The 72,089-nt window shown below is 47.7% G+C and overlaps 2 long non-coding RNA genes across 2 annotated transcripts; both read left to right on the plus strand.

Annotated features, from left to right (window-relative positions):
• The first annotated feature begins 7,175 nt into the window (after window positions 1-7,175).
• On the plus strand, window positions 7,176-20,922 carry LOC116968061. Its single transcript, XR_004410401.1, has 4 exons — window positions 7,176-7,260; window positions 9,292-9,297; window positions 17,162-17,167; window positions 20,906-20,922. It is a non-coding gene; the product is annotated as an uncharacterized LOC116968061 (long non-coding RNA).
• Window positions 20,923-24,807: 3,885 nt separating this feature from the next.
• LOC116968025 lies at window positions 24,808-43,522 on the plus strand. The gene is made up of 3 exons (XR_004410380.1): window positions 24,808-24,900; window positions 41,310-41,387; window positions 43,284-43,522. It is a non-coding gene; the product is annotated as an uncharacterized LOC116968025 (long non-coding RNA).
• The last annotated feature ends 28,567 nt before the right edge of the window (window positions 43,523-72,089 follow it).

Genomic DNA, 72,089 nt, shown 5'->3' on the forward strand with positions numbered 1-72,089 from the left:
AAAGGGGGTGGGTTTTTGGCCAGTTTCTCAGGGAGCCAGAGAAAAAACACCACACCGCATTAAGCAAACTTAATTAAAAGAGTCTACATTTTAGGACTATGGGTGATTAGAAATGGGCCATGTGTGTGTGGTTTTCTTTGTCTGATGAGGCTCAGAGAGCCTCAAAGAGAGGAGTTATATAGAATATATATAGAAGAAACACGTTACTTCTTAAATATAACCAATATGCTTAAAACAGTAAAGCTCGCAGATGTCAGCTTTTTTGCGTGCTCAGAAGTCAAGGCCAAAAAACATGTAACTTTGTGAAACTTAGAAATTGAAAATAAAAAACAAGGACAGTACGGTTAAAATTTGTAAAAACATACGCACTAAGCAGCCAAAGATAAGAACTGAAATTACAATAAAATACTGCGTGAAAGGATGGTTCAGTGAGCATTTGGAGAATGGCAAAGCTGTGCTATCTCTGAGTGTTCCAGGCCCAGATTTGTGCAAATTAAAGGCCTCTCGTCTTCTTGAAGAATTCTCCGTGTCTGTGTCATTTATATCTTTAATTTGAGTCATGTAAACCACGACAGTATATGTGGGGGGAGTGTGCCACGTGCCCTAAATCTAAACTCTACAAGATAACGCTACTCTCTCACCTCCTCTCTCCAGTTAATTTCTCTCATCCCTTTCTCCTCTCCTTCCATCTCTCTTTATCTCTCCACTCCTCTTTTCCCACCTCCCTCTCTCCATCTCCCCCTCTCTATCAGTCCTCTCTCCCTCCCTCTTACCCTCTCTCTCTCTCTGACTGTCTGTCTGTCTGTCTTTCTCTCTCTCATTCTGTGCGTGTGTCTCTCTCTGTCTCTCTCTCTCAGAGAATGGGGGAGAGAGAGTGGGGGGGGGAGAGAATCAATTGTCTCAAAGAGGTCGGTCTCTCTCACATTGTGACCTCAGTTGCTCGCTCTCTCTCTCCTCTCTATCTCTCTTCTCTCCTTCTCTTTCTCTCCTCCCTCTCTCTCTCTCCCCCTTCTCTCTCTCTCTCGACTCTCTCTCTCTCTTCTCTTCTCTCTCCTCTTCTCTCTCTCTCATCTCTCTTCTCCTCTCTCTGCTCGTGGCTCTGGATCTCTGCTCTGCTCTGTCTCTGCTCTTCTCTGTCTCGTCTTAGTCTCGTCTCTGTCTCTGTCTCTGTCTCTGTCTCTGTCTCTGTCTCTTTCACTCTCTCTCTCTCTTTCTCTCTGTCTCTGTCTCCCTCTCCATCCCTGTCTCTCTCTCTCTCAGAGAGTGGGAGAGAGAGTGGGGGGGAGAGAACCAAATCTCTCACAGAGGTCGGCCTCTCACATTGTGACCTCAGTTGAACTCTCTCTCTTTCTCTCTTTGCTGTTACACTCTATATCCACTCCCTCTCACTCCCCTCTCTACTGAAAGGACGGAGGAGAGGGGATGAGAGGAGACAATCAGTCTCTCTCTCTCTCTCTCTCTCTCTGTCTGTCTCTCTCTCCCTCTCTTTCTCAACAGACAGAGATGTACTACTGTCCAGTTTCCTTTATCACAGTAACAATTTTTACATCTCTTTCATTCATTTGTTCTGTATCTCTCCACATCACCGTCTATATCTCTCCTTTCCCTTATTCCAATTAGTAGTTCACTTTGACCACTTTGCTTCAGACATCACCATAACCTTGGTCCAACATGGATAGCAGCAGCCTGCCAGTTCCCCAGATGGGGAGGGAGAGAAAGTCTCATTCCCGGCCTAGCTCTAAGGCTTTGAGCCCGTGTCTTTAATTTCTGGCCTGAAAAGTCTGGTTCTTGGCCTAGTTGTTAGGCTTTGAGCCTGTGTCTAGAGTTGTAGGCCTCAAAGCCTCGTTCCCGTCCTAGTTTGTAGGCTTTGAGCCTGCGTCTTGAGTTTCTAGCCTCAGAAACCTGGTGACCTCAGTTGAACTCTCTCTCTCTCTCTCTCTCTCACATACAGTCACTGTCTCTTTCACTCTCCCTCTCTGTATTTCTCTCTGTCTCTCCCCCTCTCTTCCTCTCCCCCCCCGTCTCTCTCTCTCTCCCCCTCTCTCTCTCTCTCTCCCCCTTAAGCCCATCAGTCTATACTAGCCCAGGAGGTGTGTCCCTTCAGCCCATCTTCCTGTACTAGCCCAGGAGATGTGTCCCTTCGGCACTTCATCCTGTACTATCTCAGGAGGTGTGACCCTTGGGCCCATCTTCCTGTACTAGCCCACGAGGTGTGTCCTTTGTCCTTTCGGCCCGTCTTCCTGTACTAGCCCAGGAGGTGTGTCCTTTGTCCTTTCGGCCCATCTGCCTGTATTAATCCAGGAGGTGTGTCCTTCAGCCTGTACTAGCCCAGGAGGTGTGTCCCTTCAGCCCGTCTTCCTGTGCTAGCCCAGGAGGTGTGTCCTTTCAGCCCATCTTCCTGTATTAGCCCAGGAGGTGTGTCCCTTTGGCCCATCTGCCTGTACTAGCCCAGGAGGTGTGTCATGGTACACCTGTCATTGAAAGTAGGCATGCAGGTGCAGCAGGCAGTGAAGAAAGCAAATGGTATGTTAGCATTCATAGCAAAAGGATTTGTGTATAAGAGCAGGATCTTGGTGAGACCACACCTGGAGTATTGTGTACAGTTTTGGTCTCCTAATCTGAGGAAAGACATTCTTGCCATAGAGGGAGAACAGAGAAGGTTCACCAGACTTTCCTGGGATGGCAGGACTTTCATATGAAGAAAGACTGGATAGACTCAGTTTGTACATGCTACAATTTAGAAGACTGAGGGGGGATCTTAAAGAAATTTACAAAATTCTTAAGGGGTTGGACAGGCTAGATGCAGGAAGATTGTTCCCGATGTTGTGGAAGTCCATAACTAGGGATCACAGTTTAAGGATAAGAGGGAAGTATTTTAGGACCGAGATGAGAAAATCATTTTTTACACAGAGAGTGGTGAATCTATGGAATTCTATGGCCACAGAAGGTAGTTGAGGCCAGTTTATTGGCTATATTTAAGAGGGAGTTAGATGTGGCCCTTGTGGCTAAAGGGATCAGGGGGTGTGGAGAGAAGGCAGGGATGGGATACTGAGTTGGATGATCAGCCATGATCATATTGAATATCGGTGCAAGCTCGAAGAGCCGAATGGCCTCCTCCTGCACCTATTTTCTATGTTTCTATGAGAGAGAGAGGAGGGGAGTGGGTGAGTGTGACAGACAGACAGAGGAAAAGATGGAGTACCGGTTCTCCTTGCTGCTGCAGCTGCCGATAAATACGGAGGTTAACGCATGCAGTCTTCAAGGCTACAACTTTGGTCTTAACTAATTGTTTCGTCTTCACATACCTAAAGAAGCTTTTACTCTCCTCCTTTATATTCTTGCCGAGCTTACCTTCGTACCTCATCTTTTCTCCCCGCATTGCAGTTTTAGTTATCTTCTGTTGTTCTTTAAAAGTTTTCCAATCTTCTGGCTTCCCGCTCATCTTTGCGATGTTATACTTCTTCTCTTTTATTTTTATACTGTCCCTAACTACTCTTGTCAGCCACGTTCGCCCCTTACTCACCTTGGAATCTTTCTTCCTCTTTGGAATGAACTGATCCTGCACCTTCTGTATTATTCCCAGAAATACCTGTCATTGTGGTTCCACTGTCATCCCTGCTGGGGTATCTTTCCAGTCAACTTTGGCCAGCTCCTCTGTCATGGCTCCATTGTCCTCTTTGTTCAATTGTAATACTGACACTTCTGATTTTCCCGTCTCCCTCTCAAATTGTAGATTAAAACTTATTATAGTATAGTAACTTATTAAAACTATAATAAGTTTTATCTCCTAATGGCTCCTTTACCTAAAATTTCTTTATCAAATCCAGTTCATTATACAGTGCGAAACAGGCCAGCGCCAACCTGCGATCCCCGCATACTAACACTATCCTACACACACAAGGGGCAATGAACATTTATACCAAGCCAATAGCCTCAAAACCTGTACGTCTTTAGAGTGTGGGAGAAAACCGGAACCTCCCTGAATAAACCCACGCAGGTCACAGAGAGAATGTACAAACTCCACCGTCAGAAACCATTAGAATACCCGAGAATAATTCACATATCACTGTACCTTAATTGGTAAACGTGACAATAAGAGACCTTTGAAACCTTTGAACCACGGGCATGAAAATTCTACATTCTCCCCAAAATACACAAACACCTGGACAGGTGAACAGAACCTGGGGAAATACGTCCAGGAAGGCCCATTGTGTCTGACTGTGATAGATGGTCGGCGTGGACTCGGTGGGCTGAAAGGGCTGTTTCTAATCTGTATCTCGAAACTAAAATGGTGACCACAAACAAACAGACACCCACAACCTCTTGCACACCACCAGCCACCGTGCAAAACATACATTCAGAGGGACAGTAAAGACACAACTTCCACCACATTTGCACCACAGGTCCAACCAGTCCACCACCATCTCTTCACTGCACTTAAACAGAGGATGTCTCAGGAAGGAAGTTGAAATAAATCAAATCAGACAACTTGAAAAGAATATAAAAACGTAACCATCATTAGTAGAAACAAGGAACTGCAGATGCTGGTTTATACCAAGGATACAAAGCGCTGGAGTAACTCAGGTCAGGAAGCATCTCTGGAAAAAAGGATGGGTAACGTTTCAGTCAGGATCATTCTGCAAGCCATCATTAATTGATTGCAAATCAGGATGAAGTAAAGCAGAAAAAAAAAAGCAGATTCAGGAAATCTGGCAAAATCCAATACTGTGAAATAGCTATTTGCCTGAGATGCTATCCACACCATTGCGTTTGGTCCATATCCCTCCAAACTTTTCCCATCCATGTACCTGTCTAACTGTATCTTAAATGTTGGGATAGTCCGTGTCTCAGCTAACCCCTCTGGCAGCTTTTCCCATACACCCACCACCCTTTGTGTGAAAAAGTCACCCTTCAGATTCCTATTAAATCATTTCCCCTTCACCTTAAACCTATGGGGTTAAGGATTAATCATCTTAATCTGGCAAATTTCCAAACAGGTTGTTTAAAGAATTAGTGAACATCATAATCAGTTATTTCCCCATCTTTAGGAAATGGATTTCCACCTTCTCCACCTGTGGCACTCACTGAAACGCCTGTGAATAGATGTGTCTAGTTTCAGTATTTCATTCTTTGCTGGGACAACATGCTGGAGGGACTCTGCTCGACAAACACTGCATCTTATCCGTATCCATCTGTTGCTCCCTCCCTGCCTCTGTCCTGCTTTCTCTGAGATACCTGCTTATGGAGAGCAGTTCTGGTCACCCTGAGTGGAGGGGAAGGGGAGAGTGATGAGGGGGAGAGGAAGAGGCAGTTCTGGTCATCGTTTTGAGGATGGGGGGTGGGGGAGATTGGCGAGGGTGCGTGGGGAGTGTGAGGGTGGGGGTGGTTGGGGGATGTGTGTTGGTGGGGGGGGGTGGGTGGGAGAGTGCAAGGGGGGGGGTGTGGGGGGTACATGTGGGGGGAGTGTGAGGGGGGGGGGGGAAGTGTGCCACTTGCCCTAAATCTAAACGCTACAAGATAACGCTGGTCTCTCACCTCCTCTCTCCAGTTCATTTCTCTCATCCCTTTCTCCTCTCCTTCCCCTCTCTCTTTATCTCTCATCCCTTTCTCCTCTCCTTCCCTTCTCTCTTTATCTCTCCACTCCTCTTTTCCCACTTCCCTCCTCTCTCTCCATCTCCCCCTCTATCAGTCCTCTCTCCCTCCCTCTTACCCTCTCTCTCTCTCTGTCTGTCTGTCTGTCTGTCTGTCTGTCTTTCTATCGCTCATTCTGTGTGTGTGTGTGTGTGTCTCTGTCTCTCTCTCTCTCTCTCTCTCTCTCTCTCTCTCTCTCTCTCTCTCTCTCTCTCTCTCTCTCTCTCTCTCTCTCTCTCTCTCTCAGAGAGTGGGGGGGAGAGAGTGGGGGGGGGAGAGAATCAATTCTCACAGAGGTCAGTCTCTTTCACATTGTGACCTCAGTTGAACTCTCTCTCATACAGCCACTGCCTCTTTCACTTTCTCTCTTTCTCGCTCTGTATTTCTCTCTCTCGCCGCTCCTCTCTCTCTCTGTCTGTCTCCCTCTCTCTCTCTCTCTCCCCCTCTCTCTCTCTGTCTCTCTCTCTCTCTCTCTCTCTTTCTGAGAGTGGGGGAGAGAGAGTGCGGGGGGGAGGAGGGGAGAACCAATTGTCTCACAGTGGTCGGCCTCTCTCACATTGTGACCTCAGTTGAACTCTCTCTCTCCTCGCTCTGTCACACTCTCTCTATCCACTCCCTCTCTCTCCCCTCTCTACTGAAAGGAGGGAGGAGACGTCGGGGAAAGGAGAGGAGAGGCAGGCAGTCAGTCGCTCTGTCTGTGTCTCCGTCTCTCTCTGTCTGTCTCTTTCTCTCTCTCTCTCCAACCCCATCTCTCCCTCTTTCTACCCCCCTCACTCTCTCCCCCTCTTCCCCCCTCTCTCTGCCCCCTCTCCCCTCCATCCCCCTCACCTCTCTCTCCATCTTCATCTCCCCCTCTATCCCTCTCTCTCCCCCTTAATCCCTCTCCCTCCCCCTTAATCCCTCTCCCTATCCCTCTCTCTCCTATCTCTCCCTCCCCCTCTCCCTCCCTCATATCTCTACCTGCCCCCTCTCCCCCCCCCCTCTCTCTCTATCTCTCTCTCCCTCTCAACAGACAGAGATGTACTACTGTCCAGTTTCCTTTATCACAGTAACTATTTTTACATCTCTTTCATTCATTTGTTCTGTATCTCTCCACATCACCGTCTATATCTCTCCTTTCCCTTATTCCTAACCAGGGTCTGGATCGGAAACATCACCCATTCCTTCTCTACAGAGATGCTGCCTGCCTGTCCCATAGAATTACTGCAGCTTTTTGTGTCTTTCTTCGCTTTTAACCAGCATCTGCAGTTCCTTCTTACACAACAATGGGTCGTCTGATTGATAATGTGGAAAAATGTCCAGGATTATCACAAAATGCAGGACAAATCTAATCCGGTTGCTGAACTACCACGTAATCAGCCTCCTCTCAATCACCTGCAAAATGGTCTAATTTGTTCACACCAGTGATTTCAAGTGGCAGTTACTCAACTATTATCTACTCAGTAGCGAGTGAGTGCCCAATTAGTAGTTCACTTTGACCACTTTGCTTCAGACATCACCACAACCTTGGTCCAACATGGATAGCAGCAGCCTGCCAGTCCCTCAGAGGGGGAGGGAGAGAAAGTCTCATTCCCGGCCTAGCTCTAAGGGTTTGAGCCCGTGTCTTTAATTTCTGGCCTGAAAAGTCTGGTTCTCGGCCTAGTTGTTAGGCTTTGAGCCTGCGTCTTGAGTTTCTAGCATCAGAAGCCTGGTTGTTGGCGTAGTTGCTCTCTCTCTTGCGCTCTCTTCCTCTCTCTCCCCCGCCATATATATATACATATATATATTATATTTTCACTTTTTTTTTACAAAATATTCTTTACAAAATTTCACGCACTGCTCTCCATCCAACCTCGCTCGCTGTCTTTTTCCCCCTTTCTCTCTCTCTCTCTCTCACTCACACACACTACACATGACTAGCGATCAATCGAAAAGATTACTCATTCTGTACCTGCATCACACACACTAGTTTCCATCACCATCCATCAGTCGAGTACAAGATTATTTGACTCTTACCTCCGTTTCTCTGTCTCCGTTTCTCCGTGTCTCTCTCTCCAGCCGACAACTGATCGCTTCCTGCTCTCCGCTCACAATGAATCAAACTCACCCTCAAAACGTTAAATACTGCCTTCCCGCTCTTCCCATTGGAGGCAGACAGGCAAGGGAGAGGAGGAGTGTGACAGAGTGGCAGGGAGAGAGAGACAGAGAGAGAGGAGGGGAGTGGGTGAGTGTGACAGACAGAGGAAAGGATGGAGTGCCGGTTCTCGTTGCTGCTGCAGCTGCTCATAAATACGGAGGTTAACGCACGCAGTCTTCAAGGGTCCAACTTTGGTCTTAACCAATTGTTTCCTCTTCACATACCTAAAGAAGCTTTTACTCTCTTCCTTTATATTCTTGGCGAGCTTACCTTCGTACCTCATCTTTTCTCCCCGAATTGCCTTTTTAGTTATCTTCTGTTGCTCTTTAAAAGTTCCCCCAATCCTCTGGCTTCCCACTCATCTTTGCGATGTTATACTCCTTCTCTTTTATTTTTATACTGTCCCTGACTTTCCTTGTCAGCCACGGTCGCCCCTAACTCCTCTTGGAATCTTTCTTCCTCTTTGGAATTAACTGATCCTGCACCTTCTTTATAATTCCCAGAAACACCTGCCATAGTGGTTCCACTGTCATCCCTGCTGGGGTATCTTTCCAGTCAACTTTGGCCAGTTCCTCTGTCATGGCTCCATTGTCCCCTTTGTTCAATTGTAATACTGACACTTCCGATTTTCCCTTCTCCCTCTCAAATTGTAGATTAAAACTTCTTATAGTTACTATCTCCTAATGGCTCCTTTATCTCGAATTTCCTTATCAAATCCAGTTGATTATAGAGCGTGAAACAGGTCAGCGCCAACCTGCGATCCCCACATACTAAAACTATCCTACACACACAAGGGACAATGAACATTTATACCAAGCCAATAGCCTCCAAACCTGTATGTCTTTAGCGTGTGGGAGGAAACCGGAACCTCCCTGAATAAACCCACGCAGGTCACAGAGAGAATGTACAAACTCTACCGTCAGAAACCATTAGAATACCCGAGAATAATTCACATATCACTGTACCTTAATTGGTAAACGTGACAATAAGAGACCTTTGAAACCTTTGAACCACGGGCATGAAAATTCTACATTCTCCCCAAAATACACAAACACCTGGAAATACATCCAGGAAGGCCCATTGTGTGTGACTGTGGTGGTGAATCCTATCGGGAAGCACAATACATCGACTACCTTCTTAATCCACTGGCAAAGCAGCACCACTGCTTCAGACCACGTCACACTCCCTGACTGTGCCACCTGATGTTGTACACTTACATGGACATCGAAGGCCCGTCCACAAACAGAACAGATCGGAATATACAACAGTTAAACATATCTCTGAGTAAAATGCTGACCCTGAAAGACTAGACGAAGCTTTGGTCTAGAAGTGACCTGGGCGATCAATGTCTTTTCATAGAGAACTGGATGACATTTGGGAATGTCACATTCAGAAACAGAGTCACAGGGATTCATTCACATCTTTCACACACATATACCACCAAGGTTAAAACCACCACAAACAAACAAAACATTGACTTTCTGGACTTTCCCTAAACTTGCCCTCTTTCCCTGATGAAGCTGCAGACAAATCAAAACTGGAAGTTTGTTGTTGCCCAGTTGTGGACACCACTGGATTTAATTGGCATTAGAGAATGGTGGGCACAGTGGTGTAGCTGCTCGAGCTGCTGCCCCACAGCGCCAGTGACTCGGTTTAATCCTGACCTCCAATGCTGTGTGTGGAGTTTGCACGTTCTCCCTGTGACCGTGTGAGTTTTTCTCCGGGTGCTCTGGTTTTCTCCCAAAATCCAAACACCTGCAGGTTTGCATGTTAATTGGCCTCTGTAAATTGCCTCTAGTGTGCAGGGAGTGGATGAGACAGTGGGAACTAGTATGAACGGGTGATAGATGGTCGGCGTGGACTCGGTGGGCTGAAAGGGCTGTTTCTAATCTGTATCTCGAAACTAAAATGGTGACCACAAACAAACAGACACCCACAACCTCTTGCACACCACCAGCCACCGTGCAAAACATACATTCAGAGGGACAGTAAAGACACAACTTCCACCACATTTGCACCACAGGTCCAACCTGTCCACCACCATCTCTTCACTGCACTTAAACAGAGGATGTCTCAGGAAGGAAGTTGAAATAAATCAAATCAAACAACTTGAAAAGAATAAAAAAACGTAACCATCATTAGTAGAAACAAGGAACTGCAGATGCTGGTTTATGCCAAAGATACAAAGCACTGGAGTAATTCAGGTCAGGAAGCATCTCTGGAAAAAAGGATGGGTAACGTTTCAGTCAGGATCATTCTGCAAGCCATCATTAATTGATTGCAAATCAGGATGAAGTAAAGCAGAAAAAAAAGCAGATTCAGGAAATCTGGCAAAATCCAATACTGTGAAATAGCTATTTGCCCGAGATGCTATCCACACCATTGCCTTTGGTCCATATCCCTCCAAACATTTCCTATCCATGTACCTGTCTAACTGTATCTTAAATGTTGGGATAGTCCGTGTCTCAGCTAACCCCTCTGGCAGCTTTTCCCATACACCCACCACCCTTTGTGTGAAAAAGTTACCCTTCAGATTCCTATTAAATCATTTCCCCTTCACCTTAAACCTATGGGATTAAGGATTAATCATCTTAATCTGGCAAATTTCCAAACAGGTTGTTTAAAGAATTAGTGAACATCATAATCAGTTATTTCCCCATCTTTAGGAAATGGATTTCCACCTTCTCCACCTGTGGCACTCACTGAAACGCCTGTGAATAGGTGTGTGTCTAGTTCCAGTATTTCATTCTTAGCTGGGACAACATGCTGGAGGAACTCTACTCGACAGACACTGCATCTTATCCGTATCCATCTGTTGCTCCCTCCCTGCCTCTGTCCTGCTTTCTCTGAGCTATCTGCTTATGGAGAGCAGTTCTGGTCACCCTGAGTGGAGGGGAAGGGGAGAGTGATGAGGGGGAGAGGAAGAGGCAGTTCTGGTCATCGTTTTGAGGATGGGGAGAGGGGCAGATTGGCGAGGGTGCGTGGGGCGTGTGAGGGTGGGGCGTGTGTGGGGGGGGGAGAGTGTGTGGGGGGGGGAATGGGAGGGGGGTATATGTGGGGGGAGGTGAGGGGGGGTGTGTGGGGTGGGGGGGAGAGTGTGATGGGGAGAGTGTGATGGGGTGGAGTGGGAGGGGGCGGGGTATATGTGGGGGGTGTGAGAGGGGGGGGGGGGTGGTGGTGGTGGAGTGCCACGTGCCCGAAATCTAATCTCTAGAAGATAACGCTGCTCTCTCACCTCCTCTCTCCAGTTCATTTCTCTCATCCCTTTCTCCTCTCCTTCAATCTCTCTTTATCGCTCCACTCCTCTTTTCCCAATTCCCTCCTCTCTCTCTCCATCTCCCCTTCTCTATCAGTCCTCTCTCCCTCCTACCCCCTCTCTCTCTATCTCTCTCTCTGTGTCTGTCTGTCTTTATCTCATTCTGTTTGTGTGTGTCTCTCTCTCTCTGTCACTCTCTCTCTCAGAGAGTGGGGGAGAGAGAGTGGGGGGGGTGGGGGGGGGAGAGAGTGGGGGGGGAGGGAGAATCAATTGTCTCACAGAGGTCGGTCTCTCTCACATTGTGACCTCAGTTGAACTCTCTCTCTCTCTCTCTCTCTCTCTCATACAGTCACTCTCATACAGTCACTCTCTTTCACTCACTCTCTCTCTCTCGCTCTGTATTTCTCTCTCTCAGTCTCTCCCCCTCTCTCTCTCTCTCTCTATCACAACTCTCTCTCTTTCTTTTTCTCATTCTCTCTCTCTGCTCCTCTCTCTCTCTCTGTCTGTCTCCCTCTCTCTCTCTGTGTCTCTCTCTCCCCCCTTCTCCTTCTCTCCCCCTGTCTCTCTCTCTCCATCCCTGTCTCCATTCCTATAACCATATAACAATTACAGCACGGAAACAGGCCATCTCGGCCCTACAAGTCCGTGCCGAACAATTATTTTCCCTTAGTCCCACCTTCCTGCACTCATACCATAACCCTCCATTCCCTTCTCATCCATATGCCTATCCAATTTATTTTTAAATTATACCATCGAACCTGCCTCCACCACTTCCACTGGAAGCTCATTACACACCGCTACCACTCTCTGAGTAAAGAAGTTCCCCCTCATGTTACCCCTAAACTTCTGTCCCTTAATTCTGAAGTCATGTCCTATTGTTTGAATCTTCCCTATTCTCAAAGGGAAAAGCTTGTCCACATCAACTCTGTCTATCCCTCTCATCATTTTAAAGAACTCTAACAAGTCCCCCCTTAACCTTCTGCGCTCCAGAGAATAAAGACCTAACTTATTCAACCTTTCTCTGTAACTTAGTTGTTGAAACCCAGGCATCATTCTAGTAAATCTCCTCTGTACTCTCTCTATTTTGTTGACATCCTTCCTATAATTGGGCGACCAAAATTGTACACCATACTCCAGATTTGGTCTCACCAATGCCTTGTACAATTTTAACATTACATCCCAGCTTCTATACTCAATGCTCTGATTTATAAAGGCTAGCATACCAAAAGCTTTCTTTACCACCCTATCTATATGAGATTCCACCTTCAAGGAACTATGCACGGTTATTCCCAGATCCCTCTGTTCAACTGTATTCTTCAATTCCCTACCATTTACCATGTACGTCCTATTTTGATTTGTCCTGACAAGGTGTAGCACCTCACATTTATCAGCATTAAACTCCATCTGCCATCTTTCAGCCCATTCTTCCAAATGGCCTAAATCACTCTGTAGACTTTGGAAATCCTCTTCATTATCCACTATCTTGGTATCATCTGCATACTTACTAATCCAATTTACCACCCCTTCATCCAGATCATTGATATACATGACAAACAACAAAGGACCCAACACAGATCCCTGAGGCACCCCACTAGTCACCTGCCTCCAACCCGACAAACAGCCATCCACCGTTACCCTCTGGCGTCTCCCATTCAGCCACTGTTGAATCCATCTTGCTACTCCTGCATGTATACCCAACATTTGAACCTTCTTAACCAACCTTCCATGAGGAACCTTGTCAAAGGCCTTACTAAAGTCCATATAGACAACATCCACTGCTTTACCCTCGTCAATTTCCCTAGCAACCTCTTCAAAAAATTCAAGAAGATTAGTCAAACATGACCTTCCAGGCACAAATCCATGCTGACTGTTCCTAATCAGACCCCGTTTATCCAGATGCTTATATATATTATCTCTAAGTATCTTTTCCATTAATTTGCCCACCACTGAAGTCAAACTAACAGGTCTATAATTGCTAGGTTTACTCTTAGAACCTTTTTTAAACAATGGAACAACATGCGCAGTACGCCAATCCTCGGGGACTATTCCCGTTTCTAATGACATTTGAAATATATCTGTCATAGTCCCGGCTATTTCTACACTAACTTCCCTCAATGTCCTAGGGAATATCCTGTCAGGACCTGGAGACTTATCCACTTTTATATTTTTCAAAAGTGTCAGTACTTCTTTTACTTTAAAACTCATAGTATCCATAGCTACTCTACTAGTTTCCCTTACCTCACATAATTCAATATCCTTCTCCTTGGTGAATACCGAAGAAAAGAAATTGTTCAATATCTCCCCCATCTCTTTTGACTCTGCAGATAGCTGTCCATTCTGACTCTCCAATGGACCAATCATAACCCTCGTTATCCTTTTGCTATTAATATAGCTGTAGAAACCCTTTGGATTTACTTTCACCTTACTTGCCAAAGCAACCTCATATCTTCTTTTAGCTTTTCTAATTTCTTTCTTAAGATTCTTTTTACATTCCTTATACTCCTCAAGCACCTCATTTACTTCATGCTGCCTATAATTATTGCAGATCTCCCTCTTTTTCCGAACAAGATGTCCAATTTCCCTTGAAAACCAGAGCTCTTTCCAATTTTTACTGTTTCCTTTCAACCGAACAGGAACATAAAGATTCTGTACTCTTATAATTTCCCCTTTAAATGTCCTCCATTTCTCTTCTACATCCTTCCCATAAAACAAAATGTCCCAGTCCACTCCTTTTAAATCATTTCGCATCTCATCAAAGTTAGCCTTTCTCCAATCAAAAATCTCAACCCTAGGTCCAGTTCTGACCCTCTCCATAATTATATTGAAACTAATGGTATTGTGATCACTGGACCCGAAGTGCTCCCCAACGCATACCTCCGCCACCTGTCCCATCTCATTTCCTAACAGGAGGTCCAGAACTGCCCCTCCTCTAGTAGGTACCTCTATGTATTGCTGCAAAAAATTATCCTGCACACATTTTACAAACTCCAAACCATCCAGCCCATTTACAGAATGTGTTTCCCAGTCTATGTGTGGAAAGTTGAATTCTCCTACAATCACTACCGTGTGCTTACTACTAATATCTGCTATCTCCTTACATATTTGCTCTTCCAATTCTCGATCCCCATTTGGCGGTCTATAATACACCCCTATAAGTGTTGCTACACCTTTCCCACTTCTCAGTTCCACCCAAATAGCCTCCCTAGATGAGCCCTCCAATCTATCCTGCCAAAGCACTGCTGTAATATCTTCCCTGGCAAGCAATGCAACACCTCCACCTCTTGCCCCTCCAATTCTATCACACCTGAAGCAACGAAATCCTGGAATATTTAGTTTCCAATCACAGCCCTCCTGCAACCATGTTTCACTGATCGCCACAACATCATACTTCCAGGTGTCTATCCGTCTGGAGCTCATCTAAGCTCATCCACCTTTCTTACAATGCTCCTAGCATTACAATATGCACATTTAAGAAACCCCCCGCCTCTTATTCTCTGTTTTTCCTTTTTCTTCTTTCTCCTCTTGTGTCCGAGTGCTTCCCTTTTCTGCTTCCTGCCTCCCATTCTGTCTACTAGCTTTCTCTATTCGAGTCCCTCGCCCCAACCATTCTAGTTTCAAGTCTCCCCAGTAGCCTTTGCAAATTTCCCCGCCAGGATATTGGTCCCCCTCGGGTTCCCTCCAAACTTTTCCCATCCATGTACGTCTAACTGTATCTTAAATGTTGGGATAGTCCCTGTCTCAGCTAACCCCTCTGGCAGCTTTTCCCATACACCCACCACTCTTTGTGTGAAAAAGTCACCCTTCAGAATCCTATTAAATCATTTCCCCTTCACCTTAAACCTATGAGATTAAGGATTAATCATCTTAATCTGGCAAATTTCCAAACAGGTTGTTTAAAGAATTAGTGAACATCATAATCAGTTATTTCCCCATCTTTAGGAAATGGATTTCCGCCTTCTCCACCTGTGGCACTCACTGCTGAAACACCTGTGAATAGATGTGTGGCAAGTTCCAGTTTTTCATTCTCTGCTGGGACAACATGCTGGAGGGACTCTGCTCGACAGACACTGCATCTTATCGGTATCCATCTGTTGCTCCCTCCCTGCCTCTCTCCTGCTTTCTCTGAGCTATCTGCTTATGGAGAGCAGTTCTGGTCACCCTGAGTGGAGGGGAAGGGGAGAGTGGTGAGGGGGAGTGGAAGAGGCAGTTCTGGTCATCGTTTTGAGAATGGGGGGAGGGGGAGATTGGCGAGGGTGCGTGGGGAGTGTGAGGGTGGGGGTGTGAATGGGATGTGTGGGGTGTGGGGGAGTGTGAGGTGGGGTATATGTGGGAGTATTGTGGGGCGGGGGAGTGTGAGGAGGGGCAGTATGAGGAAGGGAGGTATACGTGGGGGGGAGTGTGGGGGGGGGGGGGGTGGTGAGTGTGAGCAAAGATCTTATTGCGGAGCAAGATAGACCACTCCTCCGAAATCCAATGGACTGACGTGTAGTACGTGACGGAACGTCACGGCCGCCATTTCTTAATGCGAAACGCGACTTCCGGTATGCCACCCGCTGTGATCCAAAGCAAAGATTATAGAGCTCCTCTATAATCTTTGATCCAAAGCAAAGAATCTCGAGTATCTTGTAGCGGGAACAGCCCCCTCCTTTGCGTAGTTTCCCTTGCATTGTATTGTGCAGTTTCCCTTGTATTGCTTTAACACACACTGCACAAAATTAAATTTAACGTATATATATTTTATATATTTATATGAATGTGTGTCTGTGTGAGAGGCAAGTTAGAAATAATGAAGTTTATTCTCAGATCAGAAGCAACAATTAATCACTATTAATTCATTTGTCTTGTAAGATGATGTGCATAAACCATAAAGGCAATTATATATATAATTATATAGTAATAATAAATATATGCATATATATATATTTATACACATACATATATATACACATACATATATACACACATACATATATACACATACATACATACGTATACACATACATATGCACACATACAAATGCACACATACATATGGATACATTTATATGCATACATACACACATATATAAACATATATACATACATATATACACACATATACATATACATGCATATATACACATACATGCATATATACACATACATATATATTTATACATATGATCATTTTCCAACGATCAATAGATTTACGATCAGTTCCTGTGGATTGGAGGATAGCTAATGCTATCCCACTTTTCAAGAAAGGTGCGTGAGAGAAAACGGGGAATTACAGACCAGTTAGCCCGACTTTGGTGGTGTGAAAGATGCTGGAATCAATTATTAAAGATGTAATAATGGGGCATTTGGATAGCAGTAAAAGAATTAGTCTAAGTCAACATGGGTTTATGAAAGGGAAATCATGTTTGACTAATCTTCTGGATTTTTTTGCCGCAAGGCTTTGTGTTGGGGCCGCAACTGTTTACCATATATATTAATGATTTGGAAAAGGGAATTAGGAGCAAAACTAATGCATACATACCTACATATTTAAATTCATCTGATAAGTTGGTCAAATAACATGGGCACCTTCTTGCTTTTTTTGAGACATGGATTTTTTAAATGTGAATGTCTCATAGCAACACATTTGTGGGTCAGCAGTATTTTGTACCAACCCCCACAATTTCAAATAATTCTAAATTGAACTTCTTAAACAAGGAAAACAATTTTTATTTACATCATTTTGTGTGGCTGTCAAGGCGGCTGTGTTGACTGTAATTATGAGACTGCCGGGCAGTATCACTGAATGGCGGTGGCTGTGTGTTTTAATGCAAGTGTGAAAAGGAGAGTAAATTTAAAGAGACAATGTGAGAACCATCAGGGTTTCATCCAAGAACCAATTTAAAGGCAATGTTCCATCAATTACAGTATTTTAATTGAAAATCTTACTCTTAATATTCTTCCTAATTAGGCTTTTTGTGTTCCCTCTTGAATCTTGTGTCTCCCAGAGCCTCTGGGAAGGTTCTGGAGATACAATAATCCAATCTTGAGGCAAATAATCATCTTTAAAACTGGCATTGCCTCTGCCTTTAATTCTACATTCTCCGAGGATGCTGGATGCTGCGACAAATCTCTTGCAACAAGTACAGAAAGGCAGTCAACTGCAAAAAGATCAAAGAGAGGAAAGAGTATGGAAGGGAAAGGCTTTTCAGAATCATAATCAGATTTTATTTGCCAAGTATGTTTTGCAACATACGAGGAATTTCATTGGCCAGGTCAGTCATACAATTAAAAGCAACAGCACTCAAAAACACATTTTAATACGGACATTCACCACAGTGACTCCTACACATTCCTCACTGTGATGAAAGGCGAAGTTCAAGTCCCTTCCTTTTGTTCTTCCTCGGTCGGGGGCCCCAAGCCCCCCATTCAAACTCCGTTCAATGGTGAACTCCTCTTGGTCTCCAGGCCTATAGTGCTGCACAAATCACTGCATCACATGCATCTATTTATTCCCTTTTCACATGGTTCATGCAGCTGGATATTAACTTGCCGACATGGAAAGAGATGCAGTGAGCATTCAATAGTTCAGACTTCTGGGTGAATTAAGGGGCTGCTTGATGGGCTGAGGGTAATCGAGATTGGCTGATTGTCGTTCTTTTGGAAGAACTGATGGAAATTCTTATGGAAAAGCTGATGAATTGACTACGGGATGAGCTGGTGGGCTCGAGGATTGCTGGATGAGTGTTCTAGAAACATAGAAAATAGGTGCAGGAGCGGGCTAATAATGGGAAAAAAGCTCATACTTAAATTCTGGAAAAATGCGCCCACACCAACAATAAAAATGTGGATATCAAATATGTTTGAAACATTACATCTGGAAGAGATGAGATTCCTCTTAGCAGGTAAAGCAAACCAATTCCAAAAGACGTGGTCTACGTTTATGGACCTATTACAAGCATGAGGTGCAATAGTAATTTTAAAAATAAATAAATAAATAAATGGTATCAGGACCTGGCATTGGGAGGTAAAACAACAAAAACAGACTTGGTTGGTAGTCTTTCTGCGGAGTTTAATGTTATAATAGAGCGACTGTCCTTACTTTCTTTTTCTTTCTTTTCTAGGGTCTACTTTCTTACTTTACTTCCTTCCCTAACTTCTTTTCTAAGGGGCTTTCTTTTCCCAACACTCTCTTGCACTTCACAACTCTTGCGCACCTTCTTTACTTTCCTTACTTCTATCTTTTTCTTAAAGCTTTAAAAAAAAAAAATGAAGCGGTACAAAAAATGTATTAAGATATATGTGTTGTGAGTTATTGTAATTTACCGTACTTCTAATAATTAAAAAAAAAAAAAAAAAAAAAATAGGTGCAGGAGGAGGCCATTTGGCCCTTCGAGCCAACACCGCCATTCATTGTGATCATGGCTGATCAGCCCCAATCGATAACCCGTGCCTGCCTTCTCCCCATATCCCTTGATTCCACTAGCCCCTAGAGATCTATCTAACTCTCTCTTAAATCCACCCAGTGATTTGGCCTTCACTGCCCTCTGTGGCAGGGAATTCCACAAATTCACAACTCTCTGGGTGAAAAAGTTTTTTCTCACCTCAGTCTTAAATGGCCTCCCTTTTGTTCTAAGACTGTGGCCCCTGGTTCTGGACTCGCCCAACATTGGGAACATTTTTCCTGTATCTAGCTTGTTCAGTCCTTTTATTCATTTATATGCTTCTATAAGATCCCCTTGCATCTAACAAGAGTGTTTTATTGTCATGTATAACAATTTCCTGCATCTAGCTTGTCCCAGATAGAACAATTAAATTCTTACTTTCAGCAGCACAACAGAATCTGTAAACATAGTACACTGTAAACAATATGATAAGATCCCCCTCATCCTTCTAAACTCCAGTGAATACAAGCCTAGTCTTTTAAATCTTTCCTCATATGACAGTTCTGTTAGGTTATTTGATGGTTAGGACAGGTTTAGAGGGGTATGGGCCAAATGCAGGCATGTGGGACTAGTGTAGATGGGACATGTTGGCCAGCGTGGGCAAGTTGAGCTGAAGGGCCTGCTTCTACGCTGTGAGACTCTATGACTAGGTGATCTGTTGAGGCTGGTGGTATGCCATGAGGAACAATGGGCATGGACCTTTGTAAACCACCACCTGGTTGAGTCTCCTTGAGTCACCATCGGCATTGATAACATCAGTCAGGGGTTGATGATCTGCAAAAAACAAGTTGGTCTCATTCTTGTTCTCTCATGCGATACAGGCAGCAGCTCTGAACTGCCTGTGTTTGCCCTCTTGGCTGTCTTGTCAAATTACGCTGGAGATTAGCGTCACCCCTGAAACAAACAGTGCCCTGTGATCCACAGGGGAAAAAATAAAATCTAAATGCAGAACAATTGATGGTTTAAATCAAAGAAAATGATACAAAGAGGCCATTAGAGCAATACCGATCTAGGAAACTGAGAGCAGATTTTACAATGCATTTAAACCTCTCCCATTTTTATGAGATGCATTCCTGGAATATGTAGGAAGTTTATTGTAACCTAGTGCCCTAGTGGATTAAGGGCGGCATGGTGGTGCAGCGGTAAAGTTGCTGCCTTACAGTGGGTGCTGTCTGTACGGAGTTCGTACATTCTCCCCGTGACTGAATGGGTGTTCTCCGAGATCTTCGGTTTCCTCCCACACTCCAAAGACATACAGGTTTGTAGGCTTGGTATAAGTGTAAATTGTCCCTAGTGTGTGTAGGATGGTGTTAGTGTGCAGGGATCGCTGGTCAAAGCAGACGCGGTGGACCAAAGGGCCTGTTTCCGCACTGTATCTCTATAAGAAATAGAAACAAGGATAAGCCATCTAAGTTCACACCACCATCAGTAAGATTATTGTTGATCCTGCACCTCAACACCTTATTCCCACATTCTCTCCATTATCCTTCATCCTTTTCATATTTGAAAAAAAATATCTCTCCTTTCAAGGACTCGACTTTCACCATCTCACGCGATCAAGAATTCCAAGATTCCCAGCCCTTGAGTGAAGAAACTGCTCCTAGTCTCATTACTAAATATCATGACCCATATTCTGAGACTTTGGCCCTCGTTCTAGATCACCAGACCAGCCGCAATCTCCACCCAAGAGTCCAATCTAAACAGAGATAGACACAAAATGCTGGAGTCACTCAGTGGGTCAGGCAGCATCTCTGGAGAAAAGGAATAGGTGACGTTGCAGGTCGGAAGCCTTCTTCAGACTGCGTTCTGACACTTCTTCTTCTTCTTCTTGCGTATGGCGTGCACAGCCTAAAGTTGTAGGACAACTTGTTCTATTTGATCTTATTTGACTGTGCACACCGGGTTGATTGCATTTGTCGAAACAGGGCGGACCACGTGAAGGTTGCAATCTCCCACCCCGCGTTCTGACACCAAAGAGCAAAATGTCCAACGTAGATACAATAATAAATATATCGCCATTTGCATTAGTTTTGTGCAGTTAACAAATCACAATTTCACACAATGTACATAAGACGGCAGTTATTTGACAAATACTCTGCAGTTCGGTGCAGGAGATCTTGTCGACTAGTATTCTGGACCCACTGTTGACATCTGAAATTACAGGAGATATCATTTAGGATTAACTAATAAGAAAAAAGATGATCATAACTACATGCCTGAACAATGGATGATATATCACTTAAATTCAATTGTTTTCAGTTGTGTGGAGAGACCTGTATGTTGAAGATGCTTTTTGCCTCTAATAAGTCAATTTACCTTAAATGTAGAAGAGCTTATTAAAATCTTCTTACAAAGACCATTAAGTATTTTCTTTCTATCCTCTTTTGGGCTCAAGGCATAGCAGAGCTGCCAACTCTCACGAAGAGGTAAGGGAGGGAGAGAGGGAAGGGAGGGAGAGAGGGAAGGGAGGGAGATCGAGAGAAGAGGGAGAGAGAGAGAGATCGAGAGAAGAGAGGGAGAGAGAGATCGAGAGAAGAGAGGGGAGCGAGAGATCGAGAGAAGAGAGGGGAGAGAGAGATCGAAAGAGAGGGGAGAGAGAGATCGAGAGAAGAGAGGGAGAAGGGGGGAGAGGGAGATGGGGGAGAGGGAGAAGGGGAAAAGGGGGGAGAGGGAGAAGGGGGGGGGGAGAGGGAGATGGGGACAGGGAGAAGGGGGAGAGGGAGTGGAACGATAGCACATTATAACGCGCAGCCGTCCCATTCCGACCAAAGATTATAGAGCAGAGCTCCTCTCGTATCTTTGATTGCGGCCGCCGCCGCCGAACGCCCCGGCCCACCATTGCACCCAAAGATGATAGAGCAGAGTTGTATAATATTTGATTGCACCCTTCTTCACGGCGGGCTTGTGATCTTTGCTTGTGATGTCTCGACAATTCGAGGGATATATCGGGTAACAGCCGCCGCGTTCTCGGACTCGAATCTGAGCTCGAAAAATCTCGTAGTCACTGGGCCCAATGTGTCCCGCGGGCCATATTTTGGAGACCAATCCCCTACAAGAACAAAACCAAAAACGTACAGAAGTGTTAAAATTGTCTTTATTATTATGGTAAGTAAAGATCTATTAAAAATAAGTCTAATAACTTTCTAATGTACCGACAAATCCAGTTTCCCAATGGCCGTTGATGGGAGAACAGAAAATAACATTTTCACGACAGAATATCGACTGAAAATAATAATAATATTTTCTCACCTTTCTTTATTATTGGGGAACCTAAAGAATGACAGGTCGGGTCGTTTAGATTTACGATTAGAACAATTGATAGCAGAGCAGTGATGTGAAGATTTAGATCAAAGATCTCTGCTATAAGATCTTTGATTTAGATAAGGACGCCATGACAGTGTGGGGAAGCCCAATAAAATGCCAAAAAATGGCGTCCACAATCACACACGTCATACTACGCGTTTTTCGAGGAGTGGTCTATCTTGCTCCTCTATAATCTTTGAGTGTGAGGGAAGTAATGTGAGGAGGGGTGAGGGTGTGGGTGGGGGGGAGTGTGAGGGGGTATATGTGGGGGGGGAGTGTGAGGAGGGGGCAGTGTGATGGGGGTAGTGTGAGGGGGGGGTAGTGTGCGGGGGGAGTAGTGTGATGGTGCGGAGTGTGAGGGGGGTAGTGTAAGGGGAGAGTGTGAGGGGGGGAGTGTGAGGGGGGTAGTGTGAGGGGGGTTGTGGGGGTGGGGTGTGTGTGAGGGGGGGTAGTGTGAGGGGTGGTAGTGTGAGGGGGGAGTGTGAGGGGGGTAGTGTGAGGGGGGTAGTGTGAGGGGGGTTGTGGGGGTGGGGTGTGAGTGAGGGGGGTTGTGTGAGGGGGGTTAGTGTGAGGGGGGTAGTGTGAGGGGGGGGTAGTGTGAGGGGGGGTTGTGTGAGGGGGGGTTGTGTGAGGGGGGTTGTGTGAGGGGGGGTAGTGTGAGGGGGGGTTGTGTGAGGGGGGTTGTGTGAGGGGGGGTTGTGTGAGGGGGTTTGTGTGAGGGGGGTTGTGTGAGGGGGGTTGTGTGAGGGGGGGGTAGTGTGAGGGGGGGTTGTGTGAGGGGGGGTAGTGTGAGGGGGTGTGTGTGAGGGGGGGTTGTGGGGGTGGGGTGTGTGTGAGGGGGGGTAGTGTGAGGGGGTGTGTGTGAGGGGGTGTGGCTGGGGTGTGTGTGAGGGGGTGTTGCTGGGGTGTGTGTGAGGGGTTGTGGCTGGGGTGTGTGTGATGGTGCGGAGTGTGAGGGGGGGAGTGTAAGGGGAGAGTGTGAGGGGGGGGGAGTGTGAGGGGGGTAGTGTGAGGTAGGTATGTTGCAAAGCCTACCTGAAGCGTCGTTGAAGATCTGCTGCTGAGGGTGTGCGCGATTTTGGCGCCGTTTAGAGGGGGCGGGTTTAAAACGCGATTTTCTCTAAGCTGTTCCAATCGAAAATGTTCAGCCTAGTTAATTATTAACGAAAAATCGCTGGAAGACCCCGTCGCAAAAGCTATTATTAGGTTTAAAGGCCTTGAATAATAGTTATAGTAGTTTAAAAATCAATCTCTAAACCCACGACCGCCAGCAACCGCAGGGTCTCATAAAGCAAATAGCAGAAGTTAGGTTGTATATTTTTACATTAAAAAGGGCGTCTAAAGATCCCTTTATACAAAGGTTAATATTGCGAGAAGCTCAATTTGGGCCCATTATATCGCGCAGTATTTTTCTGGGCATTTGGGGCACAAATCTACCGCAATGTGAACGTTCTAAACCAGCGCGTTCCACAGGGACCCACTGGAAAGCTGATTTAAATGGGCATTTATTTACAGCAATTAAACACTAAATTCCTTGCATTTGGCCTATAAATTAATGTAAATGAGATTTAAAAATCATGTTTTATAGTGAATTATTTGTGAATATTATTTGGACATTTAGGCTATTTAAAAATGTTAATCATTTATTAAGAAATGGATAGATGTTTAGATCTAGTAATTGAAGTCTGAAATTAGCTACAATTAGGTAACTAACTAATTATATGCTTTAATTTCAGGTCATCCAAGTAAGATTATTTTATATTTGTTTCAGAATGCTTCAATCTATGATAACTGAAAATTTCATTCAGTTCTCTTAATTTTTAAGAAAGTTATGGGCTTTTGACTGTTCACGATCACAGCTTTTTTGTTATGTCCATAGAAAATCAATAGGGAACAAGATGCTCATTTCCCAGTATGAAAATGGCCATAACTTTTTAAATACTTGAGATATGAAAGTGAATTAGGTGTCAAATTAAACTTATTTTTATGCTTTATCTGATGGGATAAATTACAGACTTGATTTTTAAAATCTCAAAATTTTGTAACATTGCTATGTGAGGGGGGTTGTGGGGGTGGTGTGTGGGGGTGGGGTGTGTGTGAGGGGGGAGTAGGTGGTATATATATGTGTGGGGGGGGGGTAACATATGTTTGGGGGCTGAGGGGGTAATTCTGGTCCCCCCGCGCTATAGGGGCCATTCCGGCGGGGAGCGAAACGTCCGTCGACGACCAGCTCCTGCCCCCCCCCCCTCCCCCCCCCCCCCCCCCCGCCCGGCCCCCCCCCCCCCGCCCCCCGCCCCCCCCCCCCCCGCTCCTGCCCCCCCCCCCCCCCCCCCCCCCGCTCCTGCCCCCCCCCCCCCCCCCCGCTCCTCCCCCCCCCCCCCCCCCCCGCTCCTGCCCCCCCCACCCACAAACATGGCGAGAAGTGACGTGTGTCTGGTGAGAATGGCGCCGGTTAAAGGCGGACTGGCCCCCGTCACGTGTCGGGGGAGCGGTTGGCGGTTGGGGGGGCGGTTTGGCGGTTGGGCAGCTGCTCTCTCCACACCGGGCTCGCTCGCTCGCGCGCGCATGCGCGCTGACACTGGGCCAGGGATGGGCGGGACGGGGCTGCAGGTGCTGCAGCATCTCACACCCGTCCCTCACGCTTGGTCCAGACCAAAGATTATAGCTCCTCTATAATCTTCGGTTCAGACAGACAGAGGGACGGAGTTGTGGCTCCTCTCACTGTTTAAAGAGTGAGGTTGAAGGAAGCCAGTGATGGAAGTGCAGACACAGACCTCACGCGGCTCTGAGTTAGTTAGTTGTGGGCTTGATGCTGCACAGAATGCAGCCGCTCTCAAACTGTCGCTGCAGCAGCAACAGCAGCAACGTGAGGCCGATGGATGGGCTTTGCACAAATGTCATGGCCACATCCCAGGAGTTTAAAATCTTTCATCATTTTACCCCGATCTTCATACGTGACCACTGCTTTGTTTTACAAGTGGTCACAACCTATACGTGCTTGCTTCAATCAGCTGACAGGAACTTCAACTTGTAGAAGAGAGAAAGCGGGAGAGACGGAGCGAGAGAGACTTCAGTGAGGACCGTGATGTGCGCGCGCGCGGTGTCGGGACCCTCGAGTTGTCCACACCAGCCGTCGCCGACATCACACAATGATGTACAGAAGAAAGCCTGAGGTTTGTGCCTTTATCAGTACTTTACTGTAGTTTGTTGTGGTAAAGATAGTTGTTTGTAGCCCACAATGTTATTTTCTTATTCATTAATCCCATTCCTCGAAACGTGTTTTATTGCATCACAGGTTGTAAGTTTATGTTGGAGCAGCAGCCGTTAATTCCAAACAAGAACCAACATTCAGAATTATTGTTCACATGTACATTGGAAACTATAGTAATTTTGGAATTTTAAGGACAGCTTTGCCAACAAAGACAATTGGGTGTTTATTGACCTACAGCAAACCCGTAAACTTCAGCTAAAGATATTTCACACTGCTGTAATAGAGATGAAGGAATATCCAGACCAGACTGATTTGTCACTTGGCACATCAAGAATGGTCATGGGCATAAAAACAAAATGCTGGAGTAACCCAGCAGGTCAGGCAGCATCTCTGGAGGAAAGGAATAGGTGGCGTCTCGGGTCAGAACCCCGAGGGTTTCATCGGTATAAACCAGTATCTGCAGTGCCTTCCGACACACATGGCCATGGGGATATTTGTATGCCTGTCAATAATTGGTGTATTTGTGTACTCAGAGAGTCAGCCCTCACAACAGTAATGTGTGTAAGAAGGGACTGCAGATGCTGCTTTATAAACCGAGGATAGACACAAAAAGCTGGAATAACTCAGCGGAACAGGCAGCATCTCTGGAGAGAAGGAAGTCAAATCAAGTTTATTTGACACATACACATACGAGATGTGCAGTGAAATGAAAAGTGGCAAGGGTGATGTTTCGGGTCGAGACCCTTCTTCAGATTGGGAAGCTTTTAGACTTGCCTTTGAATCACTGTCTCAGCAAAGGAATAATCAGAGGTGTCTTGGCAGCTACAATATGTCCCCATTGTGATTCCTCAAAGTTCACTTGTCTGCACTCAGTAGATAATTATCAGTAAATAATTTTAGCACTTGATAATTCATTGATTATTGTGTAGGAAAGAACTGCAGATGCTGGCTTTAAATCGAAGGGAGACACAGAATGCTGGAGTAACTCAGCGGGTCAGGCAGCATCTCTGGAGAGAGGTAATAGGTGACGTTTTGTGTCGAGACCCTTCGTCAGGGGAGGGGGCGTGAGAAAGATAGAATGAAGTTGGAGACAGTAAGACTGGTGGGAGAACTGGGAAGGGGGAGGGGATGGAGAGGAAACGCAAGGGCCATCTGATGTTAGAGAAGTCAATGTTCATGCTGCTGGGGTGTAAACGACCGAAGCCAAATATGAGGTGCTGTTCCTCCAATTTGTGCTGGGCCACACTCTGACACTGGAGGAGACCCAGGACAGAAATGTCAGATTTGGAATGGGAGGGGTAGCTGAATTGCTGAACCACCGGGAGATTAGGTATGTTAAGATGGACTGAGTGGAGGTGTTCAGTGAAACGATCGCTGAGCTTGTGCTCGATCTTGCTGATGTAGAGAAGTTGACACCTGGAACAGCAGATACAGTAGATGAGGTTGGAGGAAGTACAAGTGAACCTCTGCCTCACCTGGAAAGACTGTTTGGGTCCTTGGATGGAGTCGAGGGGGAGGTAAAGGGACAGGTGTTGAATCTCCTGTGGTTGCAGGGAAAAGTACCTGTGGAGCGGGTGGTTTGGGTGGGAAGGGACGAGTTGACCAGGGAGTTTCAGAGGGAGCGATCTCTGTGGAAAGCAGAAAGGGGGGGAGATGGGAAGATGTAGCCAGTAGTGGGATCCCGTTCATGGTTTGTTGTTGTCTCTGTATTTAAAGCCAATATAAACTCGATGTACTTTGAGTTTGGGAGATTCTACCGAGAGGGTCTTCATTAGAATGTGTTTCTCTTTTACATCAACCAGCTTCAGCCGCTGAGTGATTCCGTTCAAAGGGCACAACAGTAGCTGATTCGTTAAATTTCTTCAGCAGTATTTGAAACTCTATGCCACGTGGTTGAGATTTAATGTTGCAAAAGGAATTGATTCATTTGAGGGAGAGCAGGAACATTGGAGAGGTGAAAGATACCCAGAGGGATGGATTTGAACTTTAAATAATGAAAGTAGTTTTGCTAAACAGCTGTGTGTTGTGGGGATTCTCTGAAACAGATGTCTACCGTTCAACCATTTGACCATTCAGCATTAAATTAGTATATCTTCAGTAAGCCTGTGATTCTACTCCAATTTACATACAAAAGTTAACTATGTTTATAAAACTAGCTGTTCTTCTTGAGCCAAAACATCAAGCACTGAGCTAGTCTCGAATGAAAAGTTTATCTTATCTGGACCACTCGTGACCCATGATGTATTGGGTGCTTCTAATTGAGCCCTAGCATTTTCCCAAACATCGAACTGTTTCTAAGCCAGCTGCTTGTGGGCACGTGGTGCTGTTTGCAGAGAACTCCATCTTTGCTGCAAAGCCTCTTTGGTTAACCCTTACATTACATTCCACCCCTGGGAGTTGTCCGTTTACAGAACCCATCTACCGACTCGTCACAGAGTGCACAAGTTAAAAGCAGGAATAGTAGAAGGGTCTGTTCCTTTCCCTGACAGTTCCCGTCAGTCGCCCCACAATATCAATCCATGGTCAGAAGATTGCTGTCCTTCCTGTGTTGGCCTCTCTCCAGGAACATGCTGGTGTGAGGCATTTCCATCCTTGGAAAAATGTTCCGACTGTCTACCTTATCTATGCGTCTCATCATTTTAATGTACTTCTATCAAGTAATTCCTCAACCTCTGACGTTTCAGACAATCCAAATCTATCCAACCTCTCCCTGTACCTGAAACCTTCTAATCCAGACAGCATTCTGGTAAACCTGCTCTGTACCCTCTCCAAAGCCTACACAGCTTTCCTGTTATGGGGCGACCAGAACTGCACACATTACTCTAAATGTGGCCTCACCAAAAACCTATAGATCCGCATCATGATTTCCAGACTCTTATATTCAATGCCCCTTGTAATGAAGGTAAACAGACCATATGTCTTCATTTAGAACCTATTTTATTTGTGCTGCCACCTTCAGTGAGTTCTGACGCCTCCCAGGAGGCCACAGGGAAGCCTCTTGGGTCGGTGGAGCATCATGGGTCGTCGAGGGTGCTGGTGGCCGAGGACAGGCCTCGGAGCCAGAGGACACTCTGCCGGAAGAAAGGAGGACCCGGTGTGAAGGAACCGCTGTGGGGGTGGGGGGGGAATTTCACTGCGATTTGTCTCATTCATTCATTTATTATGAAGTTGGACTCCAAGTTCCCTCTGCACATCCATGCAGTTAAGGGTCATACCATTAACTGTATACCTTCCCCTTACATTCAACATCCCAAAGCACAATGCAGAGAGAAAACAAAAAAAGATCTTGGAAAAAACGCACGCAGGCCACTGGGGAGAATGTACAAACTCGTATAGTCAGGATCGAACTTGGGTCTCTGGCGCTATGCCACCGTGCCACCCATAAAATGCCACCCATGTAGCTCAACTAAATAGCCCCTGTTCCCATACCTAGTCTAACAAAGGATAGTTGAGTGTGGGTTGGGGAAGAAATGCGGGATTATTGAGTGTGCGCACACTGTGAGTGTGCTGACGGGACCTCACCTTGGACCAGAAGTGTGGCAGCTTTTCCATCTTATCCCCCAACTCTCTCTCCCAATACTGAGGTGGCCCCATTTAGTTTAGTTTGGAGATGTGCCATTGAAACAGGCCCTTTGCCCCACTATGTCCTTATCAATCATCTATTCACACTAGTCCTATGTTATCCCACTTCCTCAACTACTCCCTACACACTATTTACTGAGGCCATTTAACCTACAAACCTGCATACCTTTGGGATGTGGTAGGAAACTGGAGCACCGAGAAGAAACCCACTTGATTACAGCGAGAACATGCAAACTCCACCCAAAGTCACCATTATACCTGGCTCCACCAGCTACACCATTGTGCCGCCCATGCTTCTTACATCCGCTGAGCGACCAACCCTTCCCATTATCTGGGCTACACGTCTTCCCACCCTGCCCCCTGTAAAGACTCCATCCCCTACTCCCAATTCCTCCGCCTACGCCGCATCTGTTCCCAGGATGAGACATTCCATACCAGGGCATCGGAAATGTCCTCGTTCTTCAGGGAACGGGGATTCCCCTCCGCCACCATAGACGAGGCTCACACCAGGGTCTCATCCATACCCCGTAACACTGCTCTCTCTCCCCATCCCCGCACTCGCAACAAGGGCAGAGTCCCTCTGGTCCTCACCTTTCACCCCACCAGCCGGCAAATACAACACATAATCCTCCGCCATTTCCGCCACCTCCAACGTGACCCCACCACTCTCCACATCTTCCCATCTCCCCCCATGTCTGCCTTCCGCAAAGACCGCTCCCTCCGCAACTCCCTCGTCAATTCTGCCCTTCCTTCCCGCACCACCCCCTCCCCGGGCACTTTCCGTTGCAACCGCAAGAAATGCAACACCTGTCCCTTCACCTCCCCCCTCGACTCCATTCAAGGACCCAAACAGTCGTTCCAGGTGCGACAAAGGTTCACCTGTATCTCCTCCAACCTCATCTACTGCATCCGCTGCTCTAGATGTCAGCTGATTTACATCGGGGAGACTAAGCGTAGGTTGGGCGATCGTTTCGCCGAACACCTCCGCTCAGTCCGCAATAACCTACCTGAACTCCCGGTGGCTCAGCACTTCAACTCCCCCTCCCATTCCCAATCCGACCTCTCTGTCCTGGGTCTCCTCCATTGCCAGAGTGAGCAACAGCGGAAATTGGAGGAACAGCACCTCATATTCCGTCTGGGGACCTTGCGTCCGGATGGTATTAACATTGAATTCTCCCAATTTTGCTAGCCCTTGCTGTCTCCTCCCCTTCCTTAACCCTCTAGCTGTCTCCTCCCACCCTCCCATCCCCCCGCCCTCGGGCTCCTCCTCCTCCTCCCCTTTTCCTTCGTTCTCCCCCCCCCCCCCCCCCCATCAGTCTGAAGAAGGGTTTCGGCCCGAAACGTCGCCTATTTCCTTCGCTCCATAGATGCTGCTGCACCCGCTGAGTTTCCCCAGCAATTTTGTGTACCTTCCCATTGTCCGTCCACCCTGGTACCCTGAATGTCTCAGTTCTGACTTTCCAATCTTCTATCTCCACCATTTCACCAAATCCTGCTAACTACGCTATCAATGTAACGATACAAGCAGGTTTTCCAAGATTCGGACCAATGATTGGAGAATATTTCATAGAAACATAGAATATGGGTGCAGGAGTAGGCCATTTGGTACTATGAGCCAACACCGCCATTCAATATGATCATGGCTGATCATCCTAAATCAGTACCCTGTTCCTGCTTTCTCCCCATATCCCTCTATTCCAACATCCCCAGATGGCCACAGACAGTGGAGGCCAAGTTACTGGATGGATATAAGAGAGAGTTAGATAGAGCTTTAGGGGCTAGTGGAGTCAAGGGATATGGGGAAAGGCAGGCACGGGCTATTGATAGGGGACGATCAGCCATGCTCACAAAGAATGGCGGTGCTGGCTCGTTAGGCCGAATGGCCTCTTCCTGCACCTATTTTCTATTGTTCGATCCCGAAGAGCTATATATAACTCTCTCTTCAAAACATCCAGAGAATTGGCCTCCACTGCCTGTGGCAGAGAATTCCACAGATTTGAAACTCTCTGGGTGAAAATGTTTTTCATCATCTCAGTCCTAAATGACCCACCCTTATTCTTAAACTGTTACAAAAAAGGTTCAAGGTAACAAAGAGCTGTTCATTCTAGGAAAATACAGGAAAAAGAATCAAAGGCACAAACCTCACCCTTCTGCTCCTCGCGCCTTCAGTGATGTGAGTGGTAGCAACCAGTACCTCTTCCCATCGGAGGCTCTGCTCGGGACGGCAGGTCTGGGAACTCAAGGGTCTGGCACCATTCCGATCCCGGTCCCAGATGAAGTCCGGTCAGCTCACACACAGTGTGCACACAAGCTCAATAATCCTGCACTTCTTCACCAACCTACACTCGACTATCCCTTGTTATATTAGCTATGGGAACAGGGTTTATTTAGTTGAGCTACAGCTCGGATGTCTCTGGCAAGAAACGTTTGTCTTGTCTTCTTGCAGTCTGTCCTCGAGCTGTATGATCTGAGATCCCATGATTTACTGGTTCTTCCGAGTTTAGTTTAGAGATACAGGGCGGAAACAGGTCCTTTGGCCCACCGAGTCTGTGACAAGCTTTCAAGGTTAATTCCCGGGATGGCGGGACTGTCATATGCTGAGAGAATGGAGCAGCTGGACCTGCACACTCTGGAGTTTAGAAGGATGAGAGGGCATCTCATTGAAACATATAAGGCTGTTAAGGGCTTGGACACGCTAGAGGCATAAAACATGTTCCCGATGTTGGGGGAATCCAGAACCAGGGGCCATAGTTTAAGAATAAGTAGTAAGCCATTTAAAGCAGAGACAAGGAAACACATTTTCTCACAGAGAGTGGTGAGTCTGTGGAATTCTCTACCTCACAGGGCGGTGAGGCAGGCTCTCTGGATGCTTTCAAGAGAGAGCTAGATAGGGCTCTTAAAAATAGCGGGGTCAGGGTATATGGGGAGAAGGCAGGAACGGGGTACTGATTGGGGATGATCAGCCATGATCACATTGAATGGCGGTGCTGGCTCGAAGGGCGAATGGCCTACTACTGCACCAATTGTCTCTAACACTATCCCACACATGGGGGACAATTTACAATTTTACTGAAACCATCTTTAGAGTGTGGGGGGAACCCAGAGAAAATCCATGCAGGTCACGGGGAGAACGTACAAACTCCGTGCAGACCTGTGGTCAGGATCGAACCTGTGTCTCCGGCGCTGTAAGGCAGCAACTCTACCACAGTGCCACCATGCTGTCCTGAATGTGAACACAATTATTTTCCAAAGTCCACTCTCTTTTCCAAGCGAGCCTGCTTATAGCATCAATGCTTATAGCAGACAACTATGTTCTTAGCTGAGAAGCATATTTTACCTGTTGCATTACTTTGGTACAACATGGAGCCCAGATGATTGGCCTTTACCCTTGTACTCCGTGCTGAGGAGAGGGGCCAAACGGACGCTGGGCAGACAGAGGAGATCGTCTTCTTGGGCAACAGGACTATAATTGCCCTGTGCCATGAGAGCCCCTGCTACATGCCCTGTGCATCTCTGCCCTGCGACTACAACTGCCCTGTGCCATGAGAGGGCCATGTCCCCGGTCGCCAGGCTCTCCCTCAGCACCTTCATGTAATCGCCCCTCAAGACATCCCACAGGTCCCAAGGAGCTCCACCATCAGCCCATCCAGTCCTGGGGACGTGCCTCTCCTGAGCTGGTGGAGGGCATTAGGCAGCTCCTCCAACATTAGGAGAGCATTTTGGTGTTCAGCTGACCGGCGGTACGCCCTCACGTAGGACCAACTGTGTACCCTCGCTGGACGCATCTGAACATGATCACATGACAGGACCATCCAAAAGTCCCTTAAATGCCACTAATGTATCTGCCTCGTCTCCAGAGAGAAGAAGGGTGAAGCGCGGTCCCAATCGTACAGCGTGTAGACTCGGCAACCTCACTCGGTGACTCAGAACCACTCAAGCTGCAAGTCTCTCAGCGCTTCCTTCTGCTCTTTTTCTCTTTACAAGATGAGGTTTATTCCAACTATAACATTCGTGTTTATTTCAAAAAAATAACTTTATTCAGAAGAAAAATCCATGAACAACTACCACATCAACCTGTCCATGGATCTGCTCCGAGGATCATAGAAACATAGAAATTAGGTGCAGGAGGAAGCCATTCGGCCCTTCGAGCCAGCACCGCCATTCATTGTGATCATGGCAGATCGTCCCAAATCAATAACCCGTGCCTGCCTTCTCCCCATATCCCTTGACTCCACTAGCCCCTAGAGCTCTATCTAACTCGCTCTTAAATCCATCCGGTGATTTGGCCTCCACTGCCCTCTGTGGCAGGGAATTCAACAAATTCACAACTCTGGGTGAAAAAGGTTTTTCTCACCTCAGTTTTAAATGGCATCCCCTTTAATCTAAGACTGTGGCCCCTGTTTCTGGACTCGCCCAGCATTGGGAACATTTTTCCTGCATCTTGTTTATCCAGTTCTTTTATAATTTTATATGTTTCTATAAGATCCCCCTCATCTTTCTAAACGCCAATGAATACAAGATCTTAATCCTTTGGGAAAAGTCTGCTTTGCGATACGGAGACTGACGGTGGGGGTGGGCAATGCTAAAAGGGAACAGGTCCTGATTCTGATACCCATGCCGGTTGTGTGCTTAAAGCAGAATTCAGAACTTGCTTATTCACAGAAATAGAAGGTTGTGGTGGGAGGGAGATATTCTGGCTGGAGGCCTGTGATCAGTGGAGTTCCGCAGGGATCTGTGCTGGGACCTCTGCTGTTTGATTCATATAAATGACTTGGACATAAATTTAGATGGGACGGTGAGTAAGTTTGTGGACGACACCAACATTGGAGGAGTTGCAGACAGTGAGGAAGGCTGTCAGAAGATGCTGTCAGAAGATGCAGTGGCATATAGATCAGCTGCAGAAATGGCAGAGAAAAGGCAGATGGAGTTAAACCCCAGCAAGTGTGAGGTATCGCACTTTGGGATGTTGAACGTAAGGGGAAAGAATACAGTTCATGGCAAGACCCTTCATAGCAGAGATGTGCTGAGGGATCTTGGAGTCCAAGTTCATAACTGACTGAAGGTGGCAGCACAAATAGATAGGGTGGTAAAGAAAGTAGATGGTCTGCTTGCCTTCATTACAAGGGGCATTGAATATAAGCGTCTGGATGGAAGTCATGATGCAGATATATAGGTTTTTGGTGAGGCCACATTTGGAGTATTGCGTGCTGTTCTGGTCGCCCCATTACAGGAAAGCTATGTAGGCTTTTGAGAGGGTGCAGAGGAGATTTACCAGAATGCTGTCTGGATTAAAGGGCTACAGGGAGAGGTTGGATAGACTTAGAACATCAGAGGTTGAGGGGAGAGTTGAGAGAAGTATATAAAATGATGAGACGCATAGATAGGGTATTGTGGGGTGACTGACAAGAATTGTCAAGGAGAGGCACTGACCCTTCTACTATTCCTACTTTAACTTGTGCACTCAGTGACGAGTAGGTAGATGGGTTCTGTAGACAGACAACTCCCAGGGGTGGAATGTAATGAGGCTTTGCAGCAAAGATGGAGTTGTCTGCTAACAGCACCACGTGCCCACAAGCTGCTGGCTTAGAAACAGTTCGATGTTTGGGAAAATGCTTGGGTTTAATTAGAAGCACCCAGTAAATCATGGGTCACGAGTGGTCCAGATAAGATAAACTTTTCATTCGAGACTAGCTCAGTGCTTGATTTAACCTTGTGTTTTATAAACATAGTTAACTTTTATTTGTAGATTAGGGAGAGAGAGGGGAAGAGTAAGTAACTCAGCAGGTCAGGCAGCATCTCTGGAGGAAAGGAATAGGTGACGTATCCGGTCAGAATCCTGAAGATATCATCGGTATAATCCAGCATCTGCAGTTCCTTCCCACACACATAGCCATGGGAATATTTGTCTGCCTGTCAACATTTGGGCAATTTGTGAACTCAGTGAATCAGCCCTCACAACAGTAAGGTTGGGTGTCTGGGCTCTCTGTCCCAGAAACGTTGAGACCTGCCTTTGAATCACTGTCCCAGCAAAGGAGTTTGAATAATCAGAGGTGTTTTAGCAGCTGTAATTGTCCCCATTGTGATTCTGCAAAGTTGACTTTGAATAATGAAAGTAGGCTTTTGCCGGACTGCTGCGTGTGGTGTGGGTTCTCTGTAACAGATGTTTACCAATTCCACCATTTGACCATTCAGGTTCACACAGGTTGTGAGCACTTCAAAAACAGAGTAGTCAAGTGTGGTGATTGGGGTAAAATGATCAAAGATTTTAAACTCTTGGGATGTGGCCACTTACATTTGTCCAAAGCCCTTCGGCCTCACGTTGCTGCTGCAGGGACTATTTGAGAGCGGCTGCATTCTGTGCAGCATCAAACCCACACTCTGAGCATGGGGTCTATGTCTGCGCTTCCATCTCTGGCTTGAACCTCACTCCTTAAACAGTGAGAGGAGCCACAACTCCGTCCCTCTGAACCAAGCGTGAGGGACGGGTTTTGCTGCCCAAACACTTGTCCAGAGGCACTGGTGCAGCATTGCAGCTGAGGCAGCAGCAGCCTCGCAGACAGTGTGTGTGAGATGCAGCCCTGCTCCCCCGCCCATCCCTTCCATTCGCTCTTCTCTCCCTGAACCAGCAGCCTCACACTGTGTGTGGTGGTGGGGGGGAAGGGGGGGGGGGGGGGGGGGGGGGGCGGAGGGTGGTGCAGAGAGTGCTGGCCTTCGCCATTCCCTAATGGGCTCGACTGCCCATTGGGGAAATTCCTTCTCGTGGTATTCAGTACCAGCTTGATTTTTTTAGTGTACTTGCATATTGAAATCCCTCATTACCACTGTAACCTCTGTTGACGGCAGACCGTTCTTTGTCGGAAAGGTGGATGTCAGGGAGGCTGGAGAAGACACGATAAGGGTGTGGGTTTGGGTCAGAGGAGGGCAGGGGAGTGTACAGAGGTAGAGGAGAGGTGCTGTAAGGGGATGGTGAGGGTTTAGTGAAGAGAGGGGGGGGGGAGCGTGAGGTCTAGTGTATGGGTGGGAGGTGGTTGGAGTAACATGGTGAAAAGAAGGGGATGGGGCAGACCCAGTGGAATCATTACTGAGGTGCCCTGTAGGAAGTGGGTGGGGGGGGGGGGGGAGCAGTAGGACCCAGGAGAAGTCAGACCATTTGGTGTGTTTGAGTCTGCATGCATATATGCTGTGGGCCTGGTGCTGAGCCTGGAATTCAGGTGAGGCGACAGCTCTGGTCCGTTGATGGACAGTGGAGAGGCTGAGGGTTGGCGGAGTCGCTGGTGGAGGCCCGTGGGAGGCTGGAGATGGGATGGGATCAGGAGAGTGTTGGAGCCCACAGGTAACAGGTCTATCATGGATGTTGAAGTGAGTCGTGAGTAGCTGTGAGTGAAATGATGGGGGCTGTGGATATGGGGCTGGGGTCTGAATGTAAGCTGGAGATTGGGGAGGGGGGGAGGTCTGTCCTCGGATGTCAGGGTTTGTCTCGGTAAGGCAATGTTTGAGCTGTGTGTGTGGGGGGAGGGAGAGTTGATTAAATCAGCACCTGGTCAGAAGAAGGGTCTCCACCCGAAACGTCACCTATTCCTTTTCTCCAAAGATGCTACTTGACCAGCTGAGTTACTCCAGCTTTTTATGTTTATCTTCTGTTTAAACCAGCATCTCCAGTTCCTTCCGACACACCTGGTTGTAACTGTAGGCTTGTGGCCCAAGGAGGAGGTTTTCACTGGAGATTGGAGATTGTCCTGCCAAGTTCTGCATTGTAATTTTCTCTGGTTAATGTAATCCTAGCAGCCTCCTGTTACAGAGAAAGTAGAGGTAAATATTTGTGCCTCTTATATAAATCATATTACAATGAACGAAAGGGGGTGTCCCACTTTCACGACTAATTCACAACCTTTTTTACTCGTGGATATTTTTCAACAGGTTAGAAATACGCCCCGACCTACTTGATACCTACGACTAGCATCACAACCTACCTACAACCTCCTACGACCTCGTGACGACCATGCTGCGAGTATGAGTCAAGGGCAAACTCGGCAGAGATCGTGAATTAGGTCGTGAAAGTGGGACATGCCCTTAATCATGCCCTTCCATTCACAGTGCCTCAGTCTGCTTCCATATAACCATATAACAATTACAGCACGGAAACAGGCCATCTCGACCCTTCTAGTCCGTGCCGAACACGTATTCTCCCCTAGTCCCATACACCTGCGTTCAGACCATAACCCTCCATTCCTTTCCCGTCCATATAACTATCCAATTTATTTTTAAATGATAAAAACGAACCTGCCTCCACCACCTTCACTGGAAGCTCATTCCACACAGCCACCACTCTCTGAGTAAAGAAGTTCCCCCTCATGTTACCCCTAAACTTCTGTCCCTTAATTCTCAAGTCATGTCCCCTTGTTTGAATCTTCCCTACTCTCAGTGGGAAAAGCTTATCCACGTCAACTCTGTCTATCCCTCTCATCATTTTAAAGACCTCTATCAAGTCCCCCCTTAACCTTCTGCGCTCCAAAGAATAAAGCCCTAACTTGTTCAACCTTTCTCTGTAACTTAGTTGCTGAAACCCAGGCAACATTCTAGTAAATCTCCTCTGTACTCTCTCTATTTTGTTGACATCCTTCCTATAATTAGGCGACCAAAATTATACACCATACTCCAGAATTGGCCTCACCAATGCCTTGTACAATTTTAACATTATATCCCAACTTCTATACTCAATGCTCTGATTTATAAAGGCCAGCACACCAAAAGCTTTCTTTACCACCCTATCTACATGAGATTCCACTTTCAGGGAACTGTGCACAGTTATTCCCAGATCCCTCTGTTCACCTGCATTCTTCAATTCCCTACCATTTACCATGTACGTCCTATTTTGATTTGTCCTGCCAAGATGTAGCACCTCACACTTAACAGCATTAAACTCCATCTGCCATCTTTCAGCCCACTCTTCCAACTGGCATAAATCTCTCTGTAGACTTTGAAAATCTACTTCATTATCCACAACCCCACCTATCTTAGTATTATCTGCATACTTACTAATCCAGTTTACCACACCATCATCCAGATCATTGATGTACATGACAAACAACAGTGGACCCAACACAGATCCCTGTGGCACCCCACTAGTCACTGGCCTCCAACCTGACAAACAACCATCCATCATTACTCTCTGGCATCTCCCATTCGGCCACTGTTGAATCCATCTTGCTACTCCACCATTAATACCCAACCATTGAACCTTCTTAACCAACCTTCCATGAGGAACCTTGTCAAAGGCCTTACTGAAGTCCATATATACAACATCCACTGCTTTACCCTCATCAATTTCCCGAGTAACCTCTTCAAAAAATTCAAGAAGATTAGTCAAACATGACCTTCCAGCACAAATCCATGTTGACTGTTCCTAATCAGACCCCGTTTATCCAGATGCTTATATATATTATCTCTAAGTATCCTTTCCATTAATTTGCCCACCACTGACGTCAAACTAACAGGTCTATAATTGCTAGGTTTACTCTTAGACCCCTTTTTAAACAATGGAACAACATGCGCAGTACGCCAATCCTCCGGCACTATTCCCGTTTCTAATGACATTTGAAATATTTCTGTCATAGCCCCTGCTATTTCTACACTAACTTCCCTCAATGTCCTAGGGAATATCCTGTCCGAACCTGGAGACTTATCCACTTTTATATTTCTCAAAAGTGTCAGTACTTCCTCTTCTTTGAATCTCATAGTTTCCATAGCTACTCTACTTGTTTCCCTTACCTCACATAATTCAATATCCTTCTCCTTGGTGAATACCGAAGAAAATAAATTGTTCAATATCTCCCCCATCTCTTTTGGCTCTGCAGATAGCTGTCCACTCTGACTCTCTAATGGACCAATTTTATCCCTCGTTATCCTTTTGCTATTAATATAGCTGTAGAAACCCTTTGGGTTTACTTTCACCGTACTTGCCAAAGCAACCTCATATCTTCTTTTAGCTTTTCTAATTTATTTCTTAAGATTCTTTTTACATTCTTTATACTCCTCAAGCACCTCATTTACTCCATGCTGCCTATAATTATTGTAGATCTCCCTCTTTTTCCGAACCAAGTGTCCAATTTCCCTTGAAAACCAGGTGTCAATCCAGGCTCTAAGTTCATCCACCTTTCTTACAATGCTCCTAGCATTAAAATATACACATTTAAAAAACCCACCATATCTTATTCTCTGTTTATTGCCTTTTTCTTCTCTCTCCCCTACATTTTGGGTCAGAGTGCTACCATTCTCTGCCTCCTGCCTTACACACTGACTGCTAGCTTTCACAATTCGAGTCCCTCCCCCCAACCATACTAGTTTAAAGTCTCCCCAGTAGCCTTTGCAAATCTCCCCGCCAGGATATTGGTCCCCCTCGAGTTCAAGTGCAACCCGTCCTTTCTGTACAGGTCGCACCTTCCCCAAAAGAGATCCCAATGATCCAGAAACTTGAATCCATACCCACTGCACCAGTCCCTCATCCACGCATTTATTCTCCACCTCGCTCCATTCCTACTCTCACTGTCGCGTGGCACAGGCAGTAATCCTGAGATTGTTACCTTTGCAGTCCTTTTCCTTAACTCTCTACCTAACTCCCTAAATTCTTCTTTCAGGACCTCTTCTCTTTTTTTACCTATGTCGTTGGTACCTATATGTACCACAACCTCAGGCTCCTCTCCCTCCCATTTCAGGATTTCTTGGACACGTTCAGACACATCCCTGACCCTGGCACCAGGGAGGCAAACTACCATCCGGGTCTCCTGTCTACGTCCACAGAATCGCCTATCCGACCCCCTGACTATAGAGTCCCCTATTACAATTGCCCTCCTCTTCTTTTCCGTACCCTTCTGAGCAACAGGACCGGTCTTTGTGCCAGAGGCCCGGCCGCTGTCGCTGCCCCCAGGTAGGCTGTCTGCCCCACCCTTACTCAAACATGAGTACTTATTTTCAAGGTGTAGAGCCACCGGGGTACTCACCAGTCCCTGCCTCTGCCCATTGCCCTTCCTAACTGTGACCCAGTTTTCTGTCTCCCGTGGTCTTGGAGTGACCACCTCCCTGTAACTCTTTTCTATGACCTCCTCGCTCTCCCTGAGCAGACAGAGGTCATCGAATTGCGGCTCCAGGTTCCTAACACGGTCCCTTAGGAGCCCCATCTCGACGCACCTGGCGCAGATGTGGACGTCTGGAGAGCACTCAGACTCCACGACCTCCCACATCTGACATCCAGAACAGTAAACTGCCCTGGCCCTCATTCTCCCCCTTATCCGAATACAATAAAGCCTTACCCGGGATACAAGCCAATCAGCTGCTTCCTCTGATCCTCTTCCACCAATCAGAGGCTTCCACCAGAATCCTTCTCTGGAAGTAAGATGGAACGTTGCAGATTTGGGTATATACTCACAGCTGCAGGCAACTCCTCCTCTCACCAACGGCTCCCCGGGCCTCTGTAAACGCAAGCCCCGCGCTGTTTTTATACTCACAGCTCCAGGCAACTCCTCCTCTCACCAACGGCTCCCTGGGCCTCAGTCTGCTTCCTTTCGCCTCTCTTCCTCTGAAGGGGTGACCTGTCCGTATTAGATTCCAAGCCCAAGATCACGAGAGACTGGATCCGGTGCTGCTGGATGTATTTGCTGCCAGATCTGAACTGATCGTCCCCTGGAATATTACTCTGGCGTCCTGTCTGTGAATTCTTCTGCTGTGGCCTGTATCTCCTGAGCATGAAGTGTGGCACTGTTTACGTTGACGTTTAAGTGCATAGACTGCAGTTTCTAGTTTCTACGTGACTTTATATATCTCTGAAAATGTGTTTTGGACAGTGGCCTGTGGTGTCCAGAAAGTCAATGTTTTGTTTGTTCGTGGTGGTTGTTTTAACCTTGATGGTGTGTTTGAAAGATGTGAATGAATTCCTCTGACTCTGTTTCTGAAAGTGTCCACATTCCCAAATGTCATCCAGTTTTCTGTGAAAAGACATTGATTCGCTGGGCCACTTCTAGACCAAAGCCTAGTCTTGTCTGTCAAGGTCAGTGTTTTTCTCTGAGATACTTTTCACTGTTGTATGTCCCTGTCTGTTCTGTTTCTGGACGGGCTTCGATGTCCATAGTAAGGGAGTGTGCCGTGGTCTGGTGCTGCTGTGCCAGTGGATTAAGAAAGTAGTCGATGTATTCTGCTACCCGATAGGATTCACTGCCACAGTCACACACAATGAGCCTTTCCCCAGGTTCTGTTCACCTGTCCAGGTGTTTGTGTATTTTGGGGAGATTGTAGAATTGTCTCGCTCATGGTTCTATCCCCCCCCCCCCCCCCCCCCGTGTATTGTAATTGTTTCTGATGATGTGGAGTTTGTACGTTCTCCCTGTGACCTGAGTGGGTTTACTACGGGAAGTTCCGGTCTCCTCCCACACTCCAAAGAAGTACAGGTTTGTAGACTAATTGGCTTGGTATAAATGTAAATTGTCACTTGTGTGTGTAGGATAGCGTTAGTGTGCGGGGATACTTAATCGCAAAAATTTCTTGCATATGATTCTATCTCCCCTCGTGTATTCTAATTGTTTCTGATAATGTGGCAAGATTCTTTGCGGCATTCTGAAATGTCTCCAATTTCCTTCAGTGTTTCCTTATAAATGGGCTTTGTCAACTTAGTGCAGTGTTCTGTTTTACATCAGGATCGATGTGCCTCCAATGAATATTGTGTTTGCCCATAATGACTCTGTTCTTCCCCTTAACTGCTGGTTTGATGATAATTTCCCTGTTGTCTTTCACCTCTCCCAGGAATTGGGTTTCACAAGCCAAGTGTACAGCTGAGGACGAGAGCCAGATGCTGCTGATGGAGGGAAAAGACAAGGCCAGGTCAGCAAAGTTTTGTGAAATTCGTCTTTTAACAGGATGGCTCATATTCAGTTTACAAGTTGCTCTGAGAAGCCTCAGAGTCAGTGGCGTAGCGTGGGGCACGCTGCACCTCTTTAGCAGCCTTCCCCTGAATTATTGTAATAAAATGTAAATTTTTTTGCCATTTTATAATTTTTTTTATCTAACAATTTTTTTGCGCCCCTAAAAATGTATCCAACAATTTTAACCAACCAGCGATCTCTGCACCGAGGCCGCTGCCGCTGTCCCAACCGCCGCTGTCGTCCACTGGGCCCGTGGTCGGGTTGAGTGGCCGCTGCTGCCGGAACGTGCCCCAGCTCCGAGTTCTGGTCGCCGCTGTCCCAGCTCCGAGGCCAGGTCGCCGCTGCCGCTGCTCCAGCTCCGATGCCGTGTGGCTGCTGTCGCTGTCCCCGCTCCGAGGCCAGGCTGTCGCTGTCCCCGCTCCGAGGCCAGCTCGCCGCTGCCGCCGCCCCAGCTCCGAGGCCAGGCCACCGCTGCCGCCGTCCCAGCCGGTGCCGCCGCCGTCCCAGCTCCGATGCCAGGCGGCCGCTGCCGCTGTCCCAGCTCCGAGGCCAGGCCGCCGCTGCCACTGCCGCCGTCCCAGCCGCTGCCGCCGCCGTCCCAGCTCCGATGCCAGGCGGCCGCTGCCGCTGTCCCAGCTTCGAGGCCAGGCCGCCGCTGCCACTGCCGCCGTCTCAGCCGCTGCCGCCGCCGTCCCAGCTCCGATGCCGGGCGGCCGCTGCCGCTGTCCCAGCTCCGAGGCCAGGCTGCCGCTGCCGCCGTCCCAGCCGCTGCTGCTGTCCCAGCTCCGAGGCCAGGCTGCCGCTGCCGCAGTCCCAGCCGCTGCCCAGCTCCGAGTTCTGGCTGCCGCTGCCCAGCTCCTAGTTCTGGTCGCTGCTGCCGCTGCCGCCGTCCCAGCCGCCGTCCCAGCCGCTGCCGCCGCAGTCCCAGCTCCGAGGCCAGGCTGCCGCTGTCCAAGCCGCCGCTGCCCAGCTCCGAGTTCTGGTCGCCACTGCCGCTGTCGCCGCTGCCGCTGCCCAGCTCCGAGTACTGGTCGCCGCTGCCGCTGTCCCAGCCGCCGCTACCGCTGCCCCAGCTCCGAGGCCGCCAGCTCCGCCATTAGGCCTCGGCGCAGGCGGAGACGGGGGATACGACAAAAGAAGTCGCATCCCCCGAAGGAAGAGACCAAAAACCGCTAATGAGGAGGCGCAATATTTTAAACTGCCCCGGGTGCTCAAAACCCACCCTACGCCACTGCTCAGAGTAACACATGATTCATTGTAGTTTGATGCGAAGTTTAGCCTGCTTTTAGCTGTAAGCCGGAAACTGTTAGCTGTTAACTCAAAATTTTGATAGAAGTTGGAAAGAGAGTGAAAATAATCCAGTGGCAAAGTACTCTAAAAGCGTCTGAAGAAGGGTCTCGACCCGAAACGTCATCTATTCCTTCGCTCCATAGATGCTTCCCCACCTGCTGAGTTTCTCCAGCATTTTTGTCTACCTTTGGATTTTTCCAGCCTCTGCAGTTCCTTCTTAAACATTAACTAAAAGCAACAATGGTGTGCTTGCCAGTTTTTGTAGCTGAAGGATGAGGTGCAGCCATTCACACCTCTGTTCATTACAATGGTTCAATGGCTGAGGCTGGCTTGCAGGCAGGCTGTGACTGCACAGGGCCTCAGATAGTTCATTCAGATTGTACTCTTTTCTGACTTTTACAGCTGACGCTGTTATCAGATGACACAATGGACTCTGCCAAATTAAGGGTGCAATCCCAATCTCCCAACCTACCTCATTGCAACCAATACAAATAAGTGTTGAATATTAGGGGTGTTTCTGTGTGTGCGATGGAGTAAAAAATAGGTTTTCTTTTATTGATTTTAGCAATGGATATTTTAAAGGGAAAAGAGCATTTTGATCCAAAATGCAACTGAATCTTCCAAGAATAAATAACTGATAAAAAACAAATCTTCAGCAAATTGTTCACAGCCACAATTGCCGGCTCGGCCAATGAAGTCGCCATAATCGGGGAGATGTCGGTCTGAAGAGAAGAGAGTGAGCTGCACGTCAACCACAGCGAGCACCACACCACTAAGGTAGGACTGACTGACTCTCTGACGGGGGCAGGGATGAATTTAGCACCTTCACATGAGTGATCGGCTGGAGGGAGTGCGATGGCCTGGTCAAAGTGGCGGACCCGTCCTTCCCCCCAGACAGAAGCCCTGGCCGCACGTTCTGGGAGTGGGGACGGGAGGGCGGCCGGCGTACTGCGCTGTGTATTGGCAAGGCGTCTGTCTGTCTGTCTGCGGCGGTGGGATGACTGGCTCTGGAGGGTGGGCGGGCTTGCGCTGTCGCCAGTGTGCCTGGATGGGTCGGGGGGGTTGGTGGGCGGGCTTGCGCCGTCGCCAGTGTGCCTGGATGGGTCGGGTGGGTGTGCGGGCTTGCGCCGTCGCCAGTGTGCCTGGATGGGTCGGAGGGGTGGGTGGGCGGCGCCAGAGGTAATGACAAGGCCGCCCACCTTTGTGGATTTGTAACGAGCCAGTTTTAAGGCTGAGGAGGAAGTGGCTGGCTGGCTGGTGGAGGGAAAGGCAAGGCCAGGTGTACAACTTGTTCTACACCCTGTGACCTTGTGTGTCTGAGTTTCAGCTTCAGCCGAGCCGTCCACCACATGCCTGGTGTGTTGCAGGTGGGACACTCTGAGCTGTCCCACCTACACCATATATGCTTGGGTCCCTGTGAGGGCAAACACTGAGGGGGTGGGTGATGGCTCCTTGATCTACAAGCCCTCGGCCTGACCGTCACCTGGTGCTTATTCATCCAGATTCCACACAGGACCTCGTTCTCAACGCAGCTTCCTGCTCCCTCGACGGGACGAGTCGGGAAAGGTTTCCCTCGCTGAGATTCTTCATCACCCGAGCAGTGTTGTCAATCCCTTGTCCTCCTCCCAAGGCACTCTTTGCATAGCCATCGCAACGGAGACGGTGAGCAGAATTTTCTTCTGGAATGAGAGTTACGTTGCCTGTCGGTCTCGATCCGGAAAAAGACTCAAGGACTCAAATCATTAACCATCAGCAATTGGTTGATTTTATATGCGCAAGGGGAGATGTGTCTCAGTCTAAGGCTGTGATCACATTTCCAATGTTAGTCGGCATAGCAGGATATTTATACACTAAGGTGATGACTTTTGATAATGTGAAGTAGATCAATGTGTTAATCATCAGGTCTGCTCGTAAAATACACAAAGACGATGGCCTTCGATAATGTTAATTAGATCAATGTATTAATCACGTTGCTGAGTTTACATCAATCACCCAGGTTGTACAATATTGTTAACTTGCCCATTCGGCTTTGCACCACTCGAGGTTTTACTTCTACATTCCCTCCTCTTTGTCCTTTCAGACAACTGGCTGATCTTTTTCTGCCACAATAGTGAGTGTGTGAAATTCCTCTTTAACAATCTTCTCTGGGTCGGTTGGTTGCGCCAGCATTAGCGCTGGTCCTGTGGTGACAAGGGCAGTAGCTGCCTGAGCTAAGCAACGCTGGATCGGGGCAGCAACACAGTAAAAGGCGGTGATTATGACAACGAGATTATGACGAGACACTGTATTAGGCTGGTACCGATGCCTCCCAGCCACCCGACACAAAACCCCTCTGGGCCCAAGAATTGGTTGGCTCTTGGTGTAACTTTGTGGATTCCTTATGAATATGCTTTGCTAGATTAGTGATATTTTTAGAACTATCAGGGACGTTGTAAGGAAATTGTGTTTACTCGACCGAGGGTCCTAAAGTCAAGCCTTTAAGCCTTATCTGTTATAAGTATCTGCAAGTGCCCCCACTTTAGGAAGATTATACTGTATCAGCCTTGTGGGAGCAAAATGGAAAGGCCACGCGGATTAGGTGTTCGATGTAACGGGCGATGGATTAAGACGCCCAATTATCCAGACACCCCAATCCCCCCCCCGTTCTCCAACACAGCACTCCTCATGTTCAGAGGTCTCTATTTACCACAACCTTTGATCGCAGTTGTCTATGGGGTCATCCCCTAACATACAGGGTGGTATTTCAAACACACTAACCCATACAGGAGCCTCATAGTTAATTGTGATCCAACGGGGCTCCTGCCGACCACGCTAATTGTAGGAGCAAAATAGAAAGGCCACGCCAAGTTGGTGTTCGAAGTAATGGGCGATTTATTTAGACTGATGATTGTGCACCAGGAGGCCAGCCAAAGCTGACCTCTCAAGTGTGACTTTTTATAATTTAAAATGAAAAGATTATCCAGAAACCTGATTAATAGTATCGAGGTTTTGCGCAGAGACTTGATTAACAATAAAAACAAGGTCTTAATTACAGAATAGAACTCAGAAAAACTTAGTTAGGTGACAAACAGAATTAGATGATTACCCACAAGTCTAAATTCATTAACAGTGGATCCGATATTCATTCATTAACAGTGGATCCAAATTTATGTTACAATAATGTGTGCACACATAATCAATGAAATTCCTGTTAGGCTTTGTCTACGGTTTCCTGTCACCACATTAGCACAATCCACATCCCTATTGACATAGTATTAGCCCTCACTATTGTTTACTCTACAACAAACCTATCTTGTGGAAACAGGCCCTTCGGCCCAACTTGCCCACAACAGCTAACATGTCCCAGCTACATTCCCACCTGCCTGCGTTTAGTCCATATCCCTCCAAACCTGTCCTATATTTCAACGATGAACTTCCTTCACCACTCTAGCCTCTGCTGAAGGGGTTTACCTGTCAATAATCACTATTTCGAGCGGTGTGTCTCTCTCCCTACCATATAACCATATAACAATTACTGCACGGAAACAGGCCATCTCGGCCCTACAAGTCCGTGCCGAACAACTTTTTTCCCTTAGTCCCACCTGCCTGCACTCATACCATAACCCTCCATTCCCTTCTCATCCATATGCCTATCCAATTTATTTTTAAATGATACCAACGAACCTGCCGCCACCACTTCCACTAAAAGCTCATTCCACACTGCTACCATTCTCTGAGTAAAGAAGTTCCCCCTCATGTTACCCCTAAACTTCTGTCCCTTAATTCTGAAGTCATGTCCTCTTGTTTGAATCTTCCCTATTCTCAAAGGGAAAAGCTTGATCACATCAACTCTGTCTATCCCTCTCATCATTTTAAAGACCTCTATCAAGTCCCCCCTTAACCTTCTGTGCTCCAGAGAATAAAGACCTAACTTATTCAACCTATCTCTGTAACTTAGTTGTTGAAACCCAGGCAACATTCTAGTAAATCTAAAGGAGGAATTACTTCCAGCTAATGAAGCAGATTAAACACAGTTATACTTACTTATTTTTTATTACACTCAAGGTCCAGATAAAAGACAAGATATTACATAGAATAAAATGCATACAAAAGCACAATAAATTACATACAAAAGCACAGTAAATTACTTAAAAAATCACAATAAATTACATACAAAAGTACAATACATGGTTGAAGATCAAGAATAAAATAAATCAGTGTCCTACAATGAGACAACGATACCAAAGTCTCCAGATGTGGGATTGGTAGCGTGTATTGCTAAACCTTATGTTTGATAAGACCAAGATTTCATTTTCAGAGTCATTCATCCGGCAAATAAATTTTATACATAAGATATCTTAAAACAGTTTGTCAAGTATTGACTCCTGCAGCTACAAACATTTCACTTGCACTACCCCATCTAGGTCTCTTAAGTAATATTCTCGTGGCATCATTATAAGCTACTTGAAGTCTCTAGACGCAGTCAGTTGATAATAATAATAATAATAACTTTATTTATAGAGCACTTTAAAAACAACCACTGTTGCAACAAAGTGCTGTACATGACTAATCATGAACAAAAAATAATTACAAGACAATAAAAACATAAAAAAGATTACACGAGCTTACCAGTTTGAAGTTTGATCTGTATTTTATGAGGAGGAACGTTGAGGGAATACGTGAAGAACCCCGCTTACGACGCATGCGTGTCATCCTTCAAAGCAGCGGTGTGAGGTCACAGAAACATTATAATGACCTAATATAGTAAGATTATCAAAGAGATACCAGTTTAAGATATGACTAATCGAGGGTGGGAGCGGAGGGCACGTATTCCCTCAACGTTCCTCCTCATAAAATACAGATCAAACTTCAAACTGGTAAGTTCTCGTTTAATCTTACTATTTTACTTCGGAGTCACGTGAGTGACTACGTGAAGACTTCAAAGCTCTGTGACAGTGGAACGAGTCCATGCTTCACAACTGCCTTGGTTGTGGGGAGAATGATGTTAACATCATTAAACATAATACGATATTGAAACCCAACTGTAAAATATTAATTCCAATTATTGCCCCTATTTATGCGGTGAATTATATGCAGAACTTAAAATTGTTTCTGCAATTCTTCCAGGTTCAATAACTGGTTTGTTATAAAGTCGTTGGATAGTTTCCTCCGTTGACCATTCTACTGTCTTGAGGGTTTTGTCCATTGGTACGTCCAGCTTCATAGCTGCCAATGTAGCTGCAGCCCTGATGGAGTAAGATTTAATTTCTCCTTAGAGTCCACTCCAGCCTTTGTCAGGACTAGCTTAGCCATTTAGAGATGATCTGGACTGTCACTGTTTTGAGTGGCTATTAGTAGCTGATAAACGTGACATTTCTTCCCTCTGATGATCTAGCATACTTCATGTATGATAGTAAATGAGTTATAATACAGCAACGACCATCTGTCGTATAGGCTCTGTACTTTGTTTTTAGGCCTGCTGACCCCTGTCTGTTCGGTTTGACCCTTTGATTGATGTGACAGGTTTAATTCCCTGATGAAATCATCATGTTGTCCAGCCTTAGTTTCTGTAGTGACTGGACTCTTTGCGCCGTGACCAAGGCCATCAGCATGACTGTTTACATAGTCAGTTTCTGTAATGACAGAGCTGTAGCTGGAGACCAGTTTCTTAACTTGGTCAGTACAAAACTCACATCCCATATATGAATGTACCTAGTTCTTGGGGATTAATTTTAACATGCCCTTAATGAGTTTTGTTACCAGTGTGTGTGTCCCCACAGAATGTCGCTCCGTACCTTCGACAGGTATGTAGACAGAGCACTCCTGGCGCAATTGTGGTACTATGACTAAGCCTCTCATCGTAATGGAGGCTTGCCAGGAATTCCAAAACAGATGGCTGTTTATAGATCTGTGGGTGATAATAGTTATGAACGTACTTCCTATTTCTAGAGAATACCAAGTACTGTTGAATGAGTGGACTGTCTGCGACACGCTGAAAAGATTCCGCCTATGGTCCGTCAGTCCTAGGTGTACAAGAGGTGCTTTCAATTGTACAATAAATAGGTTAATATAGATAGTAACATGGGTAACTCTCCATGTTGCTAGAAAGAACCAGTAAGTTAGGTCTATGATGGATGGTGATGAATGGTTCTGCCTTCTACCACCGTTGTTTATAATATGTTGTTTATTCTTATATGGCTGCAGGCAATATCATTTCGTTCAGACCTAAATGTCTGAATAAAATAAGAATTCAATTCAATTTACAAATAGAGTTGGCCAGCTAGTCACGTGGTGTCGGTAAGTTTCTACCCATAGTTGACATACTACTCCCGGTGTCCATAAAACTGGTCACTGTTATTGTTAGGTTATGACCATGCCTAACAAATGTACCCACATCTAGCGCCATAGTGGCGTCAGTCGGTTACTTCATTAGCCTGTCAGAATGACCCATAAATTGTTTGAATGACGCGTGACTGCGTTCAGTAATTAGATAATTAATGGGCAAATTAATGGAAAGAATACTTAGAGATAATATATATAAGCATCTGGATAAACAGGGTCTGATTAGGAACAGTCAACATGGATTTGTGCCTGGAAGGTCATGTTTAACTAATCTTGAATTTTTTGAAGATGTTACTCGGGAAATTGATGAGGGTAAAGCAGTGGATGTTGTGTATATGGACTTCAGTAAGGCCTTTGACAAGGTTCCTCATGGAAGGTTGGTTAAGAAGGTTCAATGGTTGGGTATTAATGGTGGAGTAGCAAGATGGATTCAACAGTGGCTGAATGGGAGATGCCAGAGAGTAATGGTGGATGGTTGTTTGTCAGGTTGGAGGCCAGTGACGAGTGGGGTGCCACAGGGATCTGTGTTGGGTCCACTGTTGTTTGTCATGTACATCAATGATCTGGACGATGGTGTGGTAAATTGGATTAGTAAGTATGCAGATGATACTAAGATAGGTGGGGTTGCGGGTAATGAAGTAGAGTTTCAAAGTCTACAGAGAGATTTATGCCAGTTGGAAGAGTGGGCTGAAAGATGGCAGATAGAGTTTAATGCTGATAAGTGTGAGGTGCTACATCTTGGCAGGACAAATCAAAATAGGACGTACATGGTAAATGGTAGGGAATTGAAGAATGTAGGTGAACAGAGGGATCTGGGAATAACTGTGCACAGTTCCATGAAAGTGGAATCTCATGTAGATAGGGTGGTAAAGAAAGCTTTTGGTGTGCTGGCCTTTATAAATCAGAGCATTGAGTATAGAAGTTGGGATGTAATGTTAAAACTTGTACAAGGCATTGGTGAGGCCAATTCTGGAGTATGGTGTACAATTTTGGTCGCCTAATTATAGGAAGGATGTCAACAAAATAGAGAGAGTACAGAGGAGATTTACTAGAATGTTGCCTGGGTTTCAGCAACTAAGTTACAGAGAAAGGTTGAACAAGTTAGGGCTTTATTCTTTGGAGCGCAGAAGGTTAAGGGGGGACTTGATAGAGGTTTTTAAAATGATGAGAGGGATAGACAGAGTTGACGTGGAAAAGCTTTTCCCACTGAGAGTAGGGAAGATTCAAACAAGGGGACATGACTTGAGAATTAAGGGACTGAAGTTTAGGGGTAACATGAGGGGGAACTTCTTTACTCAGAGAGTGGTAGCTGTGTGGAATGAGCTTCCAGTGAAGGTGGTGGAGGCAGGTTCGTTTTTATCATTTAAAAATAAATTGGATAGTTATATGGATGGGAAAGGAATGGAGGGTTATGGTCTGAGCGCAGGTATATGGGACTAGGGGAGATTATGTGTTCGGCACGGACTAGAGGGGTCGAGATGGCCTGTTTCCGTGCTGTAATTGTTATATGGTTATATGGTTATAATGTCTGATATTATATGGCTGGCACACAGTCCCTATGCCAATTCTACTAGCAGTCTGATGGATAGTTAGTTCCCTGCCAGTCTCCATTAAGGCTGTCCATATTACCAGCAAAGTCAGTGCCATGTGAACTGTGTTAGCAGTGAACCGCAGATGACCTGTAGTGTAACACATCTGTGGGTACCTCTAATTGGTAATCTAGCCAGCATATCTTGATACGATGCTTGCCAAATAGTACCCTAGGATCAATACAGAAGATGACACAAAGTTCCCATCTGAAAGAATATAAGTACGAAGTTCCATTAACCTAAGATGAAGTGACAACCACCTCTGATTATGATAAGGATATTTAGTACACAAATTTCTGTGATTCTTATTGGATGTCTCCATAACATCTATAATGTGTGTACGTAGTTTAATAATGCTTCAATTTGTTGCTTCCTTGTCTGAATGACGTTCAGTTCAGTACATGCTGAACTAAGGAGCAAGTAATGAATACCTCCACATTCTATATCAGTGGTTTGTGAGGTTCCAGGTTTGCATGTAAGGCCAGTGCATCCTGGTGAACTAGTGTCATGTTTATTTCTAATAGTGCGGCCGTTAATATCCCGCTGATAGGACTTTAGAACTTTCTTTCGGTTCAATACCTTGTCCTGTTATGTTTTTGGTTACTGCTAAGACTAAAGGATCCAGCAGTCCAATACAATTCCTGATAGATAGCATTCCCATCTCAGGATTACACAGTAATGTCTGTTCCAGTAATGTCTGTTTCAGGGGAACAAAAGCACACCTGTGAGTAAGGCTAACTGGTCAGATTTGAAGCCAGCATCCTGACCAACGTGTCTCCAAATACTTCAGTTAACACTGGCCACATTCAGAGCCCCACAATTTCCCGGAGGTAAATGTCTTGCCAACACCTCAGCAAAGGTATTGGCTTGCAGGTGATGTGTAGACATGTACTTTTATCCAACCGCTCCTGCCGAACTTCGTGCTATCGTGCACTAGTCGCACGCGGTTTTTGCCGCAGCCGGTCCCCATGCCTACGGGCACTGGTCGCTCCCGGCTGCCCCATATAATTGTGCTGTTGCTCGCAGTCCCGGTACTCCCCGGCACCTGTCGCTGACGGCCGAACAAGCTGCAGCCACTCGTACCGGTTTCCCAGCGCCGCCTGCAGCTGCTCATCCTTACTTCGGTATCGGTAAGTATTATCCGGAGGCTGTTTCTCCACATCACGTTCGCAGTGATGTACTTTGCGCTTTGCCTTCCCGCCCGGTCTAGGATTTGATTTTCCCGGCGCGGGGTTTAAATCCGGCACAGCTGATGTCTCCATACAAGTTGCCTGTGCCGGCGGCTGCTGCTGCAGGTCCCCGGCACCTTCGCCACTGACGTCCTGCAGCTTCTTTACAGCCTTTCTACGCGTTGCTCTGTCCATTTCCTACACAGGGTGAAATGCAGAATCCACTTTCTCCCCTCCTTCAGGGTTATGTAAACCTGTGCCTTGGTCAGGGTCTGACCAAATTTGGTCCTGACCACTCTCCTCCGAGGAGTAAGAGATATCTTGCGGCCCCACACGGGGTACCGCTGTGGGACTTACCTTTTGCCCACTGTGGCTAGCCTCCATATTCCTGAGACTGCCACCATGGAGGAGCTCCTCCAGCCGTTTTGGTGTGATTTGCACTCGCTCCCTTTCGGGAGATGGTGGTGCTGATTCTTTCTTTCTTCCACCCGTTTTGGTGTGATTTGCACTCACTCCCTTTTCGGAGATGGTGGTGCTGATTCTTTCTTTCTTCCACCCGTTTTGGTGTGATTTGCACTCGCTCCCTTATTGGGAGATGGTGGTGTCGACATTTGTTGCTGTGCCTCTCGCACCCTGCTGCTCTGTCCGCTCGTGGCTGCTCCTAAAACCCCTCCAACCGACCCCCAGTGCGCACGGGCACTGGTCGCTCGCGGCTATTCAGAGTCGGACTCCTCGAAGTCAACGACTCTGATTATGCCTACCTATCCCGACCAGCTGGGGCCGGCGCGGGAGCGAAGTTGGGAGCAAAAATCGGGAGGGAAAGTCGGGAGCAAAAGTCGGGCGCGAAAACCCGGGAGCAAAAGTCGGGGGGGGGGGGGGGGACGGATGGCACAGCTATTCCCATTATGGGAGTTCAGCCTGTTGCTGCTGTCTGTTTCCCCCCCCTGCCTCTCCGCTATTTTTAGACCTGCGGAACCCCTGTTAACGAGCCAGTTCCGCACCTTCCAGCCGCTCGGACCCATGAATTATTAAATCCACTAAACGACTTGTGGGGCTGTTTCCGGGTTGTCGGGAAAACTGCTCCAGCGACCGTTGTCCTAGCGCTAAAGTCAGCTCCGTTCCTGTTTAAAAGCAATTAACGGGCCCCGGCCGCTGTTGGCTGCCTGCAAATCTGCAGACTCTCCCCAGCCTGCTTCATCAGCCTTCTAGATAAAAAAGGGTAAGTAAAGAAAACGAAGTTCCCTTACGTTCCTGTTGCAGGTTCAACCCCTGCCGATTTGGAGGAACGTCCTTCCTCCAGCGATGACGAGTTCGAATGCGTGTAGCGATATGACACGCATGCGTCGTAAGCGGGGTTCTTCACGTAGTCACTCACGTGACTCCGAAGTAAAATTGAGCCCTGTGGAACCCCATATGACAGAGGAGCGGAGGAGGATTCAAAACCAGCAAGGCTTACACACATAGTTCTGTCTGCCAGATAAGACCTGAACCATTCCAGGGCACTGCCACAAATGCCCACTAGGTGCTGTAACCGAGATACTAAGATACCATGGTCCACTGTATCAAAGGCGGCAGATAGGTCCAGCAGGACAAGAACCACATAATCACCAGAATCATTAGCTAGGAGGATGTCATTTAAAACCCTTAGCAATGCTGACTCTGTGCTATGCATAGTTTTAAACCCAGACTGGAAAACCTCCCGAATATTATGCTCGTCCAAGAAGAGTTTTAGCTGAGCATAAACAACTTTCTCCAGAATTTTAGAAATAAAAGGCAACTTGGAGATCGGTCTAAAATTGGCCAGAACAGTTTGAACCCGGCCAGGTTTCTTAAGTAGTGGTTGCACTACTGCATGTTTAAAACTTACGGGGACAACCCCAGAACACAGGCTGCTGTTGATAATGGCAAGAACCGACTGCCCTATACTGGGGAAAACCTCTTTAAAAAGATGAGGAGGGACAGCATCACAAGGGGAACCCGATGGCTTAATATGGCTAACCACATCCTCTAAACGCGACAATGTCACAGGCACAAACTTATCCAATACCACCAGGCATGGGACAGAAACAGAGGGGTCAGAGGCAGGAGCTGAAATGAGAGCCCTTATGGAAACAACCTTATTAATAAAAAAGTGCAGGAAGTCATTGCACATTTCAGACGATGCTTCCAGACAGACAGGCTGTGGGGCATTAAGAACAGAGTCAATGATTTTGAATAGCACACGTGGGTCGTGACGCTTAGACACAATATTGTTTGACAGGTATTCTCTTTTGGCCTCTTTAACAGTGTTCTGGTAATGACACCAGCAGTCCTTTAGGATTTGAAATGAAACCTGCAGCTTGTCCTTCTTCCACCTGCGTTCAGCTTTGCGGCACTCCCGTCGAGCTGTACGAGTTACGTCACTGAACCAGGGCTCGGGTTTAGCTCTAGGCTGCAATGTTTTTAATGGAGCCACAGAGTCCAGTATAGTTCTGCAGGAGGAGTGAAACCAAGAACTGATCTCCTCCGTATCAAGAGAAGTGGAAGCAGAGGGGGCACAGAGCTGATCGAAAGCAGCAGAGAACTGGCCGGCAGCAAAAGGGTTGAAAGTCCGACAGCGCCGAGCAGGAGCGCCAGATTTAACTGCAGCACAGGAGAAACCAACATCAAATAATACGGGCATATGATTAGAAACCACACTATCACAGATCTCCAAATTTAACACAGACAAGCCATGAGAGAGAACATGTGCGCACAAGACTGTTCGCAGACCCAAAACAAGCAGAACACTTTAAAGCAAGTCTCTGCAACGTCGCAGCAATACACAAAAGATGTTTAAATGTATCGCAGTACTTCTTCCGAATTCCAAAAAAGATGTTTAAATCACTTATTTCTGTATCTGGATGGGAGCTCCAAATCATCACACCTCCTTGCGAAACCAGCTTTTTTTTTTTTTGGCATTAAAATAATTTATTTAATTTCAACACGGTACAAAAACCAACCCACCACCATGTCAAAAATAATGAAATAACTATTTTACAAATATTCTAATAACTACTATACATCCCCGTAAGGGGGCAAGCATCAGGCTCATGCAAAGCCCTCTTCCGCCTGGAGCTGTGACTCGTCGGTAGCCAGCTTGGCCAGGCTTCGCGTAACCAGCTTTTTAAAAAATATTTTATTTTTAAATCAAAAATATTTATTCCAATATTAATATAGTATTTACAACACAATAAAACAAAACAGAACCCACCAACATAGTACAAGACAAACAAATATACGAAGTACTAAACGACTATATTGTAATCCTTGTCCAACACCCCTCGGTGCCCAACGGTCCCGGAAATCTCACAGGGTGCCCGTGGACAGTGTGTACTCTCTCTCCATTACCACCCGGGTGCGGACGTGGCTCCAGAAAAGGAGCAGGCAGCTGGTTCGGGCAGAGCCCTCTTCCGTCTTGCGCCGTGACTCGCGGATGGCCAGCTTGGCCAGGCCTACGAGCAATCTAACCAGGACATCTTCAGCCTTGCCTACTCCCTAGAACCCATCACCAATCCTTCAGTCACTGACAGCAGAGCCACTCCTCCCCTTGCTTGCTCCTTGCCCTCTGGACTCTGGCTACAAGGAATGCTCCACTGGTCCCTCTACCCTCAACAGGAACGACGCTGCACCAGACTCAGGGAGTCCCTCTGGAGCCAGGTCCTGAGGGAGAGAAGGGCTGGTTTCCCCTCCCCCGTCCCCGCCTACAGTCTCTACCTCCAGAGGCATGCTCTGCGCCTCCTGGGTGGGTTGCTCTTGGGCTTCCTCGGGTGTCTGATGCGGGACTCCCTCCCCAACAGGAAACTCCCCCTGTATCACCGGAGTGGTCCCTATCGCCACCCTCCCCAGAATTCCCTCCAGAACATGGGACCGGGGCCCGAATCAGAGGGCGGGAGTCTTCCTCCATCATTGTACTCGCTTCGTCCCCGGAGGATTCCCGTTCGTCCCCTTCCGCTCCTGCTTAGAGAGATTCCTCCTCTTTTTCGATGGGGAGGAGCTCACAGACTCTGGGGTCACCTGAGAAACCTTCATCTGTTGCACCCCCTCCTCCCGCCCGATCCCCAATGTAGTGCGTGGGTCTCAGAATGAAGCACAAAGTCGTGTTTTGAGAGGCACTTTTTATTATGTTCTTCCCAGTTGTAGGGAAGACCAAACGAGACGTCGGTGAGCTGCAACCGAATGTAGGCCGGCAGCAGATGCAGGTAGGTATACTCGAACAACAGGCACGCCGTGTGCCCGTCTAGTAGCGCCACCATCTCCTTTAGGAGGCTAGATGGCCGTCGGTCGCCCAGGCCCCCCATATGCAGGATCCTACCTGCCCGCTCCATCCTACTCAGTCCGTAAATCTGGAGCAGGAGCTCTTTCAGGCCGAGGTATTTATCATCGTTCGGGGGGTCTGCGAGGAAGTCCGTGACCTCTTCAACCGCATCCTGGTCGAGGGCTCCCACCAGGTAATAGAAGCGGGTGGCATCGACCGTGATGCCCCGCAGGTTGAACTGGGCCTCCGCCTGCTGGCTTATGGGGCTAGCGGACTCCCTAATGGAAGGTGATGGGATGGGTGGATCATTGTAGGGCGTCCGATTTGGGCTGCAACGCCTTCGATGGTCCTCAGCGGGTAGTGCAGTCGTTTAATAGCTGTGTTCAGGTCCCTTGGGTTAATGCACACACAGAGCTCGTCTTTGTCTTTCTTTTTTGTAACAACCATGTATCACTTATTTCAGCCAGTACCCCCATGGACACCATGTGTCTAAGGTCGGCTTGAATTCTGTCACGCATAACATGGGGTACGCGGTGAGGTGCACAAATTGCTGGGACATCATCATGGTCAATAGTGATCTTGTAAGTTATCGGCAGTTTACCCAGTTTGTCGTCAAACAAATCCTGATAGATTTGTGTCAGTTCGTCAGATAGGTGCAGCTTGTGAACAGCGCGTCCGAAGGAAACCAGTCTCATGTCTTGGCATGCATGGATTCCTAACAAAGTCTCAGAGTTTGATTTCACAACATATAAAATCTGGAGGAATCCATAGCCAAGGTCTTATTCTTCCTTACCTTCTAGACTTTCAGGGACATCACATTCACGCGCACTCCCATGTCCAATTTAGCTTGTAGAGACTGGTTATTAATGTGCACAGTAACAGAAGGTCCAGAAGCTTACCAGATGTGCGTAGGAGAGTGTGAACAGTAGACTTGTCTTGTGAGCTAATTGTCTCTGTGTCGTGGGCGACTTCAAACAGTTCAAGGGAGTCAAAGAATGTTGGGTCTTGCTGCAGCAGGTGGAGATTAGACTCTGACTTTGCATTACGGTTCCCATGGGAATGGCAGCAGGCAGCGAAGTAGTTAAGTTTCTTGCAGTAATTGCAAGGCTTTCTGTTTGCTGGACAGAATTGTCGCCCTTTGTTACCTCTGTGGTGGCTCATTCACGGTTCTTTTATAGCGGCCGACGCGGTGCGATTACTGAAACTGGTCAGATTGACATTAAGTTTCTGAGTAACAGGCTGAGAGTCAAGCTGATCACTCAGCGGGGCCACGACCTCCGATATGCGGCAGGCGTGTACAGCCTGTTCAAGAGTCAGGTCTGCATTTCGTAGTAGCTCTGTTTTTAACTTATGATCAGACATGCCCCTAACAATCTTATCGTGTATTAACCATATAACCATATAACAATTTACAGCACGGAAACAGGCCATCTCGACCCTTCTAGTCCGTGCCGAACACGTATTCTCCCCTAGTCCCATATACCTACGCTCAGACCATAACCCTCCATTCCTTTCCCGTCCATATAACTATCCAATTTATTTTTAAATGATAAAAACGAACCTGCCTCCACCACCTTCACTGGAAGCTCATTTCACACAGCCACCACTCTGAGTAAAGAAGTTCCCCCTCATGTTACCCCTAAACTTTTGTCCCTTAATTCTCAAGTCATGTCCCCTTGTTTGAATCTTCCCTACTCTCAGTGGGAAAAGCTTATCCACGTCAACTCTGTCTATCCCTCTCATCATTTTAAAGACCTCTATCAAGTCCCCCCTTAACCTTCTGCGCTCCAAAGAATAAAGCCCTAACTTGTTCAACCTTTCTCTGTAACAACGCTGGTTTAACCTGTATTAACTCGCTGGTTATCTCACCAAAGCGACATTGCGGGGCCATGCACTTTAAATCATAAATGAAACGTTCCACAGGCTCATCTGGAAGCTGGTGTCGTTCAAAGAACTTGGCTCTTTCTAGAATGGGGTTAGATGGTATGTCACATAACTCACGGAATTTTCGTAGCAACACATTTGGGTTGCACCCCGTCTCAGCTGGGACCAGCACCTGGCCATTCACGTCTTATTCTGTCCCCTTGCATGTGTGGCTGTACACGAAGTGACAGATAGCTAAACAGGTGTACTTGGCACTGAAAGGGTTAAGTGATGACTTAGACGTGGAAATAAAGTTGAATTTCATTTATTTGTTTGTCTTCATCAACTTGCTTTATACAATGCTTCCATAACTCTTTTTTGTGAAACTGAAATTAAAGACAGAAGAAAACTTCCTTAAACCATGTAAAAGATGAAGTAAATACACAAATAGCTACTTAACATTACATAATATGCATCAATAGTCATCCCTAAACAAGAAACATGAAATGTAAACTTACAACAAAGCTTCTCCAAGGCTCAACACGGGCAGATGGCAATGGATTTAACAGAGAGGGCTTCAGAGCACATTGCTGTCCACAATCCCAATACAAAATGGCCTGTCTCATCCATGAGTCCAATCATGTGATCACAAGCAACGAATGGAGAACAAGAGTGAATTTAGGTGGGCGCAATCTTTTAAGCAACCCCTAGGAGGGGCTAAAATACACTTTGCTTACATGTAACATCACACGTCTAGTACAGGTGGCGCAAAGTCGAAGGTCTGCGCGCGAATCATGGCCTCTGGTCCAGCGAGGTTGAGCAAGAGAGATGCCTTGACCTCGTCTGGGTCGTTGCGGTGGGCGATATTGATGTAGTGCTCGTAGTCGATCTCGAAGAGTCTCCATCGCTCGCCTATGTCTGTATCAAAGATTAGTTGGGCTGGCTTTCGGCACGAGTGAGCCATCGTGGCAAAAGATCAAATCAATAAAATGCAAAGAAAACCCAATAAACGGATGCAGTAGGTAGTTTCCAGCTTTTTGATACCATGTAAACAAGTGTACGAACACTGTAGTCAGCTTTAATCATCAATCATAATGGCACAGTACAATACATGTTAGTTCCACTCTACCACTAGTGCGACTACGTAATATAGGGAGTGAGTGTTAATATGAAGTGTTCAATAGGGTGGAGTTAGTGGTAGTACATTATTCTGTTCACATGCAATAACCAATCTACACAATGGTACACAGACCTAACAATACATACATAAAGTGTTTAAAGTGCCCCCGCAGAGGGCCTCAAAAACGCTAGGGAGTAGAAATGGGTTTTAAGCCTCGATTTAAAGGAGTCAATGGAGGGGGCAGTTCTGATGAAGAGAGGGATGCTGTTTCACTGTCTGGGTGCTGCAACCGCAAAAGCGCGGTCACCCCTGTGCTTAAACCTAGACCGCGGGATAGCCCAAGTCGGCCGACCTGAGGGACCTGGAGGTAGAATGGTGGGTTAGAAGATTTTTGATATAGGATGGGGCAAGGTCGTTAAGGGCTTTGTATACGAATAAGAGAAGCTTGAAGTTGATTCTGTACTGTACTGTACTGGGAGCCAGTGGAGAGAGGCCAGAATCGCGGTGATGTGGTCCCTTTTACGGGTACCCGTCAGAAGTCTCGCTGTGGCGTTTTGGACCAATCGCAGGTGGGACAGGGATGATTGGCTGATGCCAGTGTATAGGGAGTTGCAGTAGTCAAGGTGGGAGGAGATGAATGCGTGGATGATTTCTTTAAGATCATCGAATTGGAGGAATGGTTTTATTTTAGCAATGGTACGAAGTTGGAAGAAACTAGCTTTTACCACAGAGTTGACTTGCTTGTCAAACTTTAATGTGGAATCAAATATCACGCCAAGGTTTTTGACGTGCGGTTTGACTAAGGAGGTTAGGCTTCCAAGGCTCCCTGTTATTGTTTTGATTGAGTCGTAGGGGCCGAGTAGGATGACCTCAGACTTGCTCTTGTTTAGTTGGAGGAAGTTCTGTGTCATCCAACATTTTATGTCCACGAGGCAGTGCAGTTCTTGTCCCGTGGGGTTTTGTTCCCCAGGTACCTCACCTTCTTTGCGACCTTGCCCCCCTTCTTTTGACCCTGCGCAACTCCAGGGTTCCCTGACTCAACTACAGGGGGTGGTGGGAGCGGGGGTGGGTGAGGGTTAGTGGCAGGGCCAGATTTAGATGAAGAGATGCCCCTAAGCTATTTCACTTGTGAGACTCCCCCTCCCAATCCCCCACCCCCACGACTGGTCAAGTCAACTTTATTCGCCACATACGCATACGAGATGTGCAGTGAAACGAAATGTGGCAATGCTTGCGGATTGTGCAAAATAAAACAAACTACAAAACTGAATGGAACAGAATCACATATTTATGAGGGGAATAAAGAGAAAAAACAGCAATTTTAAAAAGACACCACGCAACAGTAAATTGGTACAGTAAGTTAGTCCCTGGTGAGATAGGAGTTTACAGTCCTAATAGCCTGTGGGAAGAAGCTCAACCTCTCCGTTTTCACAGCATGGCAACGGAGACGTTTGCCTGACCGTAGCAGATGGAACAGTCTGTTGCAGTGGTGGAAGGGGTCCCCCATGATCTTGTTGGCCCTAGAGTTGCACCTTCTGATGTACAGTTCCTGCAGGGGGGCGAGTGAAGTTCCCATAGTGCATTCGACTGAACGCATTACTCTCTGCAGAGCCTTCTTGTCCTGGGCAGAGCAGTTCCCAAACCAAATTGTGATGTTTCCGTATAAGATGCTTTCCACAGCCGCTGAGTAGAAGCACTGGAGGATCCTCAGAGACACTCTGAATGTCCTCAATTGCCTGAGGTGGTAAAGGCGCTGCCTTGCCTTACTCACCAGTGCGGCAGCATGTGATGTCCATGTCAGATCCTCTGAGATGTGGACTCCCAAGTATTTAAAGCAGCTCACCCTATACTATACAATACAATACAATACAATACAATACAATACAATACAATACAATACAATACCATTTATTGTCATTTGAGTCTCAGTGAGGCTCAAACGAAATTCCGTTTACACAGCCATACAAACAAAGACAATTTCCTACAGACATACACACAAACATCCATCAGCGTGTCCGGAGCGTTGCGGGAGCTCCGGGAAGCGGTCTCTCCCCCCGGACCCGCGAGCTCCCGATGTCCCAGTCCACCGGACCTGCGGCTGCGTTGCTGGAGCCTCCGAGCCCCGGTAGTCGAGTCGCAGCAGCGAGTCACCACCGCTCCCCACACTCCGAGGCCGGCCAGCCCCACGATGGTGAGTAGTCCGCAGCTCCACAGTCTCCCGAGCTGCGGGTTGGAGGCAGCTCCACGGTGCTAGACCCCAACGACAACGGAGACCCGACAGGGAAAAGGTCGGGTCTCCCGGACAGGGAAGAGATTTTAAACAGTTTCCCCGTCCCCCCCCCCCCCCCGCCCCCCACATATACACATTTAAAACCAGTATTAAAACACCAACACTACATTTAACTAGACAAAAAATAAAAAAAAGACAGACAGGGGTCACTGCAACGGGTGAGTCGCGCCGCCGCCGCCGCCTATCTACAGTATCCCCATTTATCTTCAATGGTGTGTACGTCCTCAGATGTTGTGCCCTCCTAAAGTCCACGATCAGCTCCTTAGTTTTTTTGACATTCAAGAAGGGGCTGTTATCTTGACACCAGAGTGCCAGATCAGCCACCTCCTCCCGATAGGCCTTTTCATCGTTATCGGAGATCAGGCCCACCACCAGTGTCATCAGCAAACTTGATTATAGAGTTGGAGCTGCACCTAGCCACACAGTCATGTGTGTACAGGGAGTACAGTTGGGGGCTGAGGACGCAAACCTGGGGGGAACCCTGTGCTAAGCTTGATAGACTTTGAGTTATTTCCTCCCATCTTGACTACCTGGGGCCTGGCGGTGAGAAAGTCCAGTACGCAGGCAAACAGGGGGGTGTTGAGCCCCAATTCCAGCAGCTTCTCAGCAAGTCTGGTGGGGACCATCATGTTGAAGGCTGAACTGAAGTCTATGAACAGCATACCCACATAGCCCTCTTCTGGCTGTCAAAGTGAGAGAGAGCAGTGTGCAGAACCTGGAAGACCGCATCATCCGTGGATCTGTTTGGACGGTATGCAAATTGTAGCAGGTCCATGTTGCGAGGGAGGAAGGCGCAGATGTGTTTCTTGACCAGCCTCTCAAAGCATTTCTTGACTACCGAGGTGAGGGCCACCGGACGGAAGTCATTCAGACAAGCTGGGGAGGCATTTTTTGGTACAGGTACAATGATGGATCTTTTGAAGCAGGCAGTGACAACGGACTTGGCCAGGGAGAGGTTGATTATTGTAGTGAGCACCGGAGCTAGCTGCGTAGCACAAGACTCAAGTACTCGCCCCGAGATGCCATCTGGGCCTACAGCTTTCCTCGTGTTCACCCGTGTCAGGGCCCTCCTCACGTCGTGCTCGGACAACGAGAATGCGTGCACATCCCAAGCGATGGACCTCCCTTCAGCTTCGATAGCCAGCAGGCTGGCGGTGTTGTCGTTAGCCCGCAAACCTGGGGTGATGTTGCTCGACTCAAAACGAGCGTAGGAGTTCAGGTCATCAGCTAGGGAGGTGTCGGCACTTCAGGTTGAGGGGAGGCTGCTCCGGTAGTTAGTTACAATCCGTAGCCCCTGCCACAGACGTCTGGTGTCCTGCTGCTCCATCTGTGACTCCATCTGAGGACCATGACTACCCGACAGTGACAGTGTGACTCTTTTAGATCCTAATGTATGTTGTCATTAAAGAGTTGGTTTTAAAATACATATTGGATTCATTGCGGAGCAGACGATGCCTTACCTGGATCGCCGTTTGAAGCTCTGGAGTTTTGGGCCTGCTGCTTGAACATCATAGAGGTGTGGTTTGCGGAGCTCTGACTTCAATATCGCTGATCGCTGTATGAGGACTGTAGTGTAGGTGGGGAAGATCAGAGGTCACATAGTTTGAGGGGAATGGGGAAGACCCAGTGGAACAGCCACTGAGGTTACCAGGGTTAGGGGGACTAGCACTAGGACCCAGCGCAATCAAAGTCAGGGGAGTTGGAGTCTGCAGCGTGGAAACTTCATGCCCGTTGCTGAGTCCAGGTTGCAGGTAAGGCGACGGCTGCGGTGTGCTGGAGGGCGGTGGAGTGGCCAGGGTTCGTGGGCAAAGAGTAGGAGATCCTCTCCACAACAAATATAAACGTCACCTGCATTTTAATCCCGCCCCCCCCACACCACCAAAGCCTCTGGAATCGTAAGCACAGCGCCACTGATGGTAGGGTTTGTAACAACGCCACTATGTCAAACGTTTTATACACTTTGGTGGAGTGGGCCGAGGCCCCCCTAGATCTCGAGGCCCTAAGCTTAAGCTTGTCCAGCTTATACGTAAATCCGGCCCTGGTTAGTGGCACCAGAGCCGGAGGATTTGGGGCAATTCCTCCGAATATGCCCCACTTCCTTGCAGCCACTCCTCAAACGAGTCCCGGAAGCGGCGATCCTCCAGCAGTAATCCTCCAGCAGCCGGTTGTTAAAATGCCAGTACGCAGACCCTCCCCTCGTGAGCAGCGGGATAAACTCTGCCCACACCAGGTGATGGTCCGCGCATGGCACCGGCAGCATGGAGGCCGCCGAGACGTGGGCGACGTACGCACGAGATATATACAGGCGGTCGATGTCTACCAAGTCAAAGGAGCCCACGAGCTCCTTCAACTTCTTCACCGACTCCTGACCACGCTGGAAACCGGAACGGTCTCCTTCCTCGAGGGTACAGTTGAAATCACCCCCGAGGATCCCGCAGTCCGCAGGGTCGATGGAGCTCGGCAGGGCAGACATCTCCCGGAACAGGCGTGTCTGCAACACGGCGGGCTTGGGGGCGTACACATTGACAAAATGCAATGGCTCGGCATCCAGGCACATGGCCAAGTGAAACAAGCGGCCTGGCACCAGCTCCTGGACCTTTAGGATCTCAGGCCGGAAATTCGGGGCCAACAAAATGGCTACCTCATTGGAAATGGAGCTGAGGTGGCTCATGTAGACCTCGCCACCCCACTCCAGGAGCCAGGTAGACGTCTCCTGGGGTGGTGTGGGTTTCCTGCAGGAATATCACCGCATATTTCCCATCCCGCAGGGTTGAGAGATGGTTAAACCTGGGGAGAGGCCTCGTGCTGCCATTTATGTTACAACTGGCTATGGTGATCGCCATGTCAGGAGTACACTAGATCCCCTCACCAGTTCCCCAGTCGCTGACAGCAGAGCTGCTCATCCCCCTAGGTGGATTGGCGGTGGGTCTTACCTTCCGGATCATTGCTACAAGGGACGCTCTACTGCTCCCTCTACCCTCGGCAGAAACGACGCTGATCTCGGCCTTGGTCCAAAAAGGACCTGAGCTGATGCCGGTCGTTCCCCTTCACCTCCTTCGACCCCTTGCCCCTCCCCCTCTTTTATAGTATGAGTATCAGCGAGATAGTGACCTCTTTTAAGTTCGGCCACTGAAGGGAGGCCAGTCTGGGCCGATGTTGGGCTCCTTCGGTGACCGTGATGAACTCACGGATCTCCTCCACGGGAATAAGTGGAGTGGCGTCAGGGGGAGCGAGAACATCCATTGACTCATTGCTCGAGGAGTCCCCTTCCACCTGCTCACTGCAGATGGAGTCACCATCCCCAACTCCGGACACACCTTCAGTGCTCAAAACACCCGCCTCACCCTGTGCAGCGGTTGCCTCTGCCCCACCTGCTGGTCTCTCCTCCACCTCAGTCCCAACCCTGGGACCAGCGGCAGAAGGGCCTTCCCCAGGTGTACCCGGGGATTCAAGACCATCGACAGTGGGGGCAACTATTCCTCCCCCAGTTGGGCCCAGAGAGGACTCGGGTGCACCAGACTCAGGGAGTCCTTCTGGAGCCTGGTCCTGAGGGAGAGAAGGACTGGTTTCCCCGACCCCCCCTCCACCTACAGTCTCTAACTCCAGAGGCGTACTTTGTGCCTCGTCCTGGGTGGGTTGTTCCTGGGCTTCCTCAGATGCATGATGCAGGACTCCTTCCCCAACAGGAATCTCCCCCTGCTCCATAACACCCGAGTGGTCCCCATCGCCACCCTCCTCAGAATCCCCTCCAGAACATGGGACTGGGGCCCGAACCAGAGGGCGGGAGTCTTCCTCCACCACAGTACTCCCCTCCCCCCTGAAGGATTCCCGTTCGTCCCCCTTCTCCTCCTTCTTTTCTTCACAGCGGAGGAGCTCACAGACTCTGGGGTCGCCTTAGCAACCTTTTTCTGCGGCTCCCCCTCTTCCCGCCCGATCCCCACCGCCCCCGGCTGGATTTTGGGGTTTGCGGACTCCCTAATGGGAGGTGACGGGATGGGTGGATCACTCTTGTCCTTGGGGGTTTTATTCCCCAGCTGCTTCACCTTCTTTGCCACCTCCCCACCCCTACTCATGCTCTGCACAACCGCAGGGTTCGCTGCCTCAACTACATGGGGGGTGGGATCAGGGGGGAGAGGGAGGTTAGTGGCACTGGAGGCGGAGGCCCCCGCCCGGGATTTGGGGCAATTCCTCCGAATATGCCCCACTTCCTTGCAGGCATGGCACCTTGGGCGCTCCGATGTCCAGTAGATGGTGAAGTCACGCCCATCCTGCTGGACACAGAAGCGCCCGTCAACTACCTCCTCCCGGTCCAGCATCATTGACAGCTGGCGCCGGAGGGAAAGAACGTGCCGCAGCTCGTTCCTGCGGAACCCCTGGGAAATTGGGGTGATGTCCGAGAGTACCTTCCACAGGGTGTGAAGGTGGGGAAGGAGGGCCTGGTTTGTAATGCAGGGTGGGACGTTGGAAAGGACCACCCGCTGCGTGATGGACCTTACTGGCTCGACCTGCAAAAATACTCCCCCCCCCCCCCCCCACTGTGACCCTTTTACTCATGGCCGCGTGCATCCCCTCAACGGACTCAAGGAAGAGCATGGTTTTCCCGAACATTTTTCCCACGTACAGGACGCCTGTGGGCTTGGCCGCCACGGCAACGGCAGCCGAGCAGTCTTCCAGGTTGATCTGGGGGGGCAAGTAGCACCTCGCCCCATGCAGGTTCTTCATGGGGAACCGGGCCCCAAGAGGAGTAGCTGAAGCAGCTGCTTGAGCTTAGCTCCTGGAAGGCCCCACTCCTCCAGAACTCTGACCCGGCATAGTTACAGATGCTACAATTTAAAACATATCACATATAAAGCCTGAGACACAGACAGTCCAAATGGCACAAGGCCATGTCCAAAGACGAAAACTAATGGAACAGTTTGAGGGAGAGGCAAATTGTTGTCGCCTCAAACGCTGATAATGGCAGCTTCCCCGAAAAACTGTTGCGTCACCACCTCTTCGAGGGTGACGCAGCAGGGTTCGCTGCCTCTACTACATGGGGGTGGGAGCAGGGGGGAGAGGGGGGTTAGTGGCACTGGAGGCGGAGGCCCCCGCCTGGCATTTGGGGCAATTCCTCCGAATATGCCCCACTTCCTTGCAGGCATGGCACCTTGGGCGCTCCGATGTCCAGAAGATGGTAAAGTCATGCCCATCCTGCTGGACACAGAAGCGCCCGTCAACTACCTCTTCCTGGTCCAGCATCATTGACAGCTGGTGCCGGAGGGAAAGAACGTGCCGCAGCTCCTTCCTGCAGAAACCTGGGAAATTGGGGTATATGTCCGTGAGTACCTTCCCCAGGGTGTGAAGGTGGGGAAAGGAGGGCCTCGTTTGTGATGCAGGGTGGGACATTGGACTGGACCACCCGCTGTGCAGTGGTCACCAAGGGCTCAACCTGCAAAAATACCCCCCCCACTGTGACCCCTTTACTCATGGCCGCGTTCACCACCTCAACAGACCCAAGGAAGAGCACGGCCTTCCCGAACATTTTGCCCACGTACAGGACGCCTGTGGGCTTGGCCGCCACGGCAACAGCAGCCGAGCAGTCCTCCAGGTTGATCTGGGGGGGCAAGTAGCACCTTATCCCATGCTCAAACGGCAGATTCTTCATGGGGAACCGGGCCCCCAGAGCAGTAGCCGAAGCAGCTGAAGCAGCCGCCTTTGCATAGCTCCTGGAAGGCCCCACTCCCCCAGAACACTGACTCGGCATAGTATCAGGTGCTACAATTAAAAACATAACACAGAAAAGCCTGAGACACAGACAGTCCAAATGGCACGAGGCCAAGTCCAAAGACAAAAAACTAATGGATGTTCGAGAGAGGGAGGCTAATTGGTGTTGCCTCAAACGCTGATAATGGCAGCTCCCCCGAAAAACTGCTGCGTCACCACCTCTTCGCTGGATTATCTCGGCTCTCCTGCGTTCCCTGGTGAGCTGCTGACCTTCGCAGGCAATCCCAGCTGTTCTTCACTGCTCCTACAGCAACAAAAGGGGACTTGCCTTCAGTCTTGTTGTTGGAAGCCTCTTATCTCTCTCGGTCTTGCCGAGAGAAAGGAGGCTTCGTCGTCAGCTCCAAGCTCCAAGGCAGCAAAAGAAGGTCTAGACAGTGGAGGTGCAGAAAACCTCCCACACCACATGAAAACCAGACCGGGCCGGTCAGCCCCGACGAGGTAGTAAGGGGGTTGTTCTGGACGCAGTTGTATAAGTCCAGAAAGATTTTTCTCCCCTTTATGGTTCGCAAACAGTTTCCTGGCAGGTTGCCAGCCACAGTTGTGGGAACTACACAGTCAGTTGATAAAACTGCTCGCTGTCCCAAAACAAGCAGACAAACTTTAAAACAAGTCTCTGCAGCGTTGCAGCGATACACACAGATGTTTAAAGTACCGCTGTATCTTCTCCGAATTCCATAAAGATGATAAAACACACTTGTTCTTGTGTCTGGATGGGAGCTCTGAATCTCCACACCTCCTCGCGTAACCAGCTTGGAGGGGATGATGGTATTGAATGCCGAGCTATAGTCTATAAACAACAGTGTTTTTATTGTCCAATTGGTCTGGTGCGGTGGAGAGCCAGTATGATTGCATCCTCCTTTGATTTGTTGTGACGGTAGGTGAACTGTAGTGGGTCGAGGATCTTGTCGAGATAGGAGTTGATATGCGCCATAACCAACCTCTCAAAGCACTTCATCACCACGGCCGTTAGTGCCACTGGTCAATAGTCGTTGAGGCACGTCACCTAACTCTTCTTGTCACCTGTGTTATTGATGCCCTCTTAAAGCGGGTGGGAACCTCAGACCTCAGTATTAAGAGTTTGATAATAGTAAGATTAAACAAGAACTTACCAGTTTGAAGTTTGATCTTTATTTTATGAAGAGTTACGATAAGGGATTACGTGAAGAGCCCGCCAGCCCGCATGTGCATCAACCTTCAAAGCAGCGGTGTGGAGTCACAGACAGGAACCGATTGACCTGAGAATAGTAAGATTCAAGAAACTAGATGTACCAGCTAGTTTTATGAGGAGGGGTTGGGAGCGGAGGGCACGTAATCCCTCATCGTAACTCCTCATAAAATAAAGATCAAACTTCAAACTGGTAAGTTCTCGTTTAATCTTACTATATTACTTCGGAGTTACGTGATTGACTACGTGAAGATACTAAAGCTCTGTGACTCCATGCCGTGGAACAAATCCATGCGTCACACACTATATAGTTGTCAAATGTAGAGTGGAAAAACTGTTCAGTCATGGCATTAGAACAATAACAATTTAATGTAGAAACAAACAATACAATGGTAGTCACCTCTCTACCCGAGAGGGACTTTGCACTCGAACTTAAAACTGAGTTAGCAAACACGCTCGTTCTCGCTAAGGGTTTATTATAAAACATCTGAAACGTACATGCTGAGGACCACCCTGCAGCCGACAAAATCGCTGTGGACGTTGCTGCAGCCCTGGTGGAATGAGATTTAAACATTTCAGTATCCACTCCCGCATGAGATAGAACTAGTTTAAGCCACTTGGAAATGGTCTAAGTAGAGACACTCTTATGTGGCTTCTTATGGCTGATCAGTAGTGCCAACTCCGAACCTCTAAGCCCCTTAGTGACTTTAATATATTGCCGGAGGTAATGAACTACACATAACTTGGGATCTAAAGGGTATGCCATGAACTGTAATTTAAGTCCCGAGGACCCTGGTTTGATGTTGTCGTACACAAAAAAAGTGAACCGACTAGCAGAGGTGAGCATCCTTTCCAGATGTAGTTTCTGCAAGTACAGGACCCTCTGAGCTGATACTAAAGCCATCAGCATGGCCACCTTGTGCGGGAGCCGGAGTAGAGACAGGGAAGAAGCTGGGGTACCATGATCGAAGTAAGGTACGAACCACCCCTACATCCCAAATTGTCCTTAAATACTCTATGATTCAACACCCATTCTGTGTTGTCATTGAATTTACATGACCTGGTGACTGCCACCGCGTTGAATCTACCTAGGAGGTCGATAGCTGAAACCCAAATATTCCGAATAATGCACCATTGCCAAATGAGGTTAGCCAATCCATCACAGGATACTGACTTGATTCAATTCAATTCAATTCAACTTTATTGTCATTGCACAAATACAAGTATAGGTACAACGGAATGCAGTTTAGCGTCTGGTCATAGTCATAGTGCAAGATAGTAGAAGTAAAAATAAAAATACAAAGTTGGCATACAATAAAAGTAAAAAAAAAATACTGGTTAACAATGTGTGGATTGTGGATTAATTAAAACTGATACATAGGCAGATAACTGTATACAAGTGGGAGAGTCTAAGGATGGCTAGCGTCGAGTTCAGCAGTGTAATGGTGTTGTTGAAAAAGCTGTTCCTCAGCCTGCTTGTGCGAGACCTGAGGCTCCTGTACCGCCTCCCTGATGGGAGGAGGGCAAACAGTCCATGGTTAGGGTGAGAGGGGTCCTTGATGATTTTCCCGGCCCATCTCAGACACCGTTTTCGGTGGAGGGCATCCATGGTAGGGAGCGGGGCACCGATGATGTGCTGAGCGGTTTTCACCACCCGTTGCAGTGCCTTCCTGTCAGCTGCGGTGAAGCAGGTGGTCAGGATGCTTTCGATGGCACAGCGGTAGAAGTTGGACAGGATCTGGGGGGACAGGTGAGCTTTCTTGAGCCTCCTCAGAAAGTAAAGGCGCTGCTGCGCCTTTTTGATCAATTTGGTGGTATTGAGGGAGCAGGACAGATCCTCTGAGATGTGTACCCCGAGGAATTTGTAGTTGGAGACACGCTCCACCTCAGTCCCGTTTATGTGGATGGGGGTATGTCTGCCCCCTCTGTTCTTCCTGAAGTCAACAATTATTTATTTCGTCTTCTTAGAGTTGAGGACGAGGTTATTATTGGCACACCAGGCTGCCAGGTTCTGGACCTCCCCCCTATAGGCTGATTCGTTGTTGTCGCTGATCAGTCCTACCACCGTGGTGTCATTGGCAAATTTTATGATGGCGTTGGAGCCATACTTAGGGATGCAGTCATGGATGAAGAGGGAGTAGAGGAGAGGGCTGAGCACACAGCCCTGTGGCAAGCCGGTGTTCAGTGTATCAGAACTGAACGAGGGGGAGGACTCAAATGCAGGCTCAGACACAGGGCAGATCAGTTTTCAGCGTTTGATCGGTCCAAGTCGGTACACAAGTAAGCAAAAACGTAGGCAACAGTACAATCAAAGAGCAGGCAAAAACAGTGGTCGAAAAACAGGCAATGGTCGAGATAACTAGGTCAAAAGAGCTGGCACGAGGTGATACGAAGTAACATACACAACGAACTGGCAATGACAACTAAAACACAATGGGCTTAAATACACAGACTAACAGGGGATAACGAGACACAGGTGAAACACATCAGGGCGGGGCCAACAATCACACGAGGGGAAACGATATGACAGGAAATGGGACCTGAAACGAGAGGAGATGTGAGACACCAAAATAAAACAAGAATGCAAACAATAATAATAAAAACAATAAGAAACAGAAACTACATCAAACGTGAGACCTGACACAGTGTTAGAGTGGAGGAGGTGAGGTTGTTGATCCTAACAGACTGTGGTCTGTTGGTGAGGAAATCCAGTGTCCAATTGCAGAGGGAGGTGGTGATGCCAAGTCCGCTGAGTTTGGTGATCAAGCTGGCGGGAATGACAGTGTTAAAGACGGAGCTGAAATCGATGAACAACAACCTGATGTAGGAGTTGTTGTTGTCCAGGTGGATAGGGGCAGAGTGTAGGGCCGCAGATATGGCGTCCTCTAGACCTGTTGGTCCGGTAGGCAAACTGGTGGGGGTCCAGTGTGGGGGGGAGGCTGGCTTTGAGGTGAGCCAAGATCAGCCGCTCAAAGCACTTTGCGATGACGGGTGAGTGCCACTGGGCGGAAGTCGTTGAGACTCCCTGAAGCTGACTGGGCACTGGCACAATGGTTGAGGTCTTGAGGCAAGTAGGGATGACACCCTAGGCCAGTGACAGGTTGAAAATGTCAGTGAAGACCAGGGATAGTTGTCCAGCACATGCCCTGCACACACGCCCGGGGATGCCATCGTGGCCGGCAGCTTTGTGCTCATTTACTCTGCTCAGTGCGCCTTGTACAGCAGAGGTGGAGAGACTGAGGGGTTGTTCGTTCGGGGGTGGGGTAGTTTTGATGGCTGGTATGTTGTTGTCCCGGTCAAAACGAGCATAGATGCGGTTCATCTCGTCAGGAAGGGAGGCGTTGTCTGGGGGGGGGGGGGTGTTAACTTTATGGTAGTCGGCAATGGACTTAATGCCTTGACACATGCGCCTGGGGTCGGAGTTGTTATGAAAATGCTCCTCGATCTGCCGTTTGTATTTGAGTTTTGCGTTCCTGATTCCCTTTTTCAGGTTGGCCCTGGATGAGCTGTATCCCTCAGCGTCGCCAGATCTAAAAGCGGCATAGCGAGCCTTCAGCAAGAGTCTCACCTCTCTGCTCATCCACGGCTTCTGATTAGGGAAGGTCTTTATTTGTTTATGGGTAGTGACGCAGAATTTTATATAGTCCAAAACGGATGAGGTGTATGTGTTAATGTCCACTTGGGAGTCAGAGGTTGCCTGAGTTGCAAATAGACTCCAGTCTGTTTGCTGAAACAGTTCCTGTAGTGCAGAGACAGCCCCCTCAGGCCAAACCTTCACTGTCCTCATGGTTGGTTTCACACGTCTGATGAGAGGT

The sequence above is a fragment of the Amblyraja radiata genome, chromosome 43 (assembly GCF_010909765.2).
Source record: "Amblyraja radiata isolate CabotCenter1 chromosome 43, sAmbRad1.1.pri, whole genome shotgun sequence".
Lineage (NCBI taxonomy): Eukaryota > Metazoa > Chordata > Chondrichthyes > Rajiformes > Rajidae > Amblyraja > Amblyraja radiata.